The sequence below is a fragment of the Schistocerca gregaria genome, chromosome 3, assembly GCF_023897955.1.
Source record: "Schistocerca gregaria isolate iqSchGreg1 chromosome 3, iqSchGreg1.2, whole genome shotgun sequence".
Classification (NCBI taxonomy): domain Eukaryota; kingdom Metazoa; phylum Arthropoda; class Insecta; order Orthoptera; family Acrididae; genus Schistocerca; species Schistocerca gregaria.
In genome coordinates this window covers 314,880,169-314,952,257 of record NC_064922.1, presented here as the reverse complement: position 1 = coordinate 314,952,257, position 72,089 = coordinate 314,880,169, and the positions used below count along the sequence as shown (strand labels likewise).

Genomic DNA, 72,089 nt, shown 5'->3' with positions numbered 1-72,089 from the left:
ACTCCGGCGGGAGGGCCCCCCAATCTGCAGTGCTTGTGGCGTCCAGATTACTGTCCGCCACTTTTTACTTGACTGTCTTTTATTCTCTGACCAGAGGGTGGTGGTTTCTTTGCCATCGGATTTGCCCTCTATTTTGCAAGACGACGCAGTGACTATGGTTAAGGTCTTACGGTTTTGTGTCCTGTCCAATCTGTTGCTCGGATTTTAGGGAGAGGGTTTTAATGTGCTGCTGGGTGACTGGCTCACCCAGGTTTTAGGTAAGAGGTCCGCCAGTCACGATTACCTCCTTGTTTCCCTTCGGTATCTGTTCTCTTTTCCTTGTGTTTCCTTTCCTTTTTTAGTGTGTTTCTTCTCCTCTTGTTTTGCCTCTGTATGTGAGCATTTGGAACTGCGTCAGGCCTGTGTCTTTTAGCCGTTCTCCTTGTTAGGTGTCCGTCTTCGTCCCTTCACCGCATGTGTTGTTGTTTCTATGCGTTTGGGCGCTGATGACCACGCTGTTTAGCGCCCGTAAACCTCAAACACAAACAAACAAACACTTTATTTTGTAATGACCCAGTGGCAGGTCGGTGGAGGCGCGGTGGGCAGGGGTCGAATCCTGAGGCCTGGGCATGACGTCTACTCCTCCCCGCACTGAAGCAGTGTCAGAAATGCGTTGTATTTGTCCTTGGAGGGGATCCTTATGTTACTAATAAGTCGACATAGGGCTTATGAAGCGTTCTGTATCCAGACCGGAAAAAGCTTGGCAGAAAGTCAAATAACTAAGAGCTAGCGAGAATGTGTGCTCTACCATGAAGCTATACCGGGATACCCCTATACCGGTGCCATTTGTGAACCCGGCGCAGGAGCGAACAATAGAAGTGGATTCTTAAGCAACCCCCTGCTTTTCGAAGACAATACTAAGCACATTCACAAAGTCCCTCTTAAGTTGTGGGAAAGATTTTTGCTTCCAGTACTCAAGAAGCGTTTAGCTAGTAAACGAAATAAAATCGGAAATACCATCACCGTCAACCACTGCAAAAATATGACGGCCAAGAAGCCACTTAATGGTGGTGTTCTTGGTCCGGGGATAAAAAACCGTATCCGGCCAGCAGAGAGTATCAGTTGTGAACGCCGATTCCGAGCTCCTTGGGAGTAAGGCTAATTGTCGACGCAGCCAGTACCACATGCGAAGACGTCAGCTCAGGTAAATCGGTGGTGGAGTTTGTCAACACAACCACACCTTTGACAAAGCTGATTGACACCCAAAACTATACGATGAAGTCGGTCATTCGTAGGAATTAGCTGATTAACTACTTTATACCATAGGGAGGCAACAGTTGCTGAATGAACGGGTAAGCTAATATTCGTCAATAAGTTGCGCCAGTTAAAACTGAGATATTTCATAACAATCGGCTTGGAAGAAGAAGACCTGTGCCATTTGTCAAGCAGTGTTCTCGTAGTAAAAACAGGACGACGTTGTAATTGGAGATCCAGATAACTAATCTCAATGTAAAAGTCCCGAACATGCCGTAGCTTCGCATTTAGAGTCCCAACATTAATAGGCGGTGACAAGCTCGCAGGACGAACGACATGGAATAATCGCGAAGTAACAGTCGGGTACTCAGAAAATAAAAGATGGAGGGTTCGCTTAACATAAAGGGCAGCAGCCTTGACAAGGACATCGGTGAACGACAAGCCGCCCTCAAGACGCGGCTTCGTAAGAACATCACAACGTAATTTAAAAATATGCCCCCGCCAAATATATCTGTTAATAAACTGGACCATTTTTGCGCCCTGCATTCGGGGAAGCGGAAACAACTGAGCAACGTAGTATACATTACATAAAACGTAAGTGTGTAAAACACGCATTTTTTGCAGTAGCGGTATCGAGCGCTATGAGTGTTCTAATAAAACACCCTTGAGCTTGGAGATGGCCACTTGCTATTTTTTTGTAGCCATACGAAGAGGACACCATTCCAGATAGATACCTAGATGAGTATGGTGTTCAACAGCAGTAAACAGCGGAACAACCACATGTTCAAAGACCCGCAAATTCAGGGGTTTGCTCTTACGGCGGTTGATATGAGAACCTGAAGCCTCACAAAATTTATCTAATTCCATTTTCAACTTCGGCATTTCTGAGGTGGAACGAAGCAAAACAACCAAATCATCTTCATAAGCTGTTGCTGTCTGGGTAACCCGAGAGTTCGTAAGACCACTAAGTTTGGAGTTAAGGCGTGTAAGCAGTGGTTGAAGGGAGAGAGCATAAAGGGTCATGGATAAAGGGCTACCTTGCTGGACGCCATGTTTAATATCAATGACCTTCGTTAGCTGGCCATTAATGTCAATCTTAGCAGAAATGCCAGTCGTCATATTCGTAAGTACCAGCAGCGCCTGTTCATTAAAACCTCGTGTGCTCAGCACAATCTCTAAAAACGAATGGGACACACGATCAAAAGCCTTATTAAAATCAACGAATAACAGAGCACAGGAAATATTGGTGACACCGACAATCGACACATCATCACGGTACCCTGCCAGAAGCCTCATTATGGAACGCCCTGGAAAGCAGCTTCGACAAGGAATTATCACAGGTGTAAGCAAGAGGGATAGACGTGCATTTACAGACCTAGCAGCCGTCTTATAATCAAAATTTAAAAGGGTTAAAGGACGAAAGTCACAAACTGTCTTCCAACCACCAGATTTTGGTAACAGTACAACCGTACCTCTTTTGAAATCGGCTGGAATTGTGCCACCATTCAAGATTTCAGTCACAATATCCGTAAAAACAGGCCCTATAATAGTCCAAAAGCGAACAACAAAACTCGTTAGGAAGGCCATCCGTACCAGGAGATTTGAGAGGTCGCGAACAAGAAATGAAAGCTGAAATTTCGTCTGCAGTGAAAGGAGCTAAAAGTTCCATATTATGGTTCTCTGTTACAACTGATGGGATAGCAGTTAGAATCTCGTCAACATCAATCGGATCAGAATCAGCCACAGCATATAAGGTCTCATAGTAGCAGGTAAGTTCATGGGTGATTTGATTCTGTAATTTAAGCAGGTGACCATCAGCTGCCCGAAGGCCGTCAGTCAATACACGTCTCCCTCAGGGGGCTCAGCATTCATTTGCTGGGTACGGGCTTGGCGAACCCGGGGTCCTCGAGCTGTGGAGTGGTGTGCGCCGCCAGTCTGCTGATACCGTAAGCTCTGGGCATGCTTCAGCGACCACCGTTTGGCGCAACGGTGGAACTTTGTGTGAATTAGGGACCGGGGATCTTGGCTTGGTTGCCTGGATCGCGAGGACGGTAGATACGTCTATAAAAAACCCTTCAGTCTTAAGGTGTGCAGCGCGCCAATAAGATGCATGGCTGTTGAGGTGGAACAGTCGCTAGCGGGCATCCTCTGGGGAACCTGCCGCCCCTCAGTTGTACAAGGCTTATCCAGGCATGCGGGGCTCTGTCTGGATGGACGTAAGTTTCCCTAGTTGCTCGTGGGACGACCATGAATACCACGACTTCTTCCTCTTTTCCTCATTCTAATTTTTCGCTGGCCAGTGGGATATGTGGACCGCTGCTAGGCACTACCGCCCAATCCAACAAGAGGGCTAGGTTAACCAGTCCTCCTGACTCCGGCGGCAGCAAACGTACAGGAGTTCAGAGTAACAGAGCACATACTGAAAACCAGTATGTGTTTTTAATTATAAAAAGGAAAGAGGGTTCCTTTGAAAAGGTGTCGCCATTCTATATCCAAAAGGGTCTAGAAGGAATAGCTGGAACTTTAAAATCAGTGAAGCGTTTACGGAATGGGACACTACTGGTTGAAACATCAACTGCTCAGCAAGCAGTTAACCTTCAAACAGCTAGAAGCTTGGGGGGATACACTATCGATACAGAGATTCACAGCCCCCTGAACTCCAGTAAGGGTGTCGTTACCTGTAGGGATCTCGTTGACATTCCTGTAGAAGAATTAAAGAGTGAGTGGGCTCAGGAGGGATTTGTTGACGTTCAGAACATCATGAAAAGGGTGGATGGGAACCTGGTGAAATCGGGCTCCTTCATTCTTACTTTCAATACCCCCAAACTCCCAGAACACGTCAAGACAGGATTTCTTCGACTAGACATCCGGTCGTATGTCCCAAACCCAATGCGCTGTTTTAAGTGCCAGCGTTTTGGGCATACAACTCTAGGGTGTAAGGGAGAAGCGATGTGTGGCAATTTTAGTAAGGCTGCCCATGACGGAATTGACTGTCAGATGTATAAACTGTTCTGAAAGCCACCCTGTTTGGAGTAGGGACTGTAGAATCTTCCTAGAGGAACGTAAAATACAAGAAATAAAAACAACTAAGCGTATCCCCTATGGTGAAGCCAAAAAGATCTTTAAGGCCATGCAGCCCCCCACATTCGTTACGTCCTTTGCTTCCATTGTTCAGAAGCCTCCTATGAAGGTCGATGCATCTACACAGACGGAGGCTGTTAGTGTTCGCACTAACACATGCACATGTCAGTGCACTTGCAAGGCAGCGACTGTATCAGAGCCTGTAGCCCCTCCTAGAACAGCAGAGAAAGGTACAGTAGCTAACATTGAAGAGCCTCAGGCATCTCCGATTGCTGAGGCTGTTCCAAAGCCCAGAATGGTGATAAACACCAAAGCTCCTGTTCCAGCAAAGCCCTCTAAACAAGGGAAAGCACATGTGAAGCAGCACCAACAGATTAAATCGGCTGGTAAACCCTCGGATCATGTTAATGTGGTCCCGCTAGACGCTTCATCAGACTCTTCCCCAGAGCTGATAGTCTGAGAATATGGGGCAATCATCTCGCCCCAAGACTGAGCCTCCACCCGCTGCAGTCTCCCCACCTCGGCGGAAAGAGAGGCAGAAAATACAACCACCGTGATGGCTCCCATACTACAATGGAACCTGCAAGGGTTTAGGACGCATGTGGAGGAACTACGTCTATTGATTCAGGATAGACCTATGTGTGTATGTCTGCAAGAGACAAATTTCAGTGAAACATACACTCCTGAGCTACGTGGTTATGTCCTCCACAAAAAGGACGACCTGAGTGGACAGAGAGCTCTAGGAGGAGTAAGTATCTTCGTCAACACCGACTACCACTCCTCGCCTCTCTCCATCACGACGTATTTACAGGCAGTTGGAATATTAGTCCATGTGCGTTATATGCTAACAGTATGTTCGCTTTACCTTGCCCCCACATGATGTGCTTGACGAAGAGGCTCTCAGTGATCTTCTTACACAGCTCCCCCGCCCCCTTCATCCTCTGTGGTGATTTTAATGCACACAATATGCTTTGGGGCTCTGTGAGTACTTGCCCCAGGGGTAGAGCAATTGAGAGGCTTCTACTGTCTACCAGTGCCTATTTGCTAAATACAGGTCAAAGCACGCATTTTTGTATTGCAACTGGGTCGTTCTCTGACATTGATCTATCGCTTTGCTCTCCAGCCATCGCTTACACTGCTGCGTGGGAAGTAGTTGATGACTTACACGGCAGCGATCACTTCCCCATCCGGATTCACTTGCCACATACAGTGGAACCGGAAAGGAAACCGCCTCGATGGGTGCTTGGTAGAGCCAACTGGGCACTGTATAGTCAACTCGCCCAGTTTGAGCATCGGGACAGAGTCCAGGAATGGGTGGATCATATTACTGAAGCGATCCACCGCGCCAGTGAAGCGTCCATCCCACAGTCCACGGGACAACCGAAGCGGCAGCCTGTCCCTTGGTGGAGGGACAACTGCCACTGTGCAATAAGGGCTAGGCGGGCAGCTCTGCGTAGGTTCAAATGCCGGCCAACTGTAGAGAACCTTGCAGCTTTTTGGGTGGCGGGGGCAAAGTGTCGTCGGATTATACGAGAGAGCAAGAGGAGGTCGTGGCAGCAATTCCTTAAGACCATTAATCGTTCTACACGGAGTTCCATTGTATTGGAGACCATCAAGAGGATTTCTGGGAGAGGTGGGAGGTGCCCTATGGCTGCTATAATGTGGAATGGTACTCTCCAAACGACCCTAAAAGATATTGCCCAGTCTATGGCGGCTCATTCTGCAGCTACTACTGCAACCGCCAGTCAGAATCCAGCTTTCCAGCCCCACAGAGTGGCTGCTGAGAGGAGCAGTTTTGACTTTCGCTCACCCAATACAGAAGAGTACAACTGCCCGTTTTCCACGTGGGAACTGGATTCTGCATTGTGTGGGGCTCGTGATACATCCCCTGGTCAGGATAGAATCCACTATAGCATGCTGCGGCACCTCACAGGGAGAAATAAAGAAATCCTCCTCCGACTTCTTAATCTAGTTTGGATGTCCGCTCACTTCCCTGACTCGTGGCGTGAAGCAGTTTTGATTCCTCTTTTAAAACCTGGGAAAGACCGCACATGCCCGGGTAGTTACCGTAGTGTTGCCCTCACTAGCTGCGTGGGAAAGACCTTGGAGCGGATGGTCAACCGCCGCCTTGTCTGGATGTTAGAATCCAGACAACTCCTTAGTCGCTTTCAGTGTGGGTTCAGGAGGTATCGCTCCACCTTTGGTAACCTGGCCCTCCTGGAGGCGGCCATACAACATGCTATCCTGCGCCAGCATCACTTGTTGGGAATATTTTTTGACATTGAAAAGGCATACGACACTACTTGGAGGCATCTTATCAGGCAGCTCCACGAATGGGGTTTTCGTGGATGTCTTCCCAATTTTATTCGGTCCTTCCTGTCGCCACGTTATTTTCGGTACCGAGTCGGAGACGTACTGTCTAGTCGCTTTGAACAAGAGAACGGTGTCCCTCAAGGTAGTGTTTTAAGTGTGACGGTCTTTTCTATTGCTATTAATAATATTACGTCTGTTGTGAAAAGTCCTGTGCAGTGTTCCTTGTTTGCGGACGATTTCTCTGTATTTTGCTCTTCTTCAAGCCTTGCAATGACGACTCGTCAGTTGCAACTCACTCTCCGACGTTTGGATGCATGGGCACAGAAGAGTGGTTTTCAGGTTTCAACTGATAAGTCGGTGTGTGTTCTTTTTAACCGTTCTCGTTACATTTTTGACTTGCCTGAGTTGAGGATGAGGGACATCGTTCTGAATTTTAAAGACACGGTGAAGTTTCTGGGCCTCACTTTTGATTCTAAGTTAACGTGGCTGCCACACATTAAGGAACTGAAAAAACGGTCTCTTAAGGCGTTGTCAATTGTAAAATGTCTTAGTCACACGACATGGGGAGCAGACAGGACTTCTCTGCTCCGGTTTTACAGAGCCTTCGTGCGGTCCCGGCTTGATTATGGATGCACCGTGTATGGGTCTGCAAGACCCACTTATTTGAAGCTGTTGGATGTGGTGCACCATGAGGGGATTCGGCTGGCCACTGGGGCGTTCAGAACGAGCCCCATACCGAGCCTCTGTACAGAGGCAGGTGAACCGCCACTTCACCTCCGGCGGCGTCTACTAATGGTGCGCCAGGCCTATCAAACATTACCCACACCATACACGCCTGCATACCACACTGTTGCTCACCCTCCACTGGAAAGGCTTTTTCGCAACCGGCAACGAGCAACAAGGCCGTATGGGATTCGTGAAAAGGATTGCATTTTAGACATGGGTGTGGCCGGTTTTAATGTTTCATGTCGAGGTTGGAGCAGATACCCACCTTGGCTCCTCCAGAGGCCCAGACTGATTTTCGATTTGGCAAATTTTAAGAAAGACAGTACATCAGATTTTACTTTCAAATCTTTATTTTTTAACAATTTAGATAGGCATCATGATTTTACAGTAGTATACACTGGTGGATCCCAACAGGGGGATTTTTTTGGCTGTTCAGTAGTGTTACCCGAACGTGTCATCAGGATTTGCCTTCCCCAGGAATACACTGTTTTTTCCGCATAACTTCACGCGATCCTGAAGGCATTGGAGCAGATACAGTGTACTCAGGGCAAAAACTTTCTAATTTGCTCTGACTCAATGTGCACATTACAGTCACTGCAGAACCTGTACCCAGCGGAGAAGTTGAGACAGCTGATTTACGACCAACTGTACATCCTCCAACGACAGGGCAAGCAAGTGTCCTTTTGCTGGGTGCCGGGGCATGTGGGCATACGGGGAAATGAACAAGCTGACAGAGCTTCCAAGGACGCATGCAGATTACCGGAGGTGACACAATGTTCTATTCCTTTGCAAGGTGTTGTTTCTGTGCTGCGGCGGTAGTATATGCAACTGGGGGAGGAGGAATGGCTGGCGGTGAGGGAAAATAAGCTGCGGTTGGTGAAACCCACCACCCAGCCGTGGTGTTCCTCGTGCCGGTCACCTAGGCGTGACGAAGTTACCCTTACACGTCTTCGCATAGGGCACTGTCCTCTTACGCATGCCTTCTTACTACGGCGAGAGGAACCCCCGCTGTGTGATGCCTGGGGCGTACGAATCACTGTACGTCACATTTTAGTTGAGTGTGATTTATATCGTTCTGTCAGGGTGGAAGTTAATATTAGTGGGGATCTGCCCTCGATTCTAGCCGATGACGAGGCGAGTGTCAAGGAAGTTTTAAGGTACTGTGATGTTTCTGGGCTTCAGCCCAAAATTTTAGGTTGGAATTTTAGTGTGTTGCCAAGTGGCTTACCACTCTTTTTTATACTTGTAATAGGCCAGTTCCAAACATGTGCTATGTGTTTCATTTTAACCCTTTCACCTACGTTCTCTAGCAGTTATCCTATTTATGTGCAGCTTTCCACTTTAAAATTAAAGGTGAAAGGCTACATAGGCAGTTTGCACGTCAACAGTTGCAGTCATATTTTTGCACTTGCTGCATTTTAGTGACACTCGTCCGTTGTTGTTTCCGTTCGGACGCTAAAGACTACACTGTTGAGCGCCTTAACACCATATCCACCACCATATCCATCACCTGTGTCGGCTCCGCATCGGCCATACCTACCTACCTGACGGATGGCCATCTTTTGCGTCAGGGAGACCTCCCGTGTCAGTGTGGGTCCCGGTTGACGGCCTCCCACATTTTGTTGGAGTGTAAAAGATTGCCAGAGGGTACGCAGTCGCCGGCCGCGGTGGTCTCGCGGTTCTAGGCGCGCAGTCGGGAACCGTGCGACTGCTACGGTCGCAGGTTCGAATCCTGCCTCGGGCATGGATGTGTTTGATGTCCTTAGGTTAGTTAGGTTTAAGTAGTTCTAAGTTATAGGGGACTTATGACCATAGCAGTTGAGTCCCATAGTGCTCAGAGCCATTTGAACCATTTTTTTTTTTTTTTTGGTACGCAGTCGGGCAATCTCCCGGGCACTTTGCCTTTGGTTTTATGCGACGATGCCTCCATGGCTGACGACGTTTTAAATTTTATCCATGGTAGTCCTTTTTATGGTTCCATTTAGGGAGGTCCTGCCCCTTTCCCTTTCTGTGTCTCTTGTCCTCGAGTCTCTCATCATTGGTTGCAGACTTTAGTGTGTAGTCAGATGGTTGACTCTTTCCCTTTTTTTTGTTCTCGTGGTCAGTCAACCAGTCTCCGGTCCTCTTCTTTTCTCCTGTTTCTTTCTGTCTGGTGTTGATCTGTACTCTTCTTGACTGTAGTGTTCGTTGCCGCATTTGTATTCTTTCAGTGACTTGGGGAAGGGAGGGGGGGGGAGAGTCTCCTCCCCCTTGGAGTTTTACCGGCTCCGCAAATTTTCATCTCGCCTGTTTTTGGAATGGGGGACTGACGACCTTAGCTGTTTAGTCCCCCTTAAACATCCCAACAACAACCACCACCACCACCACCGTTGTGTTCCCCCGTTGCGTTTCGCCTGCGCCCTGCCGACGTTGACGTTCGGCTGCGGCCTGAGGCGGCGCCGCTGTGTGTCTTGTGCGGTTCCGGCTGTATTTCGAATTCCTGTCTCATGCGAAGGTCCCTCTTGTGTTTGGGCTGCACTGTGGGGGTCATTGAAGTCGTGAACGTGATCACTATTATCGACTTGAGCAACAAGTTTCACCTTAGTGCCTTTTTCTGTCGTAGGTGAGGAAGTTAGAGAGACAATGGGCTGTTCTACATTACTTCTCATCAGGACATCACCAAACGTTAGCCGCTGTCGCTGTTGCAAATTGTTTTTTAAAACAAACGTGCGACGGGGACAATCCTGCCTCAGGTGACCACTCTCGTTACAAACATAGCACGTGGGAATTTTTCCGGTATATGTAACTAACGCCTTGTATCCACACACCATTACGTGCGACAGGATATTAACCTTTACATCCATTTCAACGTATCGCACTCCGCTATAACACTGCAGCTTGTGTTCCCTGGACCACATTTCATTTCGAACAGACCTAACGTCACCGTACTTCGACAAAACCACCTTCAGGTAGCAATTTTCTACTTCAGGAGGGAGATTGAAACCACAGACGTTTTTCAACTGTACATCAGAATTGGCAAGAAGATACATATGAAAATCAGAAAGTGTAGGCGTTTTAGTCGTCATTATATAATATAGGTACTGTGCGATTAACCAGGTATAGCTACTACTTCTAGATTTCGGAAATAATTGCCAGTCCGTGTGGAATATATCTTGCAGTTGTATTGCGGATGGCTTCGTTCTATTAATAAGAGCCAGTTTCATTCTCGTCCAGTTCCAGATTTGCGTCTGATCTCTGCAGTATAATATGTGTTGCAATGTTTCCACATGGCCACATGTGTCGCAATACGGTGCAGTCCGTAAGTGGATCTTATTAAATTTCTCCCCCGTTGGCATCATCTCGTTCACATCATACCACGCGGAGCGAACTCGGGAACGAAGAAGAGGAGTGCTGACATTCATCCAAATTTGACACCAGTTCTTACCCGGATACTTCAGTTCTATAGAGTTATTCTGATGCCGATTGGTAAATACACTGTAGATAGCCGCAGCACTGAATGGTTGCAGGTGTTGATGAACATAGCTGGACTCCAAGTAATATCGGCGAATGTGAACGAGCTCGGGACGTATAGGTCCAACATTTACCGGTGGCGTCATATCCGGTGGTCGTAATTGCTGGAAAAGACGTGCTGTAAGACCTGTTGGACTACATCGTAAGATCCGTGATGTTCGAATCAGAAAAATCGCCAAGCACTGAAATTCAACGTCTTTAAGGGCTAGACCATCTTTCTACCGAGGTAAAGCGGTACCCTTTGAAGCGAGTAGGCTTGAAAGCGACTTTAAATATATTACCTTGTAATATCTCTTTATATTCGATGAATTATTCTGATATAAATTTTGTAAACGTCATTACAGGGTAGAATTGTATCTTCATACACGCAGAATCCATGCGCAAAATAGTTTCATTCAATAGCTATGCCATGAGCGCATAATTATTCTTTGTAGTACTCTCTCTGGTGAATGTTACAAGAAAAAGGCTTGCGAGGTTGTCTTCGTGCCGATTAGCCTCAGCTTTGTTTGAAGAACTGTTATCTGATTATTGAGATTTATGATCGAAGGTAACTGGTACGAAATTGTACAATTAAAAGGGAAATATATATATTGTTTCTTCAAACAAAAGTTGTGTATTTGACAATTGATAATTAATGATATTCATCGATGTATTGCGTAGTTGTTAATCAGAAGGGAACTTCCGAAAACTGGATACGAACCTGCATTTAAGAATCCAAGAGCTCCATTACTTCTTCGGAAGGTTAAACTTCATCAAAGCCGAATATCCGCTTGATCTGAGGTTTCCCGACTGATAATACAACGCTCCAAAAATTAAGAGTCATTTTATGTGTACAGATTAGCACCCTGCCGCAAAGCACGAGCCTGCAGAGAAGAAGAATCATCGCCTGATTTCATTCTAACAAGTAAAAGTTCTGAATCATTTTTTATGACTGAGCTATGACTGTTTTTACTATCATGAATGATTCATTGCTCGGACGAATTGAGAACTAAATAGATAGGAAGAAAAATTACAACCTCGCCAGATGTACCAGCCTGCAAGGGCTAAACTTCTGTTTGAAATATCAGTAGGAATAGGGAGAACAGCGGCAACATGGTAAATCTTGCTGAGAACATAATAATTGACGAAATGTGCTCTCTGATTCCTGTCTAAAGACCGCATATTGTGCTCTCGAATCAAAGCTCGAAGGACGTTAAGCTTCTCTTCCCAATTCACTCCCACCATTTCCCGTGGATTCGGAGTGAGATTCAAACCAAGGTGCTTGAGCTGGTTGGTTGCCTCTAATCAAGCAGTGTTCGCGAAGTGAGGCTGCGGACCCAAATGCAAGACTTTCGATTTCCGTTCGTTAAGGCGTGCGCCGCAGGCGCTGGCATACCGGTGTACAATCCGACGCACTGTATCGAACTCTTCGTCGTTGTTGACAAGGACGCTGATGTCGTCCGCATAGGCATGACAGACCGTCTTTGTATACAGCGTTTGAAGTCCCGGTAAAGTGCGGCAAAATGTCTTCAGCAGTGGCTCTATAGCAATAGCGAAAAGAGTCGTAGAAAGCGGGCACCCTTGCCGCAAACCTTGTTGAACTGGCACAGGGGCTGTTAACTGGCCGTTGAATTTCACGCGGAAAGACGTATTGCAGATACAGTTCTTTATTATCTGTACGAAATGCTGGTTGAAACCCAGTTTTTCCAGCATTCTGAACAGAAATCCGTGGTTAGTCCTATCAAATGCCTTGTCGAAGTCAAAAAATACTATTGCCAACGTGGTCTTGTAAATCCAAGTCAAATATGCAATATCTCGGTATTCGCTCAGGGCGTCTATCATGGAACGACAAGTAACCACATTCATTTGGTAAGAACCAAGTACTTTAATAAGGACTGGCTTAAGTCTGGCATTCATAATCGTAGTAAAGATTTTGAAATCTGCATTGAGTAGGGTGATTGGTCGTAAGTTAATGAGTGAAGTCCCCTGTGACGGTTTGGGTACTAAGACTATCATGCCCTCAGTGAACTGAGGTTGAAACGCAGTATTCGATAATAATTCATTATACATGATAGTCAGTTCGTCGCCGACACATTCCAGTACCGAAGATAAAATTCAACAGGTAAACCGTCTGATCCTGCAGCTTTCCCCTTCGCCGCAGACGTAATGATTGATTTCACTTCGAAGTTAGCTATGTTTGCCAGGAGCTGTGCGTGGTCGTCCTGATCCACCGTTGCCGCAATGTTAGACAAAAAATCCTCTCCCGCGTTAAGCGCGCCTTGCTCATCATAAACACGCCCGTCGTCGTCTGTCAGTTGAGTAATAATTTTTTGTCTGCCTCTTTTAGCTTCCCGTATGAAATGGCACAAAGACTCTGACTCGTTAAAGGTGTCATCGAAAGCGCGTGCCCTGACTTGGGCTCCTGCCAGAGTCTCACGAACCAAGTGTTTTTGGCTTTGGTACGTTTAATGCGAAGGAGATTGCCAGGCAGTGCAGAGGAATCGCTATAGAACTGGTGGAGAGCGGTAAAATAAAACTCCAACGTCTGTTTCTTCCAGTACGCCTTAGCCCTGGCAAACTGACAAATACATTTCTTTATGTGCGGTATCACTAGCTCCGTCCACCAATGAACACGCTCCCTATATCTTTGTCGTCGCTGGAGGCACCATTGCGACGTGGCAATAAGATCCTTCTTCAGGTCGCCGTCGTCCAACAGTGCGACGTTCAGTTGCCAGACGCCTCGACCCAAAAACGTTTCCTGCGACACATGCCTAAACGTTATGTGATACGCACAGTGGTCGCTAAAATTAACAGGCCGTATTTCACAATCCCTGGCAGCGCATAAAATGTCTTTACATACGTAGAACCTATCTAGACGACTAGCGGAGGCAGCGGTAACATAGGTATATCCGGTCACCTGCGGGCGAAGGGAGCACCAGGTATCTTTTAAGTCCAGTCCGTCAATTAGATCTTGTAACTCCAGACAAAAATTAAAATTCGGACATTGGTCTTAACTGCGTAAAACACAATTAAAACCGCCGTCCAATAAAATGTTCCTACAACCACAGGATAATGGCACAATTTCATCGCTATAAAAAACACTCCTGTCCCTTCGGCCTGTAGATCCTGTTCGGGCATAGACGTTGATCAAAAGCAAATCTTCGAATTGTACGACAATCCCTCTACCCGTTTCTAGAATCGCTAGAGGTCTACAAGCGATGCTCGCTTTAAACAAAATTGCACTCCCTGCCTCATCGCCAATATTTATGATGGCCTCATAACCTGTTAAATTCCCTACCTTGGGTGTCACGACTTCTTGTAGGAAAACGATATCTATATCGGCGGCATACACAGAGTCCGTCAAACATTTTAATTTTACATCAGATGTTATTCGATTTAAATTGGCAGTTACAATTTTGTAATCCCGCATAATAAGAGATGATCTCATGTTAATGCGTATCGGCAGGCCAGGAAGGCTGCCTGCTCGACCCCGGCGGGTGGGTGGTGTCCATATATTCGTCGGGTCCAGAACTGTCAACATTCATCCCCATATCGGCCTCCTCCGAATGCTGCACGATCTGAACCCCATCGTGTGTGACGATCCGCTCACATTCATCCGTCCTGAACTGCTTGATAGTACGCTGCAATTTCTGTTCCAGAGTACGAGTCTCCTCGTCACTCTGCTAACGGACCGATTTCTTTTGTCGTCCTTTCTTCTGAGGACGAGCGTCCTCGACTGGTTCGTTGTCAGATTTCGCAGTGGTAGGGGTAGCTCCAGTTGGAGACTGTTCTTTTCCGGAAACTACGCTTACTTGAGAAGACACTTCAATGGGATGGGAAACATTCGGCTGGTCACCAGAGTCCTGAGGTGGGAGACTCGCCACAGATAGTTGCATATGTGGATCGGGAAACTGAGGCGGAAGTTCCGCACGAACCACGCCAGCATCGGAAGGTCGCAAATTTCCAGCTCCGTCGTTAGCATAGTTTTCCACGCCAGGAGCAACGGGCATTCGGCTCGCCGTAGAGGTGTTTACATCGGCGGCGGACACGCTTGGCACAATCTCAGCCGCGTGCAGCGTTTGCGCGCTTACGGCAGACGGACCGACAAGGCTCTCGGCATATTTCGGCTTATTGCCATCCTGCCCCCCTGAAAAAGCATCACGTTGTCGTAAAACACGACGCACTGGTTTAGCACGGGGACACGCGGCCTTCATATGTTCCGGAGAGCCACAAAGTACACATGTACGTGGTTGCCCTTCGTACATAACGAGTGCCCGTAAGCCTTGTACCACGACATTCGATGGGGTATGCTTGGACAGATCGATTCGCGCTACCCTGACACCATTATCCACATTGAAGTGCTTTAGTCCACTCCACTGCTCTAGGTGAATTTCCAATACGTTCCCATACTGGGACAGACATTGCCGAATACGCTCCAGTTCAATTTCAAATGGCAGTTTAATAAGCGGACCGTGCGCATACCTAACCCAGCATAGTTAACGACAACTTTACGTGTAATGGACTTAACGAAGGGTACTGCCGAATGCGTTAATTCTGATGGTGAAATTTGTAAACAAGGCTCGTCACTAACAAGTTTCACGTAGACGGCATTCGCCAGAAAATCATAAGAAAATCCTAAAATTTCCTCGTCTCTAAGACCCATTCTGTCGAAGAAGAAATCGTCTAATTCGTGGACGAGTGGTCGGCCATAACCAAACGGGAATTGGAAATGCAAAGTGTAACGCCGTAACTGATCATCCATGGCAAAGGCCGTGACGTACTCACAAGGCCCAACCAGCTGCAGGCGCCGCCAAACACGCGCGGAGCGAGCACTCCGGCAGGTCTGCACACCGCCGCTGCTGCGGCGGAACTTCGACTGAGCTATACCCCCTTCACGATCTTTCTCTTACCATAACTTAAGGAAAAATATTATACTCTCTCTGGCTAAAGACGTCTAATCGAGCATAATATTGTGTAATATTTTTGTTATTTATATCGTTTAACGCTAATATAACTGAGATACAATGGTTAGACACTTGTCGCCTGGACAAAGTGCGAGTCGGCGCCTTCACCTTAATGTCAGAATGCGAAAATTGCACTAGTAGCTTTTTTCAAGCAGGTTAACTGACATACTCGCTTATGGCTTTCGTAAACGAAAACTTCATAGTGACCCCGACGTCATTTGAACACGCAAGCTTCTGATCTGGAGTCAGACGCGCTACTGTTGCGCCACGGTTTTTTTTTCTTTTTTTTTTTTGGGGGGGGGGGGTCTGGGGTCGTCTCATTCCTCCCCTTCAACCCGTCCTTAACATTCGGCAAGTGTTGCCTTCTCGGCTCGGCTTCTCCGCCTTTAAATAATGAATGTAACTTGATGATGTGGAAACGCGCTTCTTCTGAACAGATAACTAAGTGTGCCCCCATCTGTTGCCTTTGTTCGCAACATGGCTTGCACAAAAATAAATGTAAATTCCATTGAGAAGGCAGTCACATAATTGTTATGTAAATGTAACTGCATCTGTCAATTTCGTTCTCCGTTCGTGGAACAACGGAAAGAAGTAAACTCATTGTTGCAGAGAAGTAAAATTTCCTTCTTCAGAAGGTAATGAAATAAAGTAGGCTTCTTCCGATTGACGTCACACATAATTAATATAAATGTGTCTTCTTGTGAAAAGAAAAGGAAAGAAAGACAGAAACTAAATAAAGGGTGTATACCAGTTTCATCACTGTGCTTCCCCCAAAACAAAGTAATAGGTACACATAGGCTTAACTGGTCTATACTGATGATCTTCTCTGATTACTTTCTGTTGGAAATCTTCCTCCTGCTACGTGAAGTACAAACTTTAACAAAAAATAATTCATCCAAAATACGAAATGCTTGGATGTGTAATGTAAATTACGCATTTTTATTGGGTACAGTATTGTTTCAGTTAAAAAATTTGCGTAATTTTCTTTCTATTTTTAGTACGCATCAACTTGTGGTGCTCAGTTGTAAGGTATACCCAGAAGTCCTCCCTATTGCTTGATTCTTTTGTTAGGATGTATTGCATCGTTTGGCCTTTCAACCAGTTAATTGCGTTTCGTTTTGTTTTAAGGTAAGGTACACCGTCAGGGTTTAAAAATTCAGCAGTCGTAACGGCACTGGGCGTGGTTCTGCTGACGCTCGCTATCTTTTGTTGTATGTACAGCCATATTTCTTTTACCCTGCCACACAGCAATCTATGCTCTTCGGTATCTGGTATATTACAAATGTACACAGCGGTGACTCGGCCAATCGAATATAGTGATGTTTAGAGTTCTTAGTAATTTCTCTGTTCACAGCAAAATACCAGGACGATTTGACATACGTTAGCAGGTTCCGGCAGTGAATATTTTCCCATATTGTTTCCCAGTTATGACAAGGATACCTTTGTTCTACGTCGTTTCTGGGTTTGTCTTTCACCAAGTTATTGTAAAGTTCTTTTACTTTCATGATGTCTTTTTCAGGAATCTTTGCCTGTATGTAGCTGTATTCTACGAAAAAGTATTTCAAGTGGTATAGTCTGTCGGGTATGTGTTCGAAATTTATAGGTGCACTGACGTCAGCAGGAGCTATTTCGTTTAACAAATGTGCAACAAAGGTACCACTTGGTTCTTTCCATTGTATGTGGTAGCAAGGTATAAGGCTTGCGCTTTTTTGCTGACATCGGTGAGATTTAACCCACCAACTTTCGTAGGGAGCATCAGAATGTCATATTTGACTTTGAAAATGCGCCCACGGCTCACACAGTGTCCTAGTGCAGATGCGATGCTTTTCAACAAAGTCGCGGGTGGTGGCAGAACTTGTGCTACATAATGAACTTTGGATGTGATGTATACATTCGTCACTGTTACTTTTTGAAGTTCATCGAGTTTCCTAATACTATGTGCTTGTACAGAGGCGCGTATGCTGTTAAGTAATTTTCGATAATTCGCAGCAATAGTGTGCTTGATATTTCTTTTAAAATCTGTGCCGAGACATTTCATGGTTACAAGCTCGCGTAACAGATCCTGCGGTTTCGTCCAAATTCCACGGTCAATGTTGAAATCCCCGACTTTGTTCTATTAAGTTTTGCACCAGATGCCTGTTTATATTTTGTTACTGTTCGTAGTGCGCTCTGTACTTCAGCGCCATTCACGGCTAGGAAGCCAACATCAGCGTACGCCTTGCACACTATCTTTTCTTCATGTATTTGTAGTCCTTGTAGATGTTTCATAAGGGAGGCAAGAAGGGTAGTTTTTGGCACTAACACTACGAGTCTCTCACGAAATTCTTTCGGGATGTCATTTTCAGGGTTTATCAGTTTGTTGCAGATGAGAGTAAACTTGCCTTTTACGACGCCACTGAATCTGCGATAAAATTCTGCCGGAATTCCATCTGCCCCTGGAGCCTTATTTTTCGTACTTCCATATATAGCTTCTTTGACGTCACTTGCGAGATGAGGGTTTGTGCTTACGCGTGGCATACGTTGCCCTGGAGGCTGATCATTAACTCGACTTGAAGCTGTTCGTCAACCGGTTGACAAGACATTAAGGATTCAAAATGCTGTACGATTGCCTCTTTAATCTCTCTTTGCTTCGTCCGCTTCCTTCCATCATCAGTTGTTATTTCAGATAATATCTTGTGAGACGCCCTTTTGTTTTCACGAATGACATGATAAATGGAAGTGATCTCGTGCTGTGCTATATTTTGGGCACGCGACCTTATTTGGTAGCCTTCCAGTTTTTTACGCCGTAGTGCTAAAATTTGTGCTTTAATTTTGTTAATTCTTTCGTAGTTGTCCACAACTGTTGCATCGAGCTTGTACAAATACCTTAGACATTAAAAGTAAACTTCTGTAGTTGATTTGTACCAAAAGTTTTTGTCTTTTGAGTAGTTTATGAAAAACCTCCGTGTTTTAGGTTTGGCATGTTTCATCCACCAGTCAGTGCCAGAGTTGTACGAGCTAAATTTGCTTTCACACTCTCTCCATACCTTGTAAAATGCCTCCTGACAAGCATGGTCCTCCAGATGAGACACATTGAGCTTCCATGTGCCTCTACCTCGAAAGGTCCCTTGTTTTACCAGATTGATTGTGCATATGTATGCAGCATGATCTGAAAAAACGGTAGGCCACACTTCGGACTGCAAAATGAGGTGTTTCAAATTGTGCGTTACATATGTCCTGTCGAGACGGCTCGCCGAGTGACTAGTGGCGTGGGTGAAGGCAGGGGCTGCACCGTGCATGTTCCCATGAGTCTATTAGTCTTAAGTCATTAACTATACGTTCCAGTTCAGTACAATTGTTGAAATTGGGAGTTTGGTCTTTGGCATGCAAAACACAATTAAAATCTCCTCCCAGGATAAGGTGTTCATATCGAGTTCCAAACAGTGGGACAATTTATTCTTCAAAGAACTCCGTTCTGCGGTGCCTGTTACTGGATCCTGAAGGGGTATACACGTTAATGAGTCGTATTTTGTTTATTGCGGCCGCTATGCCTTTAATGTTTGGTAGTTTTAATAAATCTTGGACTGCTATTCCTTCCTTTTGTGAGCAGAGCCCTGCCCATTTCCGCTCCATGCCCTGGGTTTGAGCTTGGTAACGTACCTGGCTTCAACGCCATTACAATGTTTCTCACTTCTTGTAAAAATATAATGTCACTGTCAGAAGCATATACACTCCTGGAAATGGAAAAAGGAACACATTGACACCGGTGTGTCAGACCCACCATACTTGCTCCGGACACTGCGAGAGGGCTGTACAAGCAATGATCACACGCACGGCACAGCGGACACACCAGGAACCGCGGTGTTGGACGTCGAATGGCGCTAGCTGCGCAGCATTTGTGCACCGCCGCCGTCAGTGTCAGCCAGTTTGCCGTGGCATACGGAGCTCCATCGCAGTCTTTAACGCTGGTAGCATGCCGCGACAGCGTGGACGTGAACCGTATGTGCAGTTGACGGACTTTGAGCGAGGGCGTATAGTGGGCATGCGGGAGGCCGGGTGGACGTACCGCCGAATTGCTCAACACGTGGGGCGTGAGGTCTCCACAGTACATCGATGTTGTCGCCAGTGGTCGGCGGAAGGTACACGTGCCCGTCGACCTTGGACCGGACCGCAGCGACGCACGGATGCACGCCAAGACCGTAGGATCCTACGCAGTGCCGTAGGGGACCGCACCGCCACTTCCCAGCAAATTAGGGACATTGTTGCTCCTGGGGTATCGGCGAGGACCATTCGCAACCGTCTCCATGAAGCTGGGCTACGGTCCCGCACACCGTTAGGCCGTCTTCCACTCACGCCCCAACATCGTGCAGCCCGCCTCCAGTGGTGTCGCGACAGGCGTGAATGGAGGGACGAAATGAGACGAGTCGTCTTCAGCGATGAGAGTCGCTTCTTCCTTGGTGCCAATGATGGTCGTATGCGTGTTTGGCGCCGTGCAGGTGAGCGCCACAATCAGGACTGCATACGACCGAGGCACACAGGGCCAACACCCTGCATCATGGTGTGGGGAGCGATCTCCTACACTGGCCGTACACCTCTGGTGATCGTCGAGGGGACACTGAATAGTGCATGGTACATCCAAACCATCATCGAACCCATCGTTCTACCATTCCTAGACCGGCAAGGGAACTTGCTGTTCCAACAGGACAATGCACGTCTGCATGTATCCCGTGCCACCCAACGTGCTCTAGAAGGTGTAAGTCAACTACCCTGGCCAGCAAGATCTCCGGATCTGTCCCCCATTGAGCATGTTTGGGACTGGATGAAGCGTCGTCTCACGCGGTCTCCACGTCCAGCACGAACGCTGGTCCAACTGAGGCGCCAGGTGGAAATGGCATGGCAAGCCGGTCCACAGGACTACATCCAGCATCTCTACGATCGTCTCCATGGGAGAATAGCAGCCTGCATTGCTGCGAAAGGTGGATATACACTGTACTAGTGCCGACATTGTGCATGCTCTGTTGCCTGTGTCTATGTGCCTGTGGTTCTGTCAGTGTGATCATGTGATGTATCTGACACCAGGAATGTGTCAATAAAGTTTCCCCTTCCTGGGACAATGAATTCACGGTGTTCTTATTTCAATTTCCAGGAGTGTATAAAATATTTTAAGTTCTGTAGTTTAAAGTAACTATGAATCTTATTAAGGTTTACTGTTGCGATTTTGTATGCTTGTATGTCAGACATTCTTCGTTCTACTTGATCTAACTTTAAAAAACATTCTTCTGTTTTGTCTCGCAAGCGTCAACTTTAAAACGCAATTTAATAATATTCTACGGTAGCAAATGCTTCAGTGGTGTGTTCTTGTTCTTTAGAATGTTCGTTCGCGGATACGTCTTCGTTCAAGAAATCAGCCACCTGTGGGGCTAGCTTACAGTCTGTCTTAGTTTCTGAAACTTCTGTCATTTCTTCGTTTGCATTGTTACGGTCGCTTTCGTCTACCCAGCTGGTTGAGGTTGTCGTCGTTGGCGGAACGAGTGAAGCTTCGTGAGACTGACTCGTTTCTTGGGGGTGGTTGGATGCTTTCTTTGTTGGCTTTCCTTGGACGCCTCGTTTTTCCAGCGCAGAAACTGGTGTCGCTTTCGTGTTGCTATAGATCTGTTGGCTTAAGGTACTACCTATTTCCTCCGCTTTTTGTCGGAGTGTAGGAGCTGTCTCCTCTGCACCTTTGCACGCCAGCCGGCGTTTCTTATTTTTCTTTGGAGAATTGCCTCTCGACGGACTTCCTTCAGTAACCATGTTAGTGTCGCTTTCCTGCAAGGTGTGTCGGTCTTCAACTTCAGGCGGATGTTCTGTCTTTACAGTTACAGGTGCCTGTTTCGGGGGAACTTCAACTGTTTCCGTAGATTGGCGGGACTCTTGTAGGTCTTCAGCTATGACAGCACTGACGTCCATCGGAATTTCAGTGTCTGGAGAATTTGTATTTGCACACGATTCAGGGGCTGAGGAAGCAGTCGGCCGTTCGCGCGCGACGGCGGCGTAAGTTCCAGGCAGTGTTGTCATCGAGCAAAATATTGCGTAATCATTATCTCTCAGTTATATATTAGCGTTAAACGATATAAATAACAAAAATATTAGACACTTCGCGCCTGGAGAAAGTGCGAGTCGGCGCCTTCACCTTAATGTCAGAATGCGAAAATTCACTAGTAGCTTTTTTCAAGCAGGTTCTGTTCGTCCGTTCTCTGTAATCGTTTGGTATCTGATTAAATTGACATACTCGCCTATGGCTTTCGTAAACGAAAATTTCACTGTGACCCCGACGTGATTTGAACACGCAACCATCTGATCTGGAGTCAGACGCGCTACAGTTGCGCCACGGAGTCGACGCTGCTTAGGTCTTATCATGAATAGGTTGCTCGAACACTTATAGTACAAAAACTCAATGAAAAATTAAAACACAACTAAAGAAAAATGAAAACAAGCAGAGATTACAGAACCTCACAAACACTACAGCACACACAGAAACACAAAACAATAACACTCATGACATGAATAACAGAAAAAAATGGTATACTCTCACATACAAACACAAAACAACCTACAAGGTAGCAAATATATTAAAGAAACAGGGATTACAAATAGCTTACAGAACAAGAAACACACTCCAATCACATTTACAAACAACAGAAAAACCAGACAAATACCAAGGAGCAGGTATATACCAGCTAGAGTGCCAAGAATGTAAAGCAGTATATCTGGGGATGACAAGCAGGAACTTTAAAACTAGGTATAAAGAACATATAAGAAGTTGGAAATATGAGAACAGTCATTCTACCTTTGCCGAACACCTGATAAAACATGGACATGAGCCATCGAACATGGAATGTGACATGACAGTTATCAGAGTGAATAATCACAACAAAAACCTCCTGACATTGCAAGAAAACTTCCACATACAAAGAGCAATTGCAATGGAAAAGAAGGTACTCAATGACCAAATCCATATAAACAATAACTCGCTGATCATGCTAGCCACCAAAACAACAACAAACTGAAGTGCAACCAGGATAAATAATTAATGAATATCCTTCACCTCTTCTCTCTCTCTCCCTCCTACCCCCCCACCCCCCCATACACACACACATACTCACAAACACATGAACCCACAGGGAAAAAAAAAGAAGATTGCACACACACACGCACACAGACATACAACACATGAAAACCACAAAACACAACAGAAACAAAAGACAAACACATAACAACAGTTGGCAACACTACACACTGCAAACACACATATGTTGATCGCCAAATGGCAGTGAAAGTGAAATGTGATGTGACAAGTGGCTAAATAACACCTGATTCGGCTAACTGGAGCATGAAGACCAACAAATACATCTCCAGAAACACATATATGTGTTAGCAGTGCTGGAAATCGTAAGTAAAACGAAAGATACATCATTTTACGGAACTTGTGCTACAAAAGTTGCTTCTAACCTAAAAAAACCCGACAAAATGTAAAATATCAACTTATTATATCCAGCAGATAATACGCTTATTGTATATATAAAAAGAAACATGTATTTCAGGCCACTGATGATGCTTCCCAAATAAATGAAGCGAAACGCGTATGGCAACAAACAAACTGCCTTCATTTAGTTGCATAGACGGCACATACCTCCACGAACTTACTGTACCGTTCAAGCCTAAGAAATAATGAGAGTAGGATCCACGAGAGACCCGTCCCGGGTGTACTTGCTCTGGCGGGGGTGTAACTCAGTGGTAGAGTGTCTGCTTCGCATGCAGAAAGTCCTGGGTTCAAATCCCAGCTCCTCCAATTTTTGTTTCTCCGTGCAGCAGTATATGAAAACATTTTCGTATCACCATATTCTATAAAATTCAGTATAAAAGATTCTTCCCCCCCCCCCCCCCCCCCACCCCCACCCTCTCCAAGCAAGTGGATTTCGTACAGTTCGACCTCATTGCAGGAGGACGATGACCTGCAAGACCATGGGCTGCGATCACCCCCATTGAAATGTTGCTCCAAAGTCTTCGGTGTGGCGTGCGGAGTGCATCTCAAACATGTATTTGCAACTCACAGCGACAGTCATCATTAGTTTTTTCGAGATACTGAAAAGTGAAAGGGGCGCCCCGGATTGAACGGGGGACTTTTTTCTTTTTTCTTTTTTTTTTTTACCAACCTTTTTTTTTGTCCCCTTCAACCCATCCTTACGCTCGCCAGAAGTTGCCTTCTCAGCCTAGCTTCATCGCCATTAAGAGAAATTGTTCTTCTTCACGATGAAATAAAATACTTCTTCTGTAAAGAAATGAATAGTATTTTCCTTGAAAACATTCCCCTGCTCGTTCTCCAACAAGGTTCCACTGTCTCAGCTGACACGCGATCCTCAAAACTTGTATTCTCGAAATTAGTAAGCCTTCACTTTATATACCCCAAGCATTACAGCTGGCCCTCGTTCGTTAAGTTTTTCTTCTTTTTTCGCGCAGGTTTCCTTCTCGTAGCTGTGAGGGCAGACGTCTCTGAAGTTCGCAGACCGTCCTATGGTGTGCTGGAGAGTGATGTTAAGCAAATGTTCCTTCAGATAAAGTGACATTCACAACGTGAGTCACAAACTGAAAACTTTCTCTCGACTATCGATGATACTACAAAACAAAGTCCTAATGTAAGCAACGAAAAACAAAGAACGCAAAAAAATACAAGCACGATATTTGTGAACTTGGGTTTCAGAAATTGAACACCTGTTCGTCCATCCATCTGTTCGTCTAGCATCCTCTTATAAGTCTCTTCATCGTATGTGTGTCATATCGTCACTAGTTGTAATGTCGCGATATGATTGGCAAACTTTCTCTTATATTTTGCGTCCCTCATCAGTAACTTAGCCTATGTGGCTGCTAATACTCGGTAGCCCATGTATGTCCGGACTTCCTGGTCATTAATGATGTAGTGCACCGTGTGCGCTGCCAACCACAACCACGTGTTCTTTTTGGTTACCGGATAGTAAGTTCCATCCGGTTGGAGAATCGATGTTAGAGAGATGTTCTGCGTTGTTGTCCTGCAGATCGATCCCATGGTCCTACGACACGAGTTCAATATATGGCCATTCTCACCACAGGCACAACGGTGTTGTAAGGTGTCGATGACATTACATTCTCGACACTTGTCTGACACCGACAGATGTATTTTATGGGGTCGCTCTCTAGTTGGTACAAAACTGTCAACCAAACAAAACCAAGTGGATCGGACGTCAGTGCCTAGAAAACAGTTATTGATCTTTCTCCAGATTCTAGTCCAATCCGTAGCAGGGTACTTCATCACCATGCGGTTGGCTCTTCCAGTTTCGTTTATCAGCCGATATAGTTGAGCAGATGTTAGATTGCTTAATGGAGGACTCGATTTGGACTTCAGGTAGCTGGCTTCCAAGTGAAACATCCTGATATGATTCACCTTACAGTGCACTTCCCCCAGGTGTATTGGTGTTAGCATGTTGTATGGTTGATATGTCCTTATGGCCATACATAGTGCGCTGTCGGGGTATTTGTGGCACAGCTGCAGTGCATTACGTACGAGGAGAGCCTTGGGTTGGGTTGAGTTGGGTTGTTTGGGGGAAGAGACCAAACAGCGAGGTCATCGGTCTCACAGGATTAGGGAAGGATGGGGAAGGAATCCGACCGTGCCCTTTGAAAGGAACCATCCCAGCATTTGCCTGGAGCGACTTAGGGAAATCATGGAAAACCTAAATCAGGATGTCCGGACGCGGGATTGAACCATCGTCCTCCCGAATGCGAGCCCAGTGTGCTACCACTGCGTCACCTCGAGAGCCTTGCATTTCGTTGGGACATCTATTAGACCCAGACCCCTTCTGCCAGAGGGAGAGTGACGACGTTGATCCCCATCTTGAATATCTCACCCCTCCAAACATACCATCCGACTGCCGACATGATGCCCCTGGCAATAGTGCTACCACCGGGAGAACCTGCCCAACATACCAGACTTTGGAAAGGATCTTGGTATATATGAATTGAACTCGTTGAAGCAGATTCTGTTCTTTGCTTTTATTTTGTTGAAGGCAGGCTTTCGTGATGGCAAAGAGTTATTTCCAATTGACTGGTGTTGTTCTTATAGGGCAACTGCTCATTTTTATACCTAGCAGTTTGACAGTCTCGCACAACCTGTAGGGACAAGTTACATCTGTCGGAAAGCCTCCCCCCAATCGGCAATAATCTGGTCTTCGTATAATTTAAATTGGAGCCTGATGCTCGTTCGTATTCAGTGATACTGTCAGTGATCTCCCGTAGCTCCCGTTCCGACCGTATGACAGCACTCACGTCGTCCGCATAGGGAATACATTTTATGTTGCATGAGTAGACAGTTAAGCCCTGAAGTTTGCAATGGAGCATCCGGAGAATTGGCTCAATTGCTATTACGTAGAGACGCATAGACATAGGGCATCCTTGTCTTACTGATCTTTCAATAGGAATCGGTCGAGTGAACTGACCATTAACAATGACCTTAGAAGTGGCAGCGGTGTACATATTTTGAATCACTGTAATGAAGTCGTCACCGAATCCAAGAAGTTTCATAATTTGGAACAAATAGCGATGCGAAACCCCGTCAGAAGCCTTACATTGGTCTAAAGCAAGAATTGTTGCATTCGTCCGTGCAGTTGCACTGAACGAGATGAGCTCTCTGTAATCCGCAAGAATTTTGAAGATCGTGCGTCCAGGTACTGCTGCTGACTGGCTGTGATGGATTATCGTTTTTAATTCTATTTGCAAACACGCCGGCCACAATCTTATAGTCGGAATTCAGGAGGGAAATTGTCCACATCTGAATGTTCTACGTTGGCCATGTTCGTGCTGGCTGCCGCCACATATGTCAGCGGTAGTGATGTCATCGTATTAGCTAGCAGGGTGTCTGCTGGTGACAACTGCGTCATCCTTCGTTGGATACATTGAGCACGAACGTGATCCATGGTACCCCACCCAGAGCAGGTAGGTGGTTGACCGTCATATATGACGATCGCCCTGTATCCATAAATAATAACGCAAGATGGTATGTGCCTCTGCAGTTCCATTTTAACCTGCCGAACACCGTTCAGGACAGGAAACTTAAACGTCGCCCATTTTTCGGCAACATTTTTGACAACTTCACCATAATTTTTGAGCACTAGGACGATTTCGGCCGCAGGTACTTCAAATGGTAACTCAAAAATTCGAAGAGTTCTAAGACCAAATCCTGCATGCAAAACCTTAACCTCTCCGATGTTCCCATCACGGTCCTTAAATTTAAGCTTCCCTCCTGCGGTTTCGGGGTTAAGATTAGGCTCGTGGTATTCCTGCCTGTCGTAAGAGGCGACTAAAAGGATTCTCATCCTTTTCGGCCTTATATGATGGTCCCCTCTCGGGTTTGGCCTCCATCTTTCTAAATTGTTCCGAAGAGCGAGCCAATTGAGGAAGGGCGCCTTACATAGTACACTATATCTGTCGTGCATTGAGACCTTTAGCCGGCTTTCTCGTCATTGCAATGGTGTCCAGCTCGTTTTCCATCTCTTGGGCGGGGTCACGTCCCTGGGTGCGATTACCGCGCTGCACTGTGCAGTGTTGCTTTTCGCTGCGACGACGACCTTATACGTTTTTGCACCTAAGATCCAGCATGGTAGCCAGTCCGTTCTGGTTGGGCCGCCATGTACTCTGTTGGTTGTAGCCCTCTGACAACACAGGGATCGCTCTACTGATGCCTGCGCCGTTTACTCACCATGTATGCCAAGGAGTAGATGCCCATCTCCCTGGGGCATCAGGACTCCCAGCAATGGCCATCCTGCCAGGTGGCTCTTGCTGTGGCTGGGTGGAGCCCATGGGGAGGGCCCTTGGTCGGAGTAGGTGGCATCAGGGCGGATGTCCCGCAATGAAGCGTGGTACATCATATCTTGCTGGTGGCCAGCCCCCAGCAGTCTCTAAGCTTTCAAGAGCTCATTTTAAAGCTAACGTTTATGACCCCAAATCGTTCCCATCCCTGGCCACACGATGGGAGGACCGAAAGGCAATGAATGACAGCGACATGTATTCGCTTAGATATCTCGTCTGTACCAGAGCTGATGGGGAATCCTTTGTATCCGTGAAGCCTCAGTTCTTTGTAGACCATTTGACAAGTTTGGAGAGGTGGAGGGCTTGTCTAAAATGCGCTCTGGGTCAGTTTTGATAAAAACAGCATCGTCCGCCCAGTCACGCAGGTTGGTTGCTTGTGACAAGTTGGGGGATGTTAACGTTACCATCACACCACATGAGAGTTTAAATATGGTCCAGGGTGTTATTTTGCATAGGGACCTACTTCTGCAGTCTGATGACGAGCTGCGCGCCAACTTAAAGCGTAGAGGTGTTCATTTCGTCCGGCGCGTTCATGAGGATCCGAGGGACAATCAGGTTGCTACCGGTGCCTTCATCTTGGCCTTCGAGGGTGATACATAACCGGAGAAAGTCAAGGTGACGGTCTACCATTGTAACGTCAAGCCCTATATCCCTCCGTGTATTGCAGAGTGGCTGACTCCTCCCCTTTTTTCCTTGCGGTCAACCAGCTACTACCATCAGCTACATAGTTTTAGCTTGTTCTATCATTTTCTTCCTGTGTTGTCCATGTTTTACTGCTGACGCTCTGCTTCATCCCACGCTTTGGTGTGGGTGAGCACATGTTTTTCAACGATTGTTACCCATGGTGTTCTGTTCCGTTTTATATTCCTGTTCTGGGATTTTTCTTGACACCCGTCTCACTAAGTTAGTGAACGGGCGCTGAAGACCTTGCTGTCGTGCGCCCAAAATCCCTCTACTACTACTACTACTACTACTACTATATCCCTCCCGATGCGGTACTTTAAGTGCTCGAAGTTCGGCCATATGTCTTCCCACTGTACTTCCAGCCTCACATGTCGAGATTGCGGACGCCCATCTCATCCCGATACTCCATGTGCTCCGCCTCCCATCTGTGTCAACTGTGGAGAGCCTCATTCACCTAGCTCGCCAGACTGCAGGATCTTACAGAAAGAAAGCAAAATCATGGAATATAAGACCCTAGACCGTCTGTCTTACACTGAGGCTAAGCGGAAATTTGAGTGGCTACATCCCGTGCGCATAATGTCATCTTATGCCTCCACTGTCACTCCGGCTCCAGCTCCTTTAGCTGCACCATAGACAATCTGCTCTCAGCGTCAGAGGGCCTCACCTGCACCCTTGACAATGGGGGCCCCTTCTCTTGCTGTTGCTCCCACACCATCTTCCTCGGGAGCAGCACCCACTAAACCACCGGGGACACCAGTCCCCACTTCTAAGCCGGAGAAGCGTAAGTCTTCTTAGGGTTCTCTCTCTCGGAAGGAATCACTTGGGTCACTCCCTTCCCAGGTTCCTACCAGCGGCACAGCAGGCACCAACCAGTGGCTGAAGAAGCCACAGGCCGCAGGTCGTCGAGCTTCGTTATCATCTTCGGATCTGGAGACTGACTCCAATAAGCCGTATCAGCAACAGCAACCAAAGGAACAGCGAGACAAAACGACATAGAAGCCCCATAAGACCAAGGCACCTGTGATGGCTCCTACTCCAACACTGCCAACAAGCTCTGCGTCTGAGGATGAGGTGGAGATTCTTGCATCTGCTGAGGACCTCAATCTCGACGGTCCCTCAGACGCAATGGATAGCATTTGCACGGATGCTCTACTGGAGGCAGCAGGTGACCCAGCGGCGTAATCTGCCTTCCCAGTCCTGTCACGCATTTCTCAGCCATGGACAACACCATCCTCCAGTGGAACTGCAGCGGTTTCTTCCACCATCTAGCTGAGCTCCGCCAACTTATCAGCGTTCACCCTTTCCTCTGTGTTGCTCTAGAGGAAACTTGGTTTCCGGCAGTGCGAACCCCCGCCCTAAGTGGCTATCGCGGTTATTTAAGAACCGGGCAGTTTATGAAAGGGTGTCTGGTGGCGTCTGCATATATGTCCGGAACTCTCTTCACAGCGAGTCTGTCCCTCTCCAAACACCTTTAGAGGCTGTCGCTGTTCGGGTGTGGACGCCACAGGCTGTTACCGTCTGCAGTCTTTACCTTCCACTAGATGGTGATGTCGAGCAGCATGTCCTGGCTGCTCTGATAGCCCAATTGCCGCTGAAGCGATTAAAGCTCGCCGGCGGGCGCTCCAGCGTTACAAGCGAAATCTGTCAATCGAACACCTTATCGCCTTCAAACAGCTACGTGCGCGAGCCCGCCGCATTATCCGCCAACGCAAGCAGAAGTGCTGGGAGCGGTATGTGTCCACCATTGGCCTCCATGTCACTCCATCGCAGGTCTGGGCCAAGATTCGACGCCTGTATGGCTATCGGACCCCTGTCAGCGTCCCTGCGCTCTCACTGGATGGAGTAGTTTGTACTGAATCCGACGTCATTGCAAACCGCTTGGCAGAGCACTTTGCTCTTAATTCTGCTTCTGCCAACTACCTCTTGGGCTTCCGCTCCATTAAAGGGCGGACAGAACGTCGGAGTCTTTCTTTTCGCAGCCACCATCCTGAATTGTACAATGTTCCATTCAGTGAGTGGGAATTTCGCAGTGCCCTCGCCGCTTGTCCTGATACCGCTCCTGGGGCAGATAGCATCCGCTCTCATATGCTGAAACACCTTTCAGTGGACTGCCAGCGACGCCTCCTCGACCTTTACAACCGCATTTGGGTCAAGGGTGAGTTTCCGTCGCAATGGCGGGATAGTCTTGTTGTCCCTATTCTGAAACCGGGGAAGAACCCTTTAGAGGTTGACAGCTACCGTCCCATTACCCTCACCAACGTTGCTTGTAAGTTGCTTGAAAGGATGGTGAGCCTGCACTTGAATTGGGTACTGGAGTCTCGGTGTTTCTGGCTCCATCTCAGGGTGGGTTCCGTAAAGGCCGCTCCGCCGTGTACAATCTGGTGAGCCTGGAGTCGGCCATCCGTAATGCCTTTGCACGCCGTCAGCATCTAGTCGCTGTCTTTTTCGACACGCGGAAGGCGTATGATACGACATGGCTTCATCACATCCTTTCTACGCTTCATGGATGGGGTGTTCGGGGCCTTATGCCGATCTATATCCACAATTTTCTGTCGTCTCGTACCCTCCGCAAGCACATCGCGGCCTACTATAGTTCTTCCCAAGTCCAGGAGAACGGTGTGCCACAGTGTTCTGTTCTAAGCGTCTGTCTGTTTTTAATAGCCATTAGCGGGCTCGCTGAGGCCGTGGGAAATTCTGTCTCCGCTTCCCTGTATGGTGACGATTCCTGCCTTTACTACAGCTCTATTGGCATTGCAGCTGCTGAACGTCAGCTACAGGGCGCAATCCGCAAGGCGCAGTCTTGGGCTGTAGCGCATGGTTTTAGTTTTCGGCAGCCAAGACCTGCGTTATGCATTTCTGCCGGTGACGCACTGTTCACCCAGAGCTGCGGCTTTATCTCGACGGCGAGCTTGTTACAGTGGTGGAGTCACATAGGTTTTTGGGGGTGGTTTTTGATGCCCGGTTGACTTGGCTGACTCATATTCGGCAGCTTAAACAGGCGTGTTGGCGGCATCTAAATGCTCTGCGATGCCTGAGCCACACCAGGTGGGGCGCCGACCTATCTACTTTCCTACGGCTTCACCAGGCGTTAATCCAGTCCCGTATGGAATATGGGAGTCTGGATCCAGCAGCTGTAATGCAGATGGGGATGCTAAGCCATAATCCAATCCTCCACAGCGGGATACGCCTTGCCACTGGTGCCTTCCGGACCAGCCCTGTGGACAGCATACTTGAGGAGGCTGGTGTCCCTCCCCTGCAGTTAGGACGCCAACAATTACTGTCTGCTTATGCTGCTTACGTTTTTAGCTTTCCTGGGCATCCCAACTATCGTCTCCTGTTCCTGCAATCGGTCGTCCATCTGCTAGAACGTCGGCCTCGATCAGGTTGTACGATCACGGTCCGAGTCAAAGAGCTTCTTTCCGGGCTTAGGGTTCTCACTGTTCCACCGCCTTTCCGGGCCACATTGCGTACACCCCCTTGGTGTGTTCCTCGTCCTTGCCTTCGGTCGACTTGGCACAGGGCTCTAAGGACCTAGTCCCTCCGGAGGCCTTCCGACGCCGCTTTTATTCCATCCTGGCCACGTATCAGGGCTCTGGCGATTTCTACACCGACGGTTCGATGGTTTCTGGTCGTGTTGGTTATGCGCTAACTCTAGGGGACCATTCCGAACAACGCTCCTTGCCAGATGGCTGCATCGTTTACACTGCTGAGCTGGTCACCATCTTTCGAGCCCTAGAGTATATATGCTCCTGCTCAGGTGAGTCCTTCGTTATATGTAGCGATTCCCTAATTGTTTACGAGCTCTCGACCAGTGTTTCCCTCGTTCTCGTCTGGTGATGGCTATCCAGGAGTCCCTGCATACTCTTGCCCGTTGCGGCCGCTCTGTGCAAAACAAACTCCACCGTATCAAGGAGTCGACTACTGTGTGGCGGTCATCCATGCAAGCCAACCGCAGGGCCTCAGTCGTATTTTGTCGGTTCAGCACCCCCCTTCGGGTCCAGGGGGTAAGAATAATCCCGTGGTATTCCTGCCTGTCGTAAGAGGCGACTAAAAGGAGTCTCAACTGTTTTGGCCTTTAATGTGATGGCCCCCATTGGGGTTTGACCTCCATTTATCCAAATTCAACAGCAGTACGAGCCTTTTGGGGAAGGACACCTTACGTGGTGCACCATCAGTCCTCTGTGCTCTAAGACCTTGGCACTCTTGATCGTCTTGGCGTCGTAACTACACCTTCCATCCCTTATTTTGGGCATACACACCTGATGGATTGTGTAAGTTACATCACTAGTGCATCACTATCTGCACCCACGATACCTATGGACTTCCCATGCCATCCTAAATCCAGCACGATAGCCAGCCTGTTGTGGTGGGGTCGTCATGTACCCTTTAGGTTGTAGCCCCCTGACAACACAGGTATCGTACTGCCGATGCCTGAGCTGACACCTGCTGGCCTTTGCTGTGGCTGGGTGGCGCCCGTGAGGAGAGCTCCTGGTCGGAGTGGGTGGCATCGGGGCTGATACCCCGCAATGCAGCGGGTAAAGTCTCAATCTGGTGGTGTCAAGACCACCAACGTCTCTAAGGGCGGTAAAGTAGACTTCAACGCTGTGGCATATAACCCCCAAATCGTTCCCTTCACTCACCACGCCCTGGGAGGGTCGTCGGGCTGTGGATAGACAGGAGCCGTATTCACCGCGATACCTTGTATGCAGCAGATCTGTTGGTGATTCGTTTTTGGGGACTAAGCCTCTGTTCTTTGTGACCCATCTTGGAGATAAGTTTGGGAAAGTGGCGTCTCTTTCCAAAATGCGGAGCGGGGCCATTTTGATACAAGCAGCTTCAGCTGCACAGTCAATGGCATTACTCACCTGTGAGAAACTTGGTGACATCCCCGTCAACGTCACTCCCCATAAGTCACTAAATTTGGTCCAGGGGATTATCTTTCATAAAGATCTTCTGCTACAGTCTGATGACGAGCTACAGGAGAACCTGGCACGACGAGGTGTACACTTCGTTCGTCGTGACTTTAGGGGACCCAAGAATAATAGGATCGCTACCGGTGCTTTCATCCTGGCCTTTGTGGGCAACTGCCTGCCCGAGAAGGTCAAGGTCATGATCTACCGGTGCGATGTCAAGCCCTTGTCCCGCCCCCTATGCGATGCTTCCAGTGTTGGAAATTCGACACTTGTATTCCAGATGCACTGCTAGCCGCACGTATCGAGATTGCGGACGACCTTCGCATCCCATTGCTACGTGTGCTACGCCTCCTACCTGCGTTAACTGTGGGGAGCATCACTATCCCTGCTCCCCAGACTGTGCAGTCTGCCATCGAGAGCAGAAGATACAAGAAATTAAGACCCTGGACCGTTTAACTTACCACGAGGCCAGGAAGAAATTAGAACGGCTCAATCCCACACCTATGTTGAGGAGATATGCTGCTGTAATACTGCCGCCACCAGTTCCTGCAAAGACTCCTTTCACTGTTAGCCCACCGAACAGTCACGTTATCCCTGCCCCACCACAGCTGGGGGCCACTCTCTCTTCTACTGCTCCCAAAACACCCAGTTTGGGAGCAGTGTGCCCCGAACAACCGGGGACGACAGTCCCCACCTCTCAGCCAGAGGGGCTGCAGCCCTCTCTGGCTGCTCAGCTGGAGAGGCGACAGCCCTCTCCGGTTGCTCAGCTGGGGATGCAGCAGCCACCTCCGGTCTCACTCGTTCGGAAGGGATCCCTTGGTGGAGTCCCTTCCTAGGATTTCCCCAGTGTCTCGCAAGTCACTAGCCAGTAGGTGAAGAAGGCACCAGCTGCTGGTCGAAGGGCTTCCCGCTCTTCGTCTGTTCCTGATGATGCATCAGGAAAGCCCTCCCAGCATGCAAACCCTCCTCTGAGAGACAAGAGAGGGAAGAGGAAGCTCTCTAAGAAGGATAAGGATCCAGTGGTTCCCACACCACCGCTTCCTGTCACCTCAGCCTCTGAGGATGAGGTCGAGCTCTTTCCGTTCCCTGATGACCTCGATCTCGCAGTCTCCTCGGAAACTATGGCCATAGCGACGCCCGTCACTCAGTCAATGGCAGCATGTGACCCTGCGAAGTAATTTGCCTTCTCCGTGCCTGCATGCCCCTACAGGACACGCTTTGTACAATCGTCCAATGGAATTGTGGCGGTTATTTTAGCCATCCACCTGAGTTGCGTCAGCTTCTAAGCACGACACCTGCTTTGTGCATTGCCCTCAAGGAAATCTGGTTCCCGGCAATGTGGACCCCTGTCCTTTGTGGATACAGGGGTTATTACTGCAACCGTAGCACTTACACGCAGGCTCCACATACAATTGTATGTCCTTACCTCTGTATATAGTGCTCCTGTGCCCCTTCAAACATCATTGGAAGCTGTGGCTGTCAGAGTAAGGACTGCCCAGGACATAACCGTCTGCAGTGTCTATCTCCCTCCAGTTGGTACAGTCTCCCTGACAAAATTGGCTGCACTTGTTACCCAACTTCCCACATTTTCTCTTCTCCTGGGTGACTTTAACACCCACAGTCCCCTGTAGGGTGAAACGAAGATTACTGGCCGAGGCAGAGATGTCGAGAATCTCATCTCCCAACTCGACCACTGTCTCTTAGACACCAGCGCCGCCACACATTCCAGTGGACCGATGGTACAAGCCCTGCGCTGCACAACGACAGATCTATGGCCGAGAAGGTGCCAGGAGCCACACCGAAGAGTCCATGACGACTTGTGTGGTAGTGACCATTTTCCCCATCTTCCTTTCACTACCCCAGCGTCGTTCCCATGGCCGATTGCCTAGGTGGGCATTTATCAAGGCAATCTGGGAAACGTTCTCCTCTGCTAACACTGTTGAATCTCTCCCCCACGGTACCTTCGATGTGGCGGTTGAGACACTGACTGCAGCGATTGTTTCCGCTGCGGAACGCGCCATTCATCTTTAGTTAGAGTGCCCCCGGCGAAAGTCAGTGCCTTGGTGGTCTCCGGAGGTCGCTGAAGCCATTAAAGAACGTCGGCTGGCTCTTCAGCGACATAAGCGGCACCCGTCTTTAGAGAACCTCATTTTCTTCAAACGTCTCCGTTCTCAGGCACGGCGGCCCATCAAGAGGCGGAAACAGGAGTGCTGGGAGAGGTACGTTTCCACCATTGGTTCCCGTACTTCACCCTCCCAGGTGTGGATGAAGATTGGGCGCATCTTTGGATTGCAGCACACTACAGGTGTTCCAGGGCTTACCATCAAGGGGAGTTATCCACCGATGCCGATGCAATTGCCGAGCATTACGCGCAGCACTATGTTCGGGCCTTTGCATCAGGGAATTACCCGCCCGCGTTTCGCGCGCTTAAACGCCGGGAGGAATGCAAACGGCTTTCTTTTGCTTCTCGCCACCCTTAGGCATATAACACCCCATTTTATTTTGTGGGAACTCCAAAGCGCCCTGGCACAGTGCCCCGATACAGCCTCTGGGGCAGATGGCATCCACAATCAGATGCTCAAACAACTGTCCCGGACTGTCAGCGGTGTTTTCTTTTTTCTTACCATCTTCAACTGCTTAGGGGGCGATGGTGTCTTTCCGTCGCAGTAGCGAGAGAGTACCATCATTCCGGTGGTGAAGCCTGGTAAGGATCTGCATAATGTGGATAGCTATCGGCCCATCAGCTTGACAAATACTCTGTGCAAGCTCCTGGAACGTCTGGTGAGTCGACGGCTGTATTGGCTGCTCGAGTCTCGGGGTCTCCTGGTACCGTGTCAGAGCGGTTTCCGTCAGGGCCGTTCCACCGCCGATACTTGGGTCTTCCTTGAATCTGCAATCCGCACTGCTTTATCCAGGCGCCAACACCTCGTCTCCGTCTTTTTCGACCTCTCCAGAGCATATGACCTGACGTGGCGGCACCATAATCTCGCCACGTTGCATGGGTGACGTCTCTGGGGCTCTCTCCCCATTTTTATTCAGAATTTTTTATCTGTTCGGACATAACGCGTTTTAATTGGCACATCCCATAGTTCACTTCATGTCCAGGAGAACGGCGTTCCACAGGGCTCTGTATTGAGCGTGCCCGTTTTCCTTGTGGCCATTAATGGCCTTGCAGCAGCAGTAGGGTCGTCTGTGTCACCCACGTTATATGCTGACGATTTGTGCATCTTTTTTAGCTCCTCCACCATTGGTGTTGCAGAACGTAGGTTGCAGGGAGCCATACGCAAGGCTCAGGCGTGGACCCTTGCCCATGGGTTTCAATTTTCTGCTGCGAAGACTTGTGTCATGCACTTTTGTCGACGTCGAACTGCCCATCCCCATCCTGAGCTCTGTCGTCAGGATGCCATACTCTGGGTTGTTGACACTTACCGTTTTCTGGGAATGCTGTTCGATGCCCGGCATACGTAGCTTCCACATATTTGTCAGCTCAAGCATCAGTGATGGCAGCATATGAATGCCCGCTGCTGCCTCAGCAACACAACTTGAGGTGCAGATCGTAATACGCTGCTGCAGCTCTACAAAGCCCTCGTGCTGTCCCGACTGGATTATGCGAGTGTGGCGTATGGCTCAGCGTCGCCCTCAGGATTGCAACAGCTGGACCCCGTTCACCATTGTGGGGTTCGACAGGCGACAGGAGCATTCCGCACCAGCCATGTTCATAGCCTCCTTGCTGATTCTGGGGTTCCTCCGCTTCGTATTCGGCGTCAACAACTGTTAACGAACTATGCTGCCCACGTCCGTTGTTCGCCTCGTTACCCTAACTACCGTCTCCTTTTCGATAATGCGGCAGTCCATATCCCACACCAGCGGCCAAGATCAGGCCATACAATTGGGATCCGTGTTCGGTTGCTCCTTCGTGAACTCGAGTCTTTGCCTCTTCCGTCTACTTACAATGTCCGCCCAATTCACCACCTTGGTGTGTTCGTCGGCCGCAGCTTCGGCTGGAACTTTCCCGCTGGCCAAAGGATTCGGTTCCTCCTGCAGTCGTGCGCCGCCATTTCCTTGCTCTCCTAGGCGCATACCATGACTCGGAGGTTATCTATACCGATGGCTCGATGGTTGATGGCCGTGTGGGGTACGCTTATGCTCATGCGGACTATGTCGACCAGCGCTCCTTGCCGGAAGGCTGCAGTGTTTACACCGCAGAACTGACAGCCATTTTTCCTGCCGTTGAGCATATTCGTACCAGCACTGGAGAGTCCTTCGTCATTTACAGTGACTCGCTCAGTAGTCTGCAGGCTCTTGACCAGTGCTACCCACGCCATCCCATTGTTGGTGCCATGCAGGGGTCCATTCACACTCTTGAACAGCTTGGTCGTTCGGTGGTGTTCATATGGACCCCGGGTCACGTTGGAATCGTGGGAAACGAACTTGCCTACGAGTTATCCAAAGAGGCTACCCGCAAACCGACGCTGGAGATCGGCCTACCGGCAATTGATCTCCGAAAGATTTTGCACCGTCGAGTCTTTGGGATGTGGGGAGACGAATGGCGCACTCTGTCTGCACCTAATAAGCTGCGGCAAGTAAAGGAGACCACGACTGTGTGGGGTTCCTCCATGCGGGCCTCTCGCAGGGATTCTGTTGTTATGTGTAGGCTCCGCATTGGTCACTCTTGGCTGACGCATGGTCATCTGCTGCGTCGAGAGGACCCCCCTCATTGTCGCTGTGGTGCAACCATGACGGTGGCCTGTATCTTGTTGGAATGTCCTTTTTTAACCGCTCTCAGGTATGCTTTTTATCTCCAGGGTGATTTATCATCTCTTTTAGGTGACAATGTCTCTATGGCATATTGGGTTTTACGTTTTATTCGCGCAAGCGGCTTTTATAGCTCCATTTAATTTTATTGTATCACCCTCTTTTGAACTGTATTTTTAATTAGTTTTGTGTTGTCATTCGACTCCATCCTAATCTTTATGGCGGAGGTTTTAACGTGTTGCAGAGGGGCTGGCTCATCCTATTATTTTAGTGATCAGGCAGCCACGATACTCTGCTGTACAGTTTTAATTCTTTCTGCTTTTCTTCTCTATGTTGTTTTTGTTGCTGTGCTCCGTTTTCCATGTTTCTTTATTATTGACCGTGGGGATTTTATTCCCTTGGAATTTTTATCTTGTGCTTCGAATGACAAATGGATGGTTTCACTGTGCTCTGTGTGTTTATGAAACAAGGGACCGATGACCTATGCAGTTTGGTCCTTTTAATCCGCAACCAACCAACCTCCTGTAGTAGAATGATGTCTGCTTCAGATTCGTAAACGTACTGCCGTAGCATTGCCACTTTAAGGTCAGTTTTCAGTTTGTTAACATTTATGGTTAACAGTTTATAGGCTTGAGTCATGGCGACATTAGGCTTAACTTAGACATTAAGGACTGTCAGTGTGTTATACTAACTACATCACAGAAAATATTGCAAAAACCATACGGAATAAAGCAAAAAAACAAACAGTATATAGAGGCCATCCGTCCTGACGCAACGTCACTATACTTAACAAATACACGGTAATTCGCATTAATCCTGATTCTGTTCATACTACCCAGCTTGATTCGGACTATTACCTCTGTCAGCCAGTCGTGCACGTCGAGAGCAGAAGGTTGAACCCGGCGAGTTTCCTTTTCAAACGAAAAAACCATGGTGTTCTTCCTGATGGAGGCGGCCATGCTGTGCAGCACCGGTCGGATTACGATCAAAACCGAAAATCTGTAGAACGACGAATAAGCGAGGTTGTAGCAAATACACAAAACCGATGTAGAACAGATCTCAATTTAAACACTGAACAGAACAGCAGTCCACACGAAACGGTAAAAACTAGCGTAAGCGCTGTATTCACGAAGCGGCGCCTATTACATAGATACGCGACGGCAGCTAGAGCCAGAATGACTGAGCTATACCCCCCTTTCACAGTCTTTCTATTCCCATAATTTAAGGAAAAGTATTATACTCCGCCTGCCTAAGGACGTCTAATCGAGCAAAATATTGCGTAATCATTATCTCTCAGTTATATATTAGCGTTAAACGATATAAATAACAAAAATATTAGACACTTCGCGCCTGGAGAAAGTGCGAGTCGGCGCCTTCACCTATAATGTCAGAATGCGAAAATTCACTAGTAGCTTTTTTCAAGCAGGTTCTGTTCGTCCGTTCTCTGTAATCTGATTAAATTGACATACTCGCCTATGGCTTTCGTAAACGAAAATTTCACTGTGACCCCGACGTGATTTGAACACGCAACCTTCTGATCTGGAGTCAGACGCGCTACCGTTGCGCCACGGAGTCGACGCTGCTTAGGTTTTATCATAAATAGGTTCCTCGATCACTCACTGTACCGTTCAAACCTAAGAAATAATGACAGTAGGATCCACGAGAGACTCTTCCCAGATGTACCTGCTCTGGCTATGGCGTAACTCAGTGGTTCATTCCCTCGCGGGCAGCCGTGCGGTGCGGACGTACGGAGCGGCTGGTCGTATATACTTCGTCGCTGCCGGCGGCGGTCGCTGTGCACGGTGAGTGCGCGTTTACAGCGTTAATACTAACCTCAGTAATAATTACTAGAACGCAATCATGAATCAACTAGAACGGAAAGACACTTTTAAATTGACATTTGCTCCGAAATTTGTTACACCAAAGTCCTTTGAGGTAGAATTATTTGTTCGAGATGTTGTGAAAGTAACACTTAATGATTTGATTGGCATACACTTATCGATCGTTAGTAGTACCGTGTACTTGAAATTGGTGACGCCTGAAAAATGCGAGCAAATTGTTCAGTCTTGTGGTGGATCTCTTAAGTTCAAACATTTAGACGGAAACGTTGGCGACGTAGAAATAACGCAGGTTGGCCTTGGGTTGCGAACCATCAGAATATTTGAACTGCCCTTCCAAGTATCTACCGAGCATATTAACGCCAAACTACAGGAATACGGTTCGGTATTAAGCAACGTTGCTGAGTAATGGTCACGTCAACATATATTTCCAGTATTAAACAGTGTGCGGCAAGTGAAAATCCAGTTGCTTAAGCATATTCCATCTTACGTCATTATATGTAGATACAGGGCCATAGTAATTTATGACGGGCAACCACGGACATGTTTTGGATGTGGATCTAAAGCACACGTCCGTGCTCAGTGTATTCAAAGGCGCGTAGCGCAGATATCGAAAGGTGAGCAGGAGCAGCCTGGCTCAAGTTCTACGTTGCCGATCACTTATGTAGCCACCGCCCGTGAAACTCCGATCCAGAGCCTAGCGTCGATTTCACCCTAGATGCGTACACTGACCACAAAGAGGAGAGCATACCAATGGCGACGAGTAATGTGCCGTAAACCCGCGGAGCTTCCTTAAAGGAAGTTAAGGAGGGAAGTAAGGAAAGGCAGGGTGGCAGCAAGGTCGGTGATGTCTCCGGACAACCTCAAGCGGCTGATGTTTTTCCCATGGCAGAAGGCTGTGCCACTCACGAGAACACTGCCCAAAACTCCAAGTGCCCTTCCCCGAAAAAGCAGAAGAAACGAAGAATCGCGCAACAGGGTGCTGAATCTAAAGCGCAACCGCTGCGCGAGAAAGCTATTAAAGTGCGGCACAAGATGACCGAGGTGACGTCTCAGGTTTTCACTGCAACTCCCCAGACGTCCAAAAGTCCCATACTGACGACTCAGAGGCTGAATACGAGAACAGGCCCTCCCATTCTCAGACGACGAAGATCTCTGTAGATACAGAAGGTACAGGTGGCCACCTGTCAGACAGCAGTGAAGATCCGCGTGAAGCTCACCACCCACGAAACTGAGCAGACGACGTCGAAGAACGCTCTCCAGACACAGATATGACCGAAGTACAGGGACAAGACGGAGAACGGAGAAACAGCGTCAGAAGCCCAGGAAACGGAATCGCAAGGGCAACGGAAGACTGAAACTGCTGTTAAGGAGGCTTCTTTTAATTGCTGCCCCTCCGTCATCACTAAGAGGGCGGCTCAACGCTACGCATACCTCTGCCGTCATGCCACCTTTCCAGGCATACCGTGTAAACACGGTCAACATCAACAAAATCAGGAGCACGTCAAACCTGAGGAATCTCGCCGATTTCTTCAGCTGATGTCGACATTGCGCTGTTGCAAGAGGTCGCCGACATTGATCTAGAACGTATTACAGGTTACAATGCGTTAATCAACCCGGGAAATGGCAATGAACTCGGAACGGCACTTTTGACCAAAGAAGGCATCACCGTAGCCAATGTCGACAGATTGCCAAACAGGAGAGGCACCGTGGGGCGGTCCATAACACCAGATTCATAAATGTGTATGCCTCTTCTGGAACGGGAAAGAAGCGGCAGAGGTTGGAGTTCTTTGAGGAGGAGATAGTGCCATTTTTTACAACCCGCACAGTCCAAGTAATATTTGCAGGTGATTTCAACTGTGTACTAAAACCAAAAGACCAAACGCCGAATTTTAACACTTCCATAGAACTTCTGGACATTGTTAGAGAATTAAAGCTACTCGACACGTGGAAACTTAAACATGGTGACACGCCCGGTTTTACCCACGTCACCAGCCATTCTGTCAGCCGCATTGACAGAATTTATGCAACTTCTCTTTTACGGAACGGTGCTGGTGAAAGAATAAGAAGCTTGGAAACGATCACCTGTCTCGGGATTGAATACACAAGCAATATCCGCCGCACGGCTGCCTTGAACTATAGAAAACTATTGGCAAAAATGCGCGCTGGCGGACAGCAGCATAGCCTGCGAACTCTAAATGCCATTCAAAGAGTGTCTCTCGTTAATACCAACATAATATCCAAAGTAAACTACGTTGCCCAAGTACTGCCATTACCAAAGACTATGGCACAACAAGTGCTAGCACCGCTTGGCCACTTCGTTCCCAGGGGTCAGATATTTAAAGTGAAATAGGAAACCCTCACCCTCCCAGTTTGGAAGGGAGGCCTCAATTTGACAGATGTCTACCTGAAATCAAAAGCCTTGTATGTTAGTCAAACGCACAAACAGTGGCACAGGTCACCTAACACACTGACGGCTCACATTTTAAATGAAATAGTGCCTCCCAATCTGGACCCACCTATAGATGTAAAACACATTGTGAACTCGCTCTGTCACTTAAGGTATTTCATCCTAGAACTTAGCTACATACAAAGAAGAATTCCAGAGGCAGATCGACAGAAAGTCAACGCAATTTACGCAAAAATGACGGAAAGTAAACCACGCAATATAGCAGAGGAGAATAATCAAGGTTATAACTGGAAACAAGTCTGAGAGAAGATTCACGACCCGCACCTCTCATCTACAGTGCTCTCAACATAGTACATGGCAGTCAATAGGAAACTCCCGACCAAGTCGAGGTTACACAAGATTCACCTGGACGAAACACCGAATTGTATCAGATGTCACTTAGTCGACACAGACGAACACAAATTTACTTGCGACTCTGTACAGGACATATGGTCCCTCTGCACACAGAAACTCACAAGCATAATGCGAACATCACCAAGAACGATAACACCGACATGCCTACTCATCCATGACGAAGATCCGTATCCCAGCACAAAACGACGTGCAGTCCATTGGCTAAAGGGCCAGACTGTATACTACATCCTATCCGACAGAGAGAAGAGTAAAGAAGAATATTGGGTACATTTAACGATAGAACACCACAAACTGATACGGACGAGGATGTGTAGAGAAAACTATGCATGTTTTTATTAAGAACGTTGACATAGAGTAACTATAAAGCAAGAATGTTTACTTTATCACTTCATTTAATCTCTTTACTAGTTTTTTACCATTTGCCATACTAATAGGGAGTCATTTTTATTCTTTAATTTACTTTGTTAGACAACCAAAAAGGTGCCCTTGTAGGACGTCATGGAGACTTTGGTGGCCGGGGCTTCAGAGATCAGAGAAGCTGAAACAAAAATAAACTTTCAGAGATGGACGAAAAAACGAAAAAAAAACAATAAGTGGTAGAGTGTCAGCTTCGCATGCAGAAAGTCCTGGGTTCACACCCCAGCTCCTCCAATTTTTGTTTCTCCGTGCAGCAGTACATGAAAACTTTTGCCTATCACCATATTCTATAAAATTCAGCGTACAAGATTCTTCCCCCAAGCAAGTGGATTTCGTACAGTTCGACCCCATAGCGGGAGGACGATGACCTGCAAGACCCTGGCCTGCGATCCTCCCATTGAAATGTTGCTCCAAAGCCTTCGGTATGGCGTGCGGAGTGCATCTCAAGCATGTATTTGCAACTCACAGCGACAATCGTCATTTTTTTCGAGATACTGGAAAATGAAGGAATTGAACTGGGGACCTCTCGAACTGCAGTCGAATGCTCTACGACATTTTTAATTTTTTACACCATTTTTTAAATCACAAATAGTGTTACCTTGCAACTGAAACCATTAAACTGCATCCTACAGAAATAAATTATTGCCGTGAATGTTAAGACATCCGAGTATAAGTGAAAATTAATGTTCTCCAGTAATGAAAAGGATTACCAAGTGTCAGGTTGAATCAATGAACCTCTATTGTTTTATGTATTCAGGATTCATTCTAGTGTAATTAAAGCGGTTCTCCGCCGGGTGAAAAAGAAATAGTATATTCAAAATTAATAAACCAAAGGAAGAGTAATTAGTTAAAATGGTTTCCTCGGTGGGAATGTCGCACGGTGACTTCTTCACGGTTCGTCTTCTCATGAAGTGGACATTTCAGTTTCCGTGTCGGATCTAGACGCTTTCACTCCTTCAGTTTCTCCAAGGTTGTTACCCCAAAGTGCCGTCTCATAACTTTGATGCTGTCTTTCGCGAAATTCGTCGGTGCCGTCGTGGGTCTGTGCGTAAATGTGCAATCCTAGGGGTGTTTACACACCCATCACCATAATTTTTAACATATTTCCATACGTATCTGTATAATCTCTGTGTCGTATGATCAGTGCATGTTGATATTCCAAGTACGCGAGGAAGTCGTCAAGTGATGCGCGGCGGTTGTTGATAAAGGCATTGGTGTGGCCTAACATCCATATGGCCGCGTTTTGTTTCCTGCTTGGGTACTGTATTTTTTGCGGTCGGAGTAATTCCATTGGATCCACATTTTGCGGTACAGTACGGTGAATGATGGCTAATTTGCTCCGCATATGAGCGACCATCGGCTCTGCGGTACTATAGGTTAACCGGTGGGCAAGCGTGTCCACATGGCCGCATAAGTCACAGTTCGGTGTGGGGCTTAAATGGATCCTGTGCAACTTTTCATTTGTGGGCACCTTGTCGTTGATAACTAACTACCATGCGGATGTGACCCTTGATGGCAATACGTTACGATGGACAGTTCTCCAGACTGTATTCCACTTGATTTTCGGGTATTTTTGTGTTATTCTTTTGGTTCTGCCGTCTGTTGTAAGGAAGCTATATATCTTGGTGTTGGTATACGGTGGATGGATGCCGTCTGCGTAACGTATGTAACTAAATTCACTGTAATATAGTTGGATGTGGCGGAAGGTGATCGGTATCGCGGCCTCATTTATAGGTGGACTTAGACTGCATGGTCTCCAGATTGAGAGGAGGGTGCTCGTGAAACTCGATGTGTCTTGGGCGAAAATTTTCTTCATGCTGTTAATTAACAATGTCCGGCATTTGTGTTTGGTACTAATGAGACCATATCCTCCTTTACACGGTGGTAAGGTTAATATTTCAAAGCTTATGGCTCGAATCTTGTGCGACATATGTGTCCTGTTTTTGGTGGCCATAACATCACGTACCGCACACCAATAAACTCCAAGAGATTTGTGTTGGTCTTTAGTTTCACACCAGTCGATATAGGTGAGATCACCGATTCCTCGCCCTATGTGTAGCAACGTCGTCTTCCTCTTGTTGAGCTTCGCGCCGGAGACCGCATTGAAGGCGTTGACAGTGTGTCCTACCTTCAGTAGATTAGCCTCTGAAGTTACTCCTAAGCAGACGACATCAGCGTAATCAATACATGCCGTCTTCTGCATTCCAATGGTGATTCCTCTGGACCTCCTATTTATGGTCATAAGCAGAGGCTCGACGGCGATGGCATACAACGCCGTCGATAACGGGCATCCTTGTCGGAGTGACTGTTTGATCGTTATTTTGTCCGTTAAGTGACCATTAACAATTACACGAGACGTGGCGTTGGACATGAATTGATGTAGCAGAGTGACGAAACGGCAACCAAAACCCATCTTTATCAGTGCCTTGTGCAGGTATTCGAGACTGATGCGGTCATACGCTTTTTCACGAGAAAAAGCAACGCCCCAGGCTCTTAAGTGTGCGCTAATGTGCATATCACTTCCCTGAGATCGCAGGCAGCTGATATTATGCTTCGGTGCTCCATATTCATGTTTTCCGAGTAGTTTGTTCAGTACCGGTTGCATGCGCTGCTTCACTGTCCTCGTTATGATTTTAAAGTCCGAGTTGAGTAGTGTAATTGGTCTGAGTCCTTGTACCTTCAGACTGTTTCCTGGTTTCGGCAAAAGTACAATAAAGCATTGTCTCAATTCGTCTGGAAGAGATTAAAGTCGCCACATCTCAGTGGCGATCCCCTGTGGGGTGAAACGAAGATTACTGGCAGAGGCAGAGATGTCGAGAATCTCATCTCCCAACTCGACCTTTGCCTCTTAAACACCGGCGCCGACACACATTTCGGTGTGGCTCGTGGCACGTACTCTGCCATAGATCTGTCGTTGTGCAGCCCGGGGCTTGTACCATCGGTCCACTGGAGAGTCCATGACGACTTGTGTGGTAGTGACCATTTTCCCATCTTCCTTTCACTACCCCAGCGTCGCTCCCGTGGCCGCTTGCCTAGATGGGCATTTAGCAAGGCCGACTGGGAAACGTTCTCCTCTGCTGCCACTGCTGAATCTCTGCCCCACGGTACCATCGACGTGGCGGTTGAGACACTGACTGCAGCGATTGTTTCCACTGCGGAACGTACAATTCCTCTTTCGTTAGGGTGTCCTCAGCGAAAGTCTGTGCCTTGGTGGTCTCCGGAAGTCGCTGAATCCATTAAAGAACGTTGGTGGGCTCTTCAGCGACATAAGCGGCACCCGTCTTTAGAGAACCTCATTTTCTTCAAACGTCTCCGTTCTCAGGCACGGCGGCCCATCAAGAGGCGGAAGCAGGAGTGCTGGGAGAGGTACGTTTCCACCAGTTGTTCCCGTACCTCACCCTCCCAGGTGTGGATGAAGATTGGGCGCATCTTCGGATTGCAGCACTCTACAGGTGTCCCAGGGCTTACTATCAACGGGGTCCTACCCACCAATGTCGATGCAATCGCCGAGCATTTCGCACAGCACCATGTTCGGTCCTCTGCATCAGGGAATTACCCGCCTGCGTTTCGCGCGCTAAAACGCCAGGAGGAATGCAAACGGTTTACTTTTGCTTCTCGCCACCCTTAGGCGTATAACACCCCGTTTAGTTTGTGGGTACTCAAAAGCGCCTTGGCACAGTTACCTGATACAGCCTCTGGGCCAGATGGCATCCACAATTAGATGCTCAAACAGCTGTCCCCGGACTGTCAGTGGTGTTTTCTTGCCATCTTCAACCGCCTTCGGGGCGATGGTGTCTTTCCGTCGCAGTGGCGAGAGAGTACCATCCCCCCCCCCCCCCCCCTGCGGGTTCGGAGTAATATAGGGCTGCGGTATTCCTGCCTGTCGTAAGAGGCGTCCCCCAGGTGCTCAGCACTCATTTGCCAGGTACAGGCTTGGCGACCCCGGGGTTCCTGAGCTGGGGACTGGTAAGCGCCGCCAGTCCCCTGTCACCGTAAGCTCTGGGCATACTTCAGCGACCACCATGCGGCGTGGCGGTCGAATGTTGTGTGTCTCAGGGAGTGGGGATCTTGGCTTGGCCGCCGGATCGCGAGGATGGAATAAACCTCTATAAACAACCTCTCAATCTCAAGGTGTGCATGGCTGTTGAGGTGGAACAGTCATACAACTGAGGTGCGGCAGGTTCCCCAGAGGTTGCCCGCTAATAAGTCTTACCTAGGGACGCGGGGCTCTGTCTAGGTGGACTTCTAGTTCCCTAGCTGCTCGTGGGACCGAGATGGATCCTTCGAAATCCTCTTTTCCTCCTCCCAGCGGAAAGGGTGGGCCGCTGGAAGGTTCTAACACCTAGGCTCTTAAGAGGGCTCGTACAGTCAGTCCCCCTGACTCCGGCACTTCTTTGACAAGTCCAGTCTTAGGTAACAGAATGCATTCTGGTAATACGAATGTGTTTCTCATTGTGAAACGGAAGGAGGGTAGTTTCGAGAATGTTTCGCCCTTCTATATACAAAAGGGATTAGAGGGCATCTCTGGCTCCTTAAAATCAGTGAAGCGTTTGCGTAATGGGACCTTGCTCGTGGAAACTTCCACTTCCCAGCAAGCCACTAACCTGCAAGCTGCTAAATGCCTTGGGGAGTATGCCATAGACACTGAACTGCACAGCACCTTGAACTACAGCAAAGGTGTTGTGACATGCTGGGATCTAGTCGACATTACAAGGACGAACTGTAACGTGAGTGGGCTCCGGAAGGTATCGTTGATGTCCAACACATCATGAAGAGGGTTGATGGCAATCTTGTCAAATCCGACTCCTTTATTCTGACCTTCAGTAGCACAAAACTTCCTGAACATGTTAAAGCTGGCTTCCTTCGCCTTAGTGTGAGGCTGGCATTTAAAACAGCGAATTGGGGTCGGGAAATAAGGCGTTTTGGGCATACCACCTTAGGATGTAAAGGCGAAGCGACTTTTGGTAACTGTGGTAAGGCTGCTCATGAAGGAGTTGGTTGCTCGTCTCCGGCTAAATGTATTAATTGCTCTGGGAACCACCCTGTTTGGAGTAGGGACTGCCGAATATTTTTAGAGGAACGCAAAGTCCAGGAAATCAAAACAACCAAGCGAATCCCCTATGGTGAGGCCAAGAAGATCTATAAGTCGATGAAACCTCCCACATTTGCTACATCTTTCGCATCCCTGGTTCAGAAGGCTACTCCGAAATTGGATGCCTCAATGCAGACCGAGGTGGTGAGTGTTGGCACTAACACCTGCAGCTGTCAGTGCACTTCCAACACAGCCGATGTTTCAGAGCCGGTAGCCCCTACTCGAACGGCAGACAAGGTTATAATGGCGAACTTGGGCCAGCCCCTGTCGCCTCCAACGGCTGCGGCTGTTCCCCAAGCCCAGTGCGCCAATTACCACTGCCCCACACATACATCGTATTCCATCAACTCTGGGGAAGAGTCAGATGAAGCTTCACGTAAAACAACAGCCGCATGGTCAGACGGTTTACCACGGGATTTGACCCGGTGTTGCTGCTGTACAGGAGCTTTCTGTGGTTTGGTGGGCTTTGGGGGAGCTGATGTGGGAATCAGCTCACCCCACACCTGCCCCTCCACCTGCTACGGTCTCCCCGCCCTGTCAGAGAGACAGGATGAAGGTGATACCCCCAACATAGATGGCTCCCATACTTCAGTAGAACTTGGAAGGGTTCAGGACACATGTGGAGGATCTTCATCTCCTCTCTCAGGGTAGACCACTGTGTCTCTGTCTCCAGGAGACTTACTTCCATCCCTCATACTCCCCTGAGCTGCGAGCTATACACTCCACAAAAAGGACGACGTGCGTGGAGAGAGAGCTAGAGGAGGTGTAGGTATTTTCGTCAGGACGGACTACCACTCCTCGCCTGTCTCGCTTATGACGACTTAACAGGCTGTCGCTCTGTCTGTGCAAGTATGTCATCCGTTGACTGTCTGTTCATTTTACTTGCCCCCACATGACGCACTTGATGAAATGGCCCTCACTGACCTTCTTACCCAGCTCCCCCAGCCATTCATTATTTGTGGTGATTTTAATGCCAACAATGTGCTTTGGGGCTCTGCAATTACCTGCCCCAGGTGTAGAGCAATTGAGAGGCTTTTCCTGTCCTCCTGTGCCTACATGCTCAATGGAGGACAGAGTACTCATTTCTGCCCAGCGACTGGGTTGTTCTCTGCCATTGATCTCTCGCTTAGTGACCACTTCCCAGTGAGCACTGGGGGCAAGAGCTGGAGAGCAGACTTGAATGGCAGTGATCATTTCCCCGTCTGGATTCACCTGCCAGATGGCGTGGTCCCCGAAAGAAGACCACCACAATGGGTGCTCAGTTGAGCTGACTGGACACTTTATAGCCAGTTTGCTCTATTCGAACACTGTGCGACTGTTGAGGTGTGGGTGGATCATATTACCGAAACGGTCCACCACGCCGCTGCAGCATCCATTCCACAGTCCACGGGCCCCCGGAAGAGGCCACCTGTGCCTTGGTGGAGTGCCGACTGCCGCTCTGCAATCAGGACCAGGCGTGCGGCTCTGCGTCGGTTCGAGTCTCGGCCGACTGCTGAGAATCTTGCAGTATTTCGGGTGGCGAGGGCAAGGTGTCGCCGCATTATTCATGAGAGCAAGAAGAGGTTCCTGAGCACCATTAATCGTTCCACCAAGAGTTCCATTGTGTGGGAGACCATCAGGAGAATTTCTGGCAGTGGAGGGATGTGCCCCATATCTGCTGTAATGAATAACGGCACTCTCCACACAGATCCGCGAGACATTGCCCAGACTATGGCAGTGTATTTTGCCACAATTACTGCATCAACCAGTCAGGATCCAGGTTTCCAGCACCATTGGGCCGCTGCTGAGAGATGTAGTCTGGACTTCCAGTCCACCTCTCATTAAATTTACAACTGCCCATTTTCTATGTTGGAGCTGGATTCTACATTGTTAGTGGCTCGTGACACATCCCCTGGTCACTACAGGATCCATTACAGTATGCTATGGCACCTCACAATGCGCAACAAAGAAATCCTCCTCGCACTTTTTAATGCAATTTGGGCGTCGGGTCACTTTCCTGACGTGTGGCGTGAGGCAGTTTTAATCCCTTTTTTAAAACCTGGGAAAGGCCGCACGAGCCGAAGTAGCTACCGTAGTGTTGCCCTCACTAGTTGCATAGGGAAGACCTTGGAGAGGATGGTCAACCGCCACCTTGTCTGGATGTTAGAATCCCGGCAACTCCTTAGTCGCTTTCAGTGTGGGTTCAGGAGGTTTCGTTCCACCTTCGATAACCTGGCCCTACTGGAGGCGGCTATACAACAATCTTTCCTACGCCGTCATCACCTTCTAGGTGTATTTTTCGACATTGAGAAGGCCTACGATACCACTTGGAGGCGTCTCATCCTGGAGCAACTTCACGAATGGGGTTTTTGTGGTTGTCTTCCTCTTTTTATTCAGTCTTTCCTCTCGCCATGATATTTTAGATATCGTATTGGTGACGTCCTGTCTGATCGCTTTGAGCAGGAGAACGGTGTCCCTCAGGGTAGCGTTTTAAGTGTGACTCTCTTTGCCATCGCTATTAGTAGCATTACGTCCATAGTGAAACGTCCTGTCCAGTGTTCTTTGTTTGTGGATGATTTCTCTTTGTTTTGCTCTTCTTCAAGCCTTGCAACGACAACTCGTCAGTTGCAACTTACGATTAGACATTTGGATGACTGGGCGCGGAAGAGTGGTTTTAAGTTTTCCACCAAGAAGTCTGTATGTGTTCTTTTTAACCGTTCTCGTTCGATTTTAACCTTTCTTGAGTTGCGGATGAGGGACACAATTCTTACTTTTAAAGACACGGTGAGGTTTCTGGGGCTCATTTTTGACTCGAAGCTCACGTGGTTACCTCATCTTAAAGGCCTGAAACGGCGGTCACTTAAGGCTTTAAGTATTTTAAAATGTCTTAGCTACAGTACGTGGGGAGCTGACAGGACTTGTCTGCTCCAGTTTTACAGGGCATTTGTGCGATCTCGGCTCGATTGTGGGTGCACGGTGTATGGGGCTGCGAGGCCTTCTTACTTAAAGATGTTGGACGTTGTGCACTATGAAGGGCTTCGGTTGGCCACTGGGGCATTCCGAACTAGCCCCATACCAAGCCTCTGTGCAGAGGCCGGTGAACCGCCACTTCCTATAGAGCGACGGCTACTTACAGTGCGCCAGGCGTATAAAACTTTGTCCACACCACACACCCCTGCATACCATGCCGTTGCTAAGCCCCCTCTGGCACAGTTATTTCATAACCGGGAACGTGCGACGCAGCCCTATGGGATTCGCGCACAGGATTGCCTCGCTGAGATGTCTATGGCTCGTTTTCGTGTTTTGCGTCGCGGTTGGAGCAGATCTCCACCTTGGCTCCTCCGGTGACCCAAACTTATTTTAGATTTGACTAATTTTCAGAAAGATTTTACATTCCAATCTCTGTTTTTAACATTTTAGATGTCGTGTACACTGATGGCTCCAAACAGGAGAATTTCCTTGGCTGTTCTGTAGTGTTCCCTGATCAAGTTACCCGGATTCGCCTCCCTGCTGAATATACCGTTTTCGCAGCGGAGCTCCAAGCGATCCTGAAGGCACTGGAGCAGATAAATCGTGTTCGGGGCGATCGATTTCTTCTCTGCTCCGATTGTCTTAGTGCCTTACAATCACTGCAGAACCTGTACCCGACTGAGGAGATGGTCCAGCTGATACATAACCAACTGTGCCCTCTGCGTGTCCGAGGGTTAGAATAGGCCCGAGGTATTCCTGCCTGTCGTAAGAGGCGACTAAAAGGAGTCCCTCCCCCTCAAGGGGGTAGTTAGCGCCTGCGTCCGGAGACGGATGGTTTCACGACCTATATTTGCGTTCATTTTGGTTTTTCACTTCTTCTGGTTTCTACCTGAATTTGGTAGGTTCCTTTCTTTGTTTTTCTCCATATCACTGTCATACTTACTCTTCTCCTTGCCTTCTTCTCCTTCTCTGGTCTCCGCTTCGGAGTTTGAGACAGAAAGGAGAGAGGGAAAGAAAGGACAGACTTTTTCCTCTCCTTTCTTTTTCCTCTCCTTTCTTCCTCCCTGTGCGTGCCTGAAGGCCGACCCACGAGTTCGCACGCGTAGCCTGTGACGGGGTAACGCGTAATTCCCCGCCCTGGGTAGACTAGTAAGGCACGCACGTACCCCTTGGTAAAGGCCAGGCCCAGGGAGGGGTGATTGCCTGAGCTGACACCTTCCGACCATGCCGATTGGTCCCTCCGTCCGTTTCTCGGGAGCTCGGGAGGTGTGACCTGAGGTGTGAACAATCACCTAAGGTGGGAGTGCCCTCTGAGAGGGTCCCCACAAGGAAGGAGCGCGCCATCGGAGACGCTGGCAATCATGGGGGATTCTTCCGCAATGGATCTCTCTTCTTCTTCTTCTTCTTCTTCTTCTTCTTCTCTCTCGACGTCTGCCCACAAACGAAAACATGACCAGCCACCAGTGGCAAAAGTACTACCGCCTGCCCCACAGTTCCTCGTAGTTTCTCGATCTGAGGACGGGAAGGATTTTTCCTCTGTCAACCCTTTCGTTATCCAGAAGGGCGTAGATGCCATAGCCGGATCGGTCAAGTCTTGTACCAGGTTGCTTAATGGTACCTTGTTACTAGCAACTGAGAGCGCCTTTGAGGCACAAAAACTGCTTCGGGCCACACTCCTGTACACGTTCCCTGTCCGGGTGTAGGTTCACCGCACTTTGAATTCGTCTCATGGTGTGGTATATACTAGATCACTCGACGGATTGACTGACGAGGAGATTGTCTTTCCTCGCTGACCAGGGCGTGACGGCTGTCCATAGGGTCATGAAAAAGATCAACAATGACCTTGTACCTACCCGGACACTTTTCTTGACCTGTGATAGTGTTCAGCTGCCGTCACGCATCAAAGCGGGCTACGACGTTATTTCTGTTCGCCCCTATGTCCAGACACCTACGCGCTGCTACCAGTGTCAGCGTTTTAATCACACTCGCCAGTCTTGTTCATTGCGGCTACATGTGTGACTTGTGGCAGGGATGCCCATGAGGGTGACTGTCCACCTCCGTCTCCTCGTTGTGTGAACTGTCACGGTGACCATGCAGCGTCCTCCCGCGACTGTCCCATCTACAAGGAAGAACGCTGTATCCAAGAAATTCGGGTCAAAGAGAAAGTCTCCACCTCGGCTGCTCGCAAGCTATTTGCTAGTGGGAAGCCCACGTTGCTCCCAGAGGGGAAGTACAGTACTCTCCTCGCCTCTCCTCGGACTACCAGGGAGGTGGCGACACAGACATGCGATCTGACCTTCAGCACTACGGTCGTCCGTTCGGCCAGTGCTAAGATCGCCCGGTCGACGTCTCCTCTTCCTCCCGTCGCCCCTCCGACAAAAGCACCTTTTTCAGCTTCTGCCAGGACGAAGACCCAGAAGTCAGAAGCACGGGCCTTCAAGAAGGAACCGTCTCGTGCAGACCTTCTACGTACCTCGAACCCTCAGCCATCGACCAATCCTTCCACAAAACCACCTTCCAAGAAGGCTCATAGGAAGCACAGTTCTCCTTCCCCGCCACGGCGCATTTCTCCTCCTGCGCCACCCAGCGGTTGCCGCCCCAGGCCGTCATCCGTTTCGCCTGGCCGCATCGCAGGTAGCCGAACATCTGGCCGTTCACCAGCGGAGGAAGTTCCCTTTCCCGGCCATCTATACAAGATGGCCGATGAACCTATAGAACAAATGGACGATGACTGTCCGCCTCATGCTAGCGGCGGCAGTGCTCGCTCGAAGCCGGGAACTCAGCGGCCTTCGAGATGACCCCTTCTTTCAGCTTCTTCTTCTCACGATGGCACTTATTCACTGGAATATTCGCAGCATTCGCTCCAACCGAGAGGACTTGAAATTGCTGCTCCGCTTGCACCGTCCGCTCGTCGTAGCCCTCCAGGAAACGAAGCTACGCCCATGCGATCAAATTGCCTTGGCACACTACACGTCTGTGCGTTTTCACCTACCCTCTGTGGCAGATATTGCGGCTCATGGAGGGGTTATGTTGCTGGTCCCGGATGATATCTACTATGATCCCATCACATTGCAAAACGGCGTGCAGGCAGTTTCCGTCCGCATTACTCTCCCCACTTTTACATTTTCCATTTGTACCGTTTACACTCCATCGTCGTCTGCCGTTACCAGGGCAGACATGCTGCAAATTATTGCTCAGCTACCTGCACCATTTTTGTTAACTGGAGACTTCAATGCTCACCATCCTCTTTGGGGCTCTCCAGCATCCTGTCCGAGGGGCTCCCTGTTAGCAGACGTTTTCAACCAGCTCAATCTTGTCTGCCTCAATACTGGCGCCCCTACTTTCCTTTCAGACAACTCTCTCACCTATTCCCATTTAGACCTCTCTGTATGTACTACCCAACTTTCATGACGGTTTGAGTGGTATGCGCTTTCTGATACATATTCGAGCGACCACTTCCCGTATGTAATCCATCTCCTGCATCATAACCCCTCTCCGTGCTCAACTAGTTGGAATATCTCCAAAGCAGACTGGGGGCTCTTCTCTTCCAGGGCGACCTTTCAGGATCAAACCTTCACAAGCTGCGATAGTCAGGCCGCACACCTCACGGAAGTCATTCTCACTGCTGCTGAATACTCCATCCCTCACACTACTTCTTCTCCACGCCGCGTGCCGGTCCCCTGGTGGACCGCAGCATGCAGAGACGCCTTACGTGCTCGTCGATATGCTTTACGCACCTTTAAACGCCACCTTACAGTGGCGAATTGTATCAATTATAAACGATTACGTGCGCAGTGTCGTCGTATTTTTAAAGAAAGCAAGAAAGCCAGCTGGGCTGCTTTCACAAGCACCTTCAACAGTTTTACTACTCCTTCTTCTGTTGTCTGGGGGAGCCTGCGCCGGATATCTGGCACTAAGGTCCACTCAGCAGTTTCTGGCTTGACGATCGCGAATGACGTCCTTGTGGCCCCTGAGGATGTCTCCAATGCCTTCTGCCGCTTTTTCGCAGAGGTTTCGAGCTCCTCTCATTACCCCCCTGCCTTCCTCCCCCGAAAACAGGCAGAGGCGGCTCGGCCACCTAACTTCCACTCCCCGAATTGTGAAAGGTACAATGCCCCATTCACCATGCGGGAACTCTAAAATGCAGTTCCCCGGTCAAGGTCCTCCGCCCCAGGGCCTGATTCTATTCACATTCAGATGCTGAAGAACCTTACTCCTGCGGGTAAAGGTTACCTTCTTCGTACTTACTATTGCATCTGGATTGAGGGACATGTTCCCGCATGCTGGCACGAGTCTATTGTTGTACCGATTCCTAAGCCGGGGAAGGACAAGCACTTGCCTTCCAGTTATCCCCCCCAGGGGCTTAGCATTCACTTGCTGAGTACGGGCTTGGCGACCCCGGGATCCTGAGCTGGGGACTGGTCTGCGCCGCCAGTGTCCTGTCACCGTAACCCCCGGACATGCTTCAGCGACCACCGTACGGCGCGGCGGTGAAATGTTGTGTGCTGCGGGGAATGGTAATCTTGGCTTGACCGCCTGGATTGCGAGGAAGGCCAACCTCTATAAAAACCCCTCAATCTTTCGGTGTGCTCCGCGCCTAGAAGATGCATGGCTGTTGGGGTGGAACAGTCGCAAGCGGGCAACCTCTGGGGCACCTGCCGCACCCCAGTTGTATAAGGCTTACTCAGGCACGCGGGGCTCTGTCTGAGCGGACTTTTAGTTCCCTAGCTGCTCGTGGGACCACAATGGACCCTTCGACCTCTACATTTCCCCCTACCAGTGGCTTGGGTGGGCCGCTGGTAGGAAAACACACCCAATCGAAAAAGCGGCTACGCGCTGCGAGTCCTCCAGCGCCTGGTGTTGCTAGAGATTTAACAGAATGTAGTAACGGAGCACATGCTGCTAATCAGAATGTGTTTTTGATTATTAAAAGGAAGGAGGGTAGCTTTGAGAGGGTTTCTCCCTTTTACATCCACAAGGGTCTTGAGGGAATTGCAGGAACACTGAAATCTGTAAAGCGACTGCGCAATGGGACTCTGTTAGTTGAAACTTCTAGTTCCCGTCAAGTCGCTGCCCTTCGGAAAGCAAATTGTCTAGGAGAGTACGCTGTCGAGACCGAGCTCCACTCCACTTTGAACTATAGTAAGGGTGTTGTGACGTGTAGGGACTTGGTGGATATCCCCATAGACGTGCTAAAATCTGAGTGGGCTGACGAAGGAATTGTTGACGTGCAGCACATTATGAAACGAGTCAATGGGGACCTCGTCAAATCTGACTCGTTTATTCTCACATTCAGTTGCCCGAGACTGCCGGAGCATGTTAAAGCGGGGTTCTTACGTTTGTCCGTACGGCCATATTTCCCCAACCCAATGCGCTGTTTTAAATGTCAGCGCTTTGGGCTTACTACGTTGGGGTGCAATGGAATAGCCACGTGTGGTAAATGTGGTCAGCCTGCCCATGACGGAGCCGATTGTTCATCGCCTGTGAAGTGCGTGAATTGCTCTGGGAGTCACCCTGTCTGGAGCCGGATCTGCCCCATCTATCTTGAAGAGCGGAAGGTACAGGAGATTAAAACATCTAAGCGCATCCCCTATGGTGAGGCCAAGAAGATCTTTAAGGCCATGCAACCTCCTGTGTTTTCCACATCTTTCGCTTCCGCTCTCAAAAAACCGGTACAACTGGCCGCTGTTGCTACACAAACGGAGGTTGCTAGTGTTAGCACTAAAACCTGCGCTTGCCAGTGCACTTGTGCTGCTGCAGTTGTTTTGCAATCTGCGGCTCTCCCCGCTACATCGGACAAGGCCGTGGTTGCTGACATTGAGGTACTTCCAGCCTCCCCCCATATGGCGCCTTCTGCCCAGGCGAGTCAACCTCCAACTGTTGACAAGGCTCTGCATTCCAAGCCCCCCAAGACAAAGCCTCAAAAGATGAAGGTTCTGCCACCTGAGGAGACTAGTCAGCGTCGGTCCGATGATGATGCCATCGTGCTGTCTGACATCTCCCGTGGGTCGTCATCGGATCTTATGGACATTGATGTCGACCGGGGGCGATCTTCTCGCCCCAGGAATAAATCTCCGGCCAGTACGGTCTCTCCTCCAAAGCACAGAGGCAGGGTGAAAGTTCAACCACCCTGATCACTGGCTCCCATATTACAGTGGAACCTGAATGGTTTCAGGACGCATGTGGCCGAATTACAACTCCTTATACGAGAGTGCCCCTTCTGCTTATGTCTCCAAGAGACACATTTTCGGGCCACTGATTCTCCTTCTTTACGCGGCTATACCGCATATCGAAAAGATGATCTGACGGGGCAAAGGGCAAAGGGTGGTGTTGCAGTTTTTGTCCGTGATGTGCACCCCTCATCTGAGCTCCCTCTCGTCACCGACTTGCAAGCAGTTGCAGTTGACATTCTTGTGGGTCGGAGGCTCACAGTCTGTTCTGTTTATTTACCACCTCCGGATGCGATAGACACTGAGGCTCTCATGGACCTTATTAGCCGACTCCCTCGCCCGTTTCTTCTTCTGGGGGACTTCAACGCTCATAATGTCTTATGGGGCTCTCTGACTACTTGCCCCAGGGGTCGCATTCTGGAAAGCGTCATGATGTCTGAAGAACTGTGCCTCCTCAACTCTGGTGCTCCCACTCATTTCTGTACTGCTTCCGGATCGTCATCGGCTATTGACCTTTCCTTTTGCTCTCCAGCACTCGCGGATTCTGCTCTGTGGGAGGCTGCAGCTGACCTCCATTCTAGTGACCACTTCCCCCTCTGGATTCGCCTCCTGGATGAGGCTGTGGCATTACCAGTGCCGCCCCGGTGGCACCTTTGCAGAGCTGACTGGACACTTTTCAGCCAACTGGCTGTTTTGGAACACCGTGCCAGCGCCCACGAATGGGTAGACCATGTTGCAGCCGTGATCTCTCATGCTGCTGAATTGTCCATCCCACGGTCATCCGGTCATCCCAAGAGGCGTCCTGTCCCTTGGTGGACCACTGAGTGCCACTCAGCCATCCGCGCCCGCCGTGCAGCACTGCGCCGCTTCAAGTGCCGTCCCTCAGCTGACAATCTTGCGGCCTTTCGAGTGGCAAGGGCCAGAGCGCGGCGGGTGATTAAAGAGAGCAAACGACGGTCATGGCAATCGTTCTTGAATTCCATCTCTCGCTCCACTAGTTCTACGAAAGTATGGGAAGCCATCAGGAGGATTTCCGGGAAACTCAGCCAGCTACCTGTCACGGCATTGCTGCATCAGGGATGTCTCCTCACGGCGCCGAGAGACATTGCCCAGACACTGACCATGCATTTTGCGGAATCTACCGCCACTATTAACTGTGATCCAGATTTCTGCCGCTACCGCACTGCCGTCGAAAGGGGTCATTTGGACTTCCGGTCTCTAAATTCTGAACCCTATAACTGCCCCTTCACAAGGTGGGAACTGGATTCTGCGCTGTCTGTGGCTCATGATACTGCGCCTGGTCATGATCAAATCCGGTACAGCATGCTGCGGCACCTGTCGCTGCCATCCAAGGAAGTTCTCCTGAACTGTTTCAATATGATATGGTTATCTGGCACGTACCCTGACTCGTGGAGGGAGGCAATTTTGATTCCCCTCCTCAAACCAGGGAAGGACCGAACGCATCCCAGTAGTTATCGGAGTATTGCCTTGACGAGCTGTGTCGGGAAGACGTTGGAACGCATGGTCAACCGCCGCCTGGTTTGGCTGCTCGAGACCAGGCAGCTCCTTAGCCCCTCTCAGTGTGGCTTTCGGAGATGTCGTTCCACTATAGACAACTTGACCCTGCTTGAGGCCGCCATCCAGCAGGCCTTTCTACGTAACCAGCATTGTCTAGGGGTCTTCTTTGACATTAATAAGGCGTATGACACTACTTGGCGCCGTCTTATCCTCAATCAACTCCATGAGTGGGGCTTTCGTGGCCGTCTCCCCATCTTCATTCGGTCCTTTCTTTCTCACCGCCTCTTTCGGTATCGGGTTGGTAATGTGCTATCGGATTTGTACGTGCAGGAGAATGGTGTTCCTCAGGGCAGCGTTTTAAGTGTCACCCTCTTTGCCGTTGCTATTAACAGTATCACGTCCACTATCCGGAGTCCTGCCCAATGCTCCTTGTTTGTGGACGATTTTGCTGTTTTCTGTTCTTCCTCCAGTCTTGTCAGTGCTAGTCGGCAGTTACAGCTTACGATAAAGCGCTTAGAGGCATGGACTGCAAAGACGGGTTTTACCTTTTCTGCAGACAAATCTGTGTGTGTTCATTTTAATCGTTCTCGGCGTCTTTTTACCTCCCCTGAATTGCGTCTGAGGGACACCGTTCTTCCTTTTAGAGACACTGTGAGGTTCCTGGGCGTCACTTTTGATTCCAAGTTGTCGTGGTTGCCTCACCTTAAAGACCTCAAGGTGCGGGCCCTGAAGGCACTGAATATTTTGAAGTGTCTGAGCCATCGGTCCTGGGGAGCAGATCGGGCGCGTCTGCTGCAGTTTTATAGGGCTTTCGTCCGATCGCGTCTTGACTATGCTTGCACCGTGTATGGGTCAGCAAGGCCTTCGTATCTGAAGATCCTTGACGCAGTACACCATGAGGGTATCAGGCTGGCCACTGGTGCCTTCCGTACCAGTCCCATCCCCAGCCTGTGTGCTGAGGCAGGGGAACCGCCGCTCGCCATCCGGCGGAAACTCCTCATGGTGCGACGGGTGTGTCATTTCCTTGCCTGTCCTACCTCCCCTGCGTACCCTACCGTTGCCCGACCGCCTATGGAACGTCTCTTTTCCAGTCGTCCCAGGGCAACAAAACCATTTGGGATTCGTGCCAAGCATTTGCTTGAGTCCCTTGGTGTGGAGCGTGTGGCCCCCCAACGACAAGGTTTTACTCGCCTGCCTCCCTGGTTGCTCCAGAGGCCCAGCGTCCTCTTAGACTTGTCGGAGAACCGGAGGAACTGCACTCCGGCGTTTGTTTTTACCTCCTTATTTTACGACATTTTAAACCAGCATCCGGACCATGTACCTGTATTCACAGATGGCTCTAAACAGGGGGACACTGTTGGTTGTGCTGTTGTTTTCCCTGATCGAGTCGTCAAGTTACGGCTTCCTGCGGTGTTTACCATCCTCGATGCCGAATTGTTTGCAATACTGCGGGCATTGGAGCAGATGAGATGTGTTCCCAGTATTAAGTTCCTCATCTGTTCTGACTCCCTGAGTGCCCTTCAGACCATTCAACACTTGTACCCAGCGGATACGGTCGTCCAGAACATCCATGATGCCCTACTCCACCTGCAACGGCAGGGGAAGGAGGTTTCTTTCTGCTGGGTGCCGGGGCACGTGGGTATTAGGGGCAACGAACTGGCGGATGTGGCTGCCAAAGATGCATGTTCCCTCCCTCACGTTGTTGAATGTGCCGTCCCCCTCCATGCTGTAACCTCCCTTTTGCGTTTTCGTGTTATGCATCAATGGGAAGAGGAGTGGTTGGCAGTTTCTGACAATAAGCTGCGTCTGGTAAAGGCCACTACGCGACCATGGCGTACGTCCTACCAGTCATACAGGCGGGATGAGGTTCTCCTCACTCGCCTCCGCATTGGACACAGTCCCTTCACGCATGGTTTTTTACTCCGGCGGGAGGACCCCCCAATCTGCAGTGCTTGTGGCGTCCAGATTACTGTCCGCCACATTTTACTTGACTGTCTTTTATTCTCTGACCAGAGGGCGGTGGTTTCCTTGCCACCGGATTTGCCCTCTATTTTGCAAGACGACGCAGCGACTGTCGTTAAGGTTTTACGGTTTTGTGTCCTGTCCAATCTGTTGCCTCGGATTTTAGGGAGAAGGTTTTAATGTGCTGCTGGGTGACTGGCTCACCCAGTTTTTAGGTAAGAGGTCCGCCAGTCACGATTACCTCCTTGTTTCACTTCGGTATCTGTTCTCTTTTCCTTGTGTTTCCTTTCCTTTTTTAGTGTGTTTCTTCTCCTCTTGTTTTGCCTCTGTATGTGCGCATTTGGAACTGCATCAGGCCTGTGTCTTTTAGCCGTTCTCCTTGTTCGGCGTCCGTCTTCGTCCCTTCACCGCCTGTGTTCCTGTTTCTATGCGCTTGGGCGCTGATGACCACGCTGTTTAGCGCCCGTAAACCTCAAACACACACACACACTCCAGTTATCGACCCATCTCGCTTACCAGCTGTGTCTGTAAGGTGATGGAGCGAATGGTTAACTCTCGTTTGGTTTGGCTGCTCGAATCTCGACGCCTACTTACCAATGTACAATGTGGATTTCGTAGGCGCCGCTCTGCTGTTGACCATCTGGTTACCTTGTCGACCTCCATCATGAATAACTTCTTGCGGAAGCGCCCGACCGTGGCTGTCTTCTTTGATTTGGAGAAGGCTTACGACACCTGTGGGAAGGCGGGCATTCTACGCACCATGCATATATGGGGCTTTCGCGGTCGCCTCCTCCTTTTTATTAGTTCCTTTTTAATTCATCGACAGTTCAGGGTACGTGTGGGTTCTGTCCTGTCAGACACCTTTCGCCAGGAGAATGGGATGCCACAGGGCTCCGTTTTGAGCGTCGCTCTCTTCGCCATAGCGATCAATCCAATAATGGATTGCCTCCTAGATGATGTATCAGGCTCCCTTTTCGTGGACGATTTTACCATCTATTGCAGCGCGCAGCGTACATGTTTCCTAGAGCGCTTTCTTCAGCGTTCTCTTGACCGTCTTTACTCCTGGAGTGTCGCCAATAGCTTCCGTTTTTCTGCCGAGAAAACGGTCTGTATTAACTTCTGGCGCTACAAAGAGTTTCTCCCACCGTCCTTACGACTCCGCCCCGTTGCTCTCCCATTCGTGGAGAAAACAAAATTTTTAGGTCTTACATTTGACAGGAAACTTAGTTGGTCTCCACATGTGTCATATTTGGCTGCCCGTTGTACCCGTTCTCTAAATGTCCTCCGTGTTCTTAGTGGCACGTCGTGGGGGGGGGGGGGGGGGGGGCGGCGGGCGGATCGAACCGTCCTACTTCGCCTATATCGGTCGATCGTCCGCTCCAAGCTGGATTATGGGTGCTTTGTATACTCCTTTGCACGGCCGTCCATCTTACGCCCCCTCAACTCCATACAACTTCGGGGTTTACGGCTTGGGATCGGAGCGTTTTATATTAGTCCCGTCGAGAGTCTTCATGCTGAAGCCGGTGAATTGCCACTCACCCACCGGCGCGATATGCTGCTTTGTCGTTACGCCTGTCGGCTACTGTCAATTCCCGACCACCCATCGTATCGTTCCTTTTTTGACGACTCTCTCGACCGTCAATACGGGTTGTATGTGTCTGCCCTGCTACCCCCTGGAGTTCGCTTTCGTCACCTCCTTCAACACCTTGATTTTTCAGTCCGTGCAACCTTTAGAATGGGCGAGAGCCACACGCCACCTTGGCTCCAGGCTCAGGTTCGCGTTCACTTTGGCCTCCGCTCGCTCTCAAAGGAGGTTACCCCCTGGGTTCGGTATACCACTCCCGTTTTGTCGAACTTCGTTCGAAGTTCATTAATATAACCTGCATTTATACAGATGGCTCTAAGACCAATGACGGGGTCGGGTGTTCTTTTATTGTCGGGGCACAAAGTTTCAAATACCAGCTACATGGCCATTGTTCGGTCTTCACAGCTGAGCTCTTTGCCCTCTACCGGGCTGTTCTTTACGTCTGCCGCCACCGACATTCTGCTTATGTCGTCTGCTCCGATTCTATGAGCGTCATCCAGAGCCTCAGTGATTCGTATCCGGTTCACATTTTCGTGCACCGGATCCAACGCTCTCTTCAGCAGCTGGTGGACGACGGGTCTCCAGTTAGTTTTATGTGGGTTCCTGGCCATGTCGGTATCCCTGGGAACGAAGCTGCAGATGCCGCGGCCAAGGCTGCGGTCCTTCAGCCTCGGACGGCTTCTTGTTGTGTCCCTGCATCAGATTGTAGCACGGTCATTTGTCGGCGCATTTTATCGCTGTGGCATGCCGATTGGGCTGCACTTACGGACAACAAGCTCACTATGGACGCAGCTGACTATCGCCCGGTGGCGGCCGTTGGCTCTGAGACGCCGTCTGCCTCTTAGTCGCCTTCACGCCCTCCCAGTCCCTTCCTGCTTCCATTCTCCAGTGGAATTGCGGCGGTTATTTCCGCCACCTGCCTGAGCTCCGGATGCTTCTGAGTGTTTCCCCTGTTATCTGCATTGCTCTTCAGGGAACTTGGTTTCCAGCAATGTGGACCCCTGCCCTTCACGGTTATCGGGGATACCATAAGAACCGCGCTGACTGTCAACGAGCTTCAGGTGGACTTTGCCTCTTTGTTCACCACTCTGTCTGTAGCTCGGCAGTGCCCCTTCTGACGCCTTTAGAGGCAGTCGCTGTCAGGATTGAGCTCTCGCCGGCTATTACTGTTCGCTCTGTTTACGTTCCTCCGTATGGGCAGCTCCCCCGACATGTCTTGGCTGCGCTGCTGGAGCAACTCCCGCCACCATTGCTGCTTCTGGGCGATTTCAATGCCCACCACCCTCTATGGGGTGGGACTGTCTCCGGTGACCGCGGTCGTGCCGTGGAGCATGTGTTGGCTCAGCTCGACCTTAGCCTCTTGAACACTGGTGCTCCCACACATTTCAGTGTGGCCTATGGCTCGTTCTCGGCCATCGATTTCTCTCTTTGCAGCCCCGGACTTGACCCATCCCTTCACTGGAGAGTGCATCCTGACCTGTGTGGTAGTGACCATTTTCCCATCTATTTGTCACTGCCCCAGTGTCATTCTTCTGGGCGCCTGCCCCGCTGGGCTCTCAACAGGGCTGACTGGCCAGCTTTTACTTCCGCTGCCACCATTGCTTCTCCCCCACAGGGTGACATTGACGAGGTGGTCCGTGTCTTGACCACGTCAATTATTTCTGCGGCCGAGACTGCCATACCCCGCTCTTCTGGACTCCCTTGGAGGAAGGCTGTCCCCTGGTGGTCGCCGAAGATTGCTGAGGCTATTCGCGACCGTAGGCGGGCTCTCCAGCGCCATAGGCGGTATCCGTCTCTGGAGACCCTCATAGCCTTTAAGAGGCTCCGTGCCGTGGCCCGTCGTCTTATTTTACGGCGTAATCTGGAGTGCTGGGAGAGGTATGTGTCATCCTTGGGCTCCCGTGTCTCCCCCTCGCTCATGTGGTCCCGCATCCTGCGGATTTATGGATACCAGACCGCTATGGCCTGGAATCTCCCTGGACGGCGCTGTCTGCACTGACGCTGCCTGTATTGCTGACCACCTTGCCGCGCACTTTGCTACGAGCTCTGCGACTGCAACTTACCCTCCTGCCTCTCGCTCTCTAAAGGAGCGCGCCGAGTGGACGCCGTTATCATTCTACACACGTCGTTCTGAAAAATACAATGCTCCTTTCAGCGAGAGGGAATTCCTCGCTGCCCTCGCCGATTGCCCTGGAACAGCACCAGGACCGGACTGCATCCACGTGCAGATGCTGAAGCATCTCTCCAGGGATTGCCAGAGACACATCCTCACCATCTTTAACCGCATTTGGAGCGAGGGCGCGTTCCCGTCGCAATGGCGAGAGGGTGTTATTGTCCGCATCTTGAAGCCCGGTGCGGACTCTCTGGCGGTGGACAGCTATCGTCCCATTATCCTCACCAACGTTTTGTGCAAATTGCTCGAACGTATGGTGGGGCGGCGTTTGTGTTGGGTCCTTGAGTCGCGCGGTCTCCTCGCTCCATCCCAGGGTGGCTTCCGTCAGGGCCGGTCTGCTGCAGACAATTTGGTGCGGCTGGAATCTGCTATCCGTACGGCCTTTGCCCGCCGTCAGCATCTCGTTGCTGTATTTTTTGATCTGCGGAAGGCATATGACACGACATGGAGGCATCACATCCTTGCTACGTTGCGTGAGTGGGGTTTTCGTGGTCAACTCCCCGCTTTTCTTCAAATCTTTTTATTGCGCCGCTCTCTCCGGGTGCAAGTCGGTGCCGCCTCTAGTTCATCTTATATACAGGAAAATGGGGTCCCGCAGGGCTCGGTGTTGAGCGTTTCCTTATTTCTAGTGGCCATTAATGGTCTGGCTACAGCCGTGGGGTCATCGGTGTCTCCTTCTTTGTATGCCGACGACTTCTGCATCTCATTTAGCTGAAAGACTACGGGAGTCGCCGAACGCAGGCTGCAAGCAGCCGTTCGCAAGGCGGCGTCATGGGCTCTGAGTCATGGATTTCAGTTCTCTGCAGCCAAGACTCGAGTTATGCACTTCTGCAGGCGTCGGACGGTCCACCCTCACCTGGAACTTTACCTCGATGGTCACCTACTTGAAGTAGTGGACACTAACCGCTTCTTAGGACTCATCTTTGATGCCCAGCTCACATGGGTTCCTCATATTACTCAGCTGAAGCAAAAGTGCTGGCGGCACCTTAGCGCCCTCCGCTACCTGAGCCACGCGTCTTTGGGTGCAGATCGCTGCACGCTGTTGCGATTGTACAGAGCCCTTGCGCAGTCCAGGCTTGATTATGGGAGCCTGGCCTATGGGTCTGCATCACCCTCAGTGTTGAGGTTGTTGGACCCCATACACCACTGTGGGGTTCGGCTTGCAACTGGCGCTTTCCGTTTGAGCCCCGTGGATAGTCTACTGGTGGAGGCCGGGGTTCCCCGTCTGCGGTTTCGCCGCCACCGACTGCTCGCCGACTATTCTGTCCACGTGCATTGCTCGCCTGGCCATCCCAATCATAGCCTGCTTTTCCCTGCAAGGGTCCTCCCTCTGCCGACCGGCGACCTAGGTCTGGGCTTTCCATTGCTGTCCGCGTCCAGTCCCTGCTGTCTGAACTGGGGTCGTTCCCTCTTCTGCCACCCTTCTGGGTCCGTGCACCCACGCCTCCCTGGTGTATGCCCCGGCCTTCCGTCCGCCTGTATTTGGCACGGGAACCCAAGGACTCGGTTCCGCCTGTGGCCCTCCGTCGCCGTTTTCTTGCGCTCCTCGCCTCATTTTTAGGCTGTGAGCCTGTCTACAATGATGGTTCCCTGGTGGATGGTCTTCCTGCCTACGCTTTTGCTCACGCTGCCCATGTTGAACAGCGCTCCTTGCCGGCTGGCTGCAGTATTTTTACTGCAGAGCTGGTGGCCATATTGCGCGCTCTTGAGCATATGCGTTACTGCTCAGGTACGTCCATCGTCATCTGCAGTGACTCCCTGAGCAGCCTCCAGGCTATCGACCGCTGCTATACCTCTTCTCTTCTGGTATCCTTTATTCAGGAGTCTGTTTTTGCCATTACCCGCTCTGGTCGTTTGGTGGTCTTTGTTTGGACGCCAGGTCACGTTGGCATCCTGGGAACGAACGTGTCGACAGGTTGGCCAAAGGGGCGATCGACGCTCCCGCTTTGGAGATCGGCCTCCCGGCTCGTGATTTGCAGCTGCCGTTGCGCCGTAAGGTGCTTGAGATATGGCGTGACGAGTGGCGTAGCCTGACGTCGCCGAATAAACTGCGATCTGTTAAGGAGACGACCGGTGTGTGGCGGTCCTCCCTGCGGCCTTCTCGCAGGGACCCTGTCACCCTGTGTCGGCTCCGCATCGGCCATACCTACATGATGCACGGACATCTTTTGCGTCAGGAGGATCCTCCCCTGTGTCAGTGCGGGTACCGGTTGACGGTCGCCCACATTTTGTTGGAGTGTCCCCGACTGCGCACCCTCCGGCAGTCTTTTAATTTCCCGGGCACGTTGCCTTTGGTTTTATGCGACGATGCCTCCATGGCTGACGACGTTTTAAACTTTGTCCGTGGTAATCCTTTTTATGGTTCCATTTAGGGAGGTCGTGCTCCTTTCCCTCTCTGCGTCTCTTGTCCTCGAGTCTCTCATTGGTTGCAGATTTTAGTGTGTTTTAGGATGGTTGACTCTTTCCCTTTTTTTTGTTCTCATGGTCAGTCAACCAGTCTCCGGCCCTCTTCTTTTCTTCCGTTTCTTTCTGTCCGGTGTTCGTCTGTACTCTTCTTGTCTGTAGTGCTCGCTGCCACATTGGTGTTCTTTCAGTGACTGGGGGGAGGGGCGTCTCCTCCCCCCTTGGGGTTTTACCTGCTCCGTAAATTTTCGTCTCGCCTGTTATTGGAATGGGGGACTGATGACCTTAGCTGTTTATTCCCCCTTCAACATCCCAACCACCACCACCACCACCACCACCACCACCACCACCACCACCACCACCACCACCACCACCATCTACCAATTTCGCAGACGACACGCTCGAAACAACGTCCATCGCCGTACCGCTTGCCACGACAGGTTCCGTTTGAGTGAGCAAAACTTTGAGCTGAGGAACTTTCTCGTCCCGCTTGGATTCCGCGGAACTCACGGACGGCTCGGGTTGATTGCAAGCAGCAAGCCGCTGCCGACGGCGATCAGAAGCCGGCGCCTGCCGCGAGTCAACAACCGCGCGCTGCGAGGCCCGTTCCAATTTTTTCTGTTTAGAGGTGGACTTGTACGGTGGGACGAAAGTCACCACCGGGGACGGCGTCCGCGCCTTACGAGAGGAAACACCCGAAATAGTAGCGCTGCGAGTGCGGGTAACGTTGTCAGCCCTCTCAGTCGGCCTTTCCCGACGCGGTTTGGGTTCCGCGGGGGCGTCAATACGCTCCTCACGGTCGACAACAACGGTGGCAGCAGCGCACACATTCTCAGGCATAACAGAGGGAGCAGTCTCTGGAACGGGTTCCGATACGGACAGCGTTACAGCTGCCGGTGCGGGATCAGACACAATCGGTAGCTCAATGCTTTCAACAACCGGCGGATCAGGCACGAGAGCCGCTACATTCACAGGCAAAGAAATCGCAGGCAACGCCGGGGAGCTATCAGCAACAGGAACGGAAGGTGTAACGTCCATAGCAACAACGGGGGTCGCAATCGCAGATGCAGACACACGCCCACGTCACCTCGTCCTGAACGTCTGTCCGTGGTAATTGCACAGGGCGACTACGTTTCGGACAGTCCTGTCGAAAATGTCCGCTACCATTATAAAAAGAACAGGTCGCCGGTTGGACGCTATAAGTAATAAAGGCCCGATGGCTAGCAACAACAACAGAGGACGGTATATGCTGTCGGACAATCATGCGGACACTGCGAACACCATTCTCAATCATAATAATTAGCTGACGACCATTTCTCCTTTACAAGCGAAAGAACTGTACCGTACGGAAGTAGACTATCAGACATAGTTTCGTTTCGAACTTCGAATGGCAGGTTAAACACGCGAAAAGTGCGTATACCATAATCTGCGTTCGACAGCACATCATCACTAATAGTACCGACAAGGTGCTTACGTTTACGTACACTACCATTTACATTTACTAAAGTATCATACATATCGGAAGACGACAGTTTCAGAAATAACGAATTAAGGAACGCGTCAAGATGAACTACACTTTTCGGCAATTGAAGGTCGTTTTTAACCCATTAGTGAATTTCGAAAGCCGTAGGCCTACGCACGGACCTATCAAACGCTGACTGATTATTATTCTGACGATTCTCCGAATTATCGAGATCCATAGTACTCACAGAATGAACAAATCACAGAAGAAACAGCGCCGCGAAGCACACGCCGCCGACCACGATCCGCACGTAAACACCGCCCGAAACGCCGCAGCGAGCGCGCGATGTGTTCGGGCCCACGGCTCCGAAGAGACTGGTGCCTAAAACAAGTGCCTTAGAAGGCTTGGCCACGCTACCTGCACTGCCTTCGGCCCCAGTATTCCTAGCATTTGTAGAAACGGTGCACGCCACAGCTTCCTGCTCCGCTGTTCATCCAATCCGTCGCACCTCAAACAACTGCCCTTTTCGACTACAGAGAGCAGCGGACGTCTGCGCCTCACGGCCGCCGGCATTACGTGTTGGCGATGAAGTGGTAGTACAAACTGCGGACTGCGGAACACGAGTGAAAAATCAAGAAAGCACTGTGATTTCGAGTACTCGTGCACTATCGTCACTGCAAAGGTAGCAAAGCATAAATTCCAGAATTGCCGTGACCAGGATACGAACCTGGGTTATTACGGCCACAACGCAATGTCCTAACCACTAGACGATCACGGCCACGCAAGCGCCCACGGAAGCAGCTGGCTGGAGTGCAAGGAAACACAGCAAAGCCTAGGCCAAGGTGTACGCCACAGCAGTGTCAGACACGGTCTCCATCACGTGTAGACGAGTAAATGAACGTGCCTGCGCTGTCAGGACACTAACTAGAGTGGTTAGCTACATTCACCTCCCTGAAAGTGTCTTGCAGTCCTGCAAGCCTCTTGACTATAGGTATGTGGCTCGATAACAAGTGGATAGACGCCGCATCTCTCTTGCCGATGTCTCCGGCCCTCTTCTTTTCTTCCGTTTCTTTCTGTCCGGTGTTCGTCTGTATTTTTCATGTCTCTAGTGTTCGCTGCCACATTGGTGTTCTTTCAGTGACTGGGGGGAGGGGCGTCTCTTCCCACTTGGGGTTTTACCTGTTCCGTAAATTTTGTTACGCCTGTTTTTGGAATGGTGGACTGATGACCTTAGCTGTTTAGTCCCCCCTTAAACATCCCAACAACAACCACCACCACCCCTCGCCGTCAGGTGTAGCCGCGAATCATACTTAATGCAGCTTTGTGCACGCGTCAGCATAGCGTCAGTCGAGAAAAGTCGCATAAGAGGAGCAACAAAAACTGACGTTTCCGGTACCGGGAATCGAACCCGGGCCTCCTGGGTGAGAGCCAGGTATCCTAGCCACTAGACTACACCAGATAACGACGCCAGTGCTCTTCCAGCGAACGCAGCAACCAGCCACGATTAACTGACGACAACTGTAAGAAATACACTCTTTCACGTTATAGAACGGCATCCTCTGGACGCATTTCATGGAGACGAACGCGAGCAATGACGAGAGCAAAAGGCGCCTACAAATCCTGTCGTTGCTCCACGTACTGTTCTACGACAATTCACGAAGCAGACGCTCACGCCTTGCTGTGCTGTTTCCTTTGCGGGAAATGGGTGCAGCTGTCTTCGACGCAGGAAACATTACAGGTTTAGGAGCTGTGGGGTTGGAACCCACGCCTCCGAAGAGACTGGTGCCTGAAACCAGTGCCTTAGACCGCTCGGCCAAGCTACCTACACAACACGCGCGACACAGGAGCTGCGTCCAGCCCACGACAACACACAGCAACGGCACAAACATGAGACATAAAAATTGGCAACTTTTTTTTTTGGCCTCCCAACTCCTTTTATAGCCCGTCCTTGCGCTCTCCCCCCCTGTGGGTTCGGGGGTAAGAATAGGCCCACGGTATTCCTGCCTGTCGTAAGAGGCGACTAAAAGGAGTCTCAAACGTTTCGGTCTTATGTGATGGTCCCCTACCGGGTTTGACCTCCATCTTCTAAATTCTTCCGAAGAGCGAGCTGATTGGGGAAGGGCGCCTTACAAGGTGCAATGTGTCCATCGCTCATTACCATCTCTAGCTTGGTTGGTCGTCATCGCATAGCTGTCCCGCCCACTCACCATCTCTAGGGCGTGGCTTTGTTCTTGGGTGCGGTTTTTTGCAGTCTGCTCTGCTGTGTCGCTTTATGCGCCAATGACGATCATGGACTACATTTCACCTGAAATCCAGCACGGTAGCCAGTCCGTTGTGGTGGGGCCGCCATGTACCCTGTCGGTTGTAGCCCCCTGACAACACAGGGATCGCTCTACTGATGCCTGCGCCGTTAACTCCCCGCGTATGCCAAGGAGTAGATGCCTGTCTCCTTGGGGCATCGGGACTCCCGGCAATGGCCATCCCGCCAGGTGGTCGTTGCTGAGGCTGGGTGGCGCCCGTGGGGAGGGCCCTTGGTCGGAGTAGGTGGCATCAGGGCGGATGACCCGCGATGAAGCGTGGTACATCATCTCTTGCTGGCGGCCAGCCGCCAGCAGTCTCTAAGCGTTCTCGGCCTCAATATAACGCTCAGGCATATGATCCACAATCGTTCCCCTCCCTGGCCACACCATGGGAGGAACGAAAGGCTACGGTTGGCAGCGAACCTTATTCACCTCGCTATTTAGTCTGTACACGAGTCGATGGGGAATCGTTTATGGCGACCAAGCCTCAGTTTTTTGTCGAGCACTTGGAGGACAAGTTTGGGGAGGTGGAGGGCTTGTCCAAAATGCGCTCTGGGGCAGTATTGATCAAAACGGCATCCTCTGCACAGTCACGGCGGTTACTCGCTTGTGACAAGTTGGGGGATGTTTCCGTCACGATCACACCCCATAAGAGTCTCAACATGGTCCAGGGCATTATATTCCATAGGGACCTACTCTTGCAGTCAGACGACGAGCTACGCGCCAATTTAGAACGGCGGGGTGTTCACTTCGTCCGGCGCGTCCATCGGGGTCCGAGGGATAATCAGGTAGCCACCGGTGCCTTCATCTTGGCCTTCGAGGGTGACGTCCTACCCGAAAAGGTCAAGGTGATGGTCTACCGATGTGATGTGAAGCCCTATATCCCTCCCCCGATGAGGTGTTTCAAATGCTGGAAGTTCGGCCACATGTCATCTCGGTGTACTTCCAGCATGACATGCAGAGATTGTGGACGCCCTTCACATCCTAATACTGCATGTGCGCCGCCTCCCATCTGTGTGAACTGCGGCGAACACCATTCCCCTTGCTCGCCAGACTGCAAGGTTCTACTGAAAGAACGAAGGATCATGGAATATAAGACCCTGGACCGCATGACCTATACTGAGGCTAAGCGGAAATACGAGAGGCTACATCCTGTGGCTCTGACCAGCTCCTATGCCACCGCTGCCAAAACAGTAGTTTTGTCATCTGCTGCACCGATTCCACTGAACACTCTGAGCCGGAATACTACACCTGCCCCCTTGATGGTGGGGGGCACTTCCCCATCTGTTGCTCCTGCACCACCTACCTCAGGAGCAACGACCCCCCAACCATCGGGGACACAAGTCCACAACTCTAAGCCGGAGAAGCGTCCGACTTCTTCG

At 49.7% G+C, this 72,089-nt stretch overlaps 4 non-coding genes across 4 annotated transcripts; 1 reads left to right on the top strand and 3 right to left on the bottom strand.

The window, feature by feature from the left end:
• Window positions 1-22,090: 22,090 nt before the first annotated feature.
• Window positions 22,091-22,162, bottom strand: Trnaw-cca (transfer RNA tryptophan (anticodon CCA)). Its single transcript has one exon. It is a non-coding gene; the product is annotated as a tRNA-Trp (tRNA).
• Window positions 22,163-23,544: 1,382 nt separating this feature from the next.
• Window positions 23,545-23,616, top strand: Trnaa-cgc (transfer RNA alanine (anticodon CGC)). Its single transcript has one exon. It is a non-coding gene; the product is annotated as a tRNA-Ala (tRNA).
• Window positions 23,617-39,517: 15,901 nt separating this feature from the next.
• On the bottom strand, window positions 39,518-39,589 carry Trnaw-cca (transfer RNA tryptophan (anticodon CCA)). The gene has a single exon. It is a non-coding gene; the product is annotated as a tRNA-Trp (tRNA).
• A 30,205-nt stretch (window positions 39,590-69,794) lies between these two features.
• On the bottom strand, window positions 69,795-69,866 carry Trnae-cuc (transfer RNA glutamic acid (anticodon CUC)). The gene has a single exon. It is a non-coding gene; the product is annotated as a tRNA-Glu (tRNA).
• Window positions 69,867-72,089: the final 2,223 nt, after the last annotated feature.